This window comes from Cyprinodon tularosa, unplaced genomic scaffold (assembly GCF_016077235.1).
Source record: "Cyprinodon tularosa strain WSP-4 unplaced genomic scaffold, ASM1607723v1 ctg273, whole genome shotgun sequence".
Taxonomy (NCBI): domain Eukaryota; kingdom Metazoa; phylum Chordata; class Actinopteri; order Cyprinodontiformes; family Cyprinodontidae; genus Cyprinodon; species Cyprinodon tularosa.
Window position 1 is genome coordinate 30,297 of NW_024038978.1, and position 72,089 is coordinate 102,385.

Genomic DNA, 72,089 nt, shown 5'->3' on the forward strand with positions numbered 1-72,089 from the left:
GACCTTTGGGCAAATGTATCTATTTTAAAGACTAAAATCCATACCAAATACAAACAGGACTATCTCAAAAGGTCAATGCAGAAAAAAAAAAGCTTTTCTATATACATTTTTTGTCAAATAACTAAAGTATCAGAGGCACAGTATTTAGTATCTCGTATAATGAACTATTCTCTCTGTGTGTGCCGAGTTTTCGGGAGGTCCTATTATGTCATGCTTTGCTTTGTGTTTTGCCAGGTAGCTATAGTGTTTTGTATTATTTGCTAGTGTGTAACAAGCTTCAGAGGGCTGGGCACCAATCAAGGTGCTTGACACGTAAATAATCAACAAATCACAGCAGACATAAGCATGAAGAACGCTACAGTAAAACTTTGCCCCTGCAAAAATTTACACTTATGTAACTAGTTACAACCCACTTTTGCTCAAAACTGTTGAATCATCATGTGATACTGACATGTGTTTTTTTTTTTTTCATTTTTAAAAATAATTGTATTTATTTATGTAATTTTTTTTTTCGTATTATTACAAAACAATACGCAACAAAAAAAAGAGCCTCACGATCTTTAAAATAATGCATGTTCAATAAGGAATTAATATTATTCTGCTATTGTTTGTCCTGGCAGTCCTCATATGTTAACATGCTCACAGACTTGCTCTAATTCACACGGATGTCTTTGAGGCTATAGTGACCTGGGAAAGTTTTGGATAAGAATTAGATGTAAAAACTGCACCTTTCAGATTTGATAAAGTATTTTGGGAATGGTTTAGTCATTAGAATATGATCTACAGGCATGCAAACAAAATGTGTGCCTGCTCCCGCTGAAGTCTGGAAGATTAGGTCCTATTTGTATAATACTGACCTTGTGTTGATTGGACAGAGAAAGAAAAACAGACCATTCTCGGATTTGGCTGATTCTCCTTTTGTGTTGTTTTAAGAATCACAATTCCAACTTTTGAATGTAAGACTAGTTCAGGAAGCGGTCAGGACAATAAATCAAACCTCGGCCTAATTTATCTCCAATCCAAACTGCACATACATACATATAGAGAAATAATTGATGAGGAAACAGCTTGTAGGATTATCATGTCAGTCATCATGCGCCATGCTTCTAATCACTGGGTTTGGCCAGTTATTAAATTAAAATGCCTCTCTATGTTCTAATTAATGACTCGACCCAAAAGCACATGATCTTCATGGATCATAACTGAAACTGGCATTGGAGTCAAAATCTTTATCATGGTAAATTTAATAACATGACATTTTAGCTGTAATTAAACATGGTGACCCTGCATGGCATTCTGCACACCTTTCTTAGGGGAGCCAGAGCAAAAGACCTTTCATGCATCCCAACCTTTATATTTAATTCACCTCTTTACATATTCAATAGTGCAATCATGCATGTGATATCAGTGGTAAAAAGGCATCTGTTTTAATTCTATGGAAATGAGGTTATTACCCAAAGACCACATTCAATGGAAAAATGTCTGGATAGGGTCATACAGGGGCAAGCACAATTGAATATCGATTAATAGGTTAATTTAAAATGACTAAAGAGATGTACAGATTTGTTGTTACAGCAAAAGCTTTCTTCTGATTTATATTCCCAGTTGTTATCTAACATTTTCTCTTTAGACCACAAAGCTATGCAATTATTCCAAACTCCTGTGTTTTCATATTAAGCTGAATTGTCCTTGTGTTCCTTCTGTAAATATGCATAATGATCAATGGTGGCTCTGCTGAGCTTGTGGAAATACAATAGTTTGTTGGCTCAGGTCAGAACTGAGGTCGTAGCTTTTGGGTACTGAGGTGTAACATTACCAGCTTTTTAATCCAATCCAACCATTTTATCCAGACAGAACAGCAAGACACTGATGTATGGGAAGCACTTTAAAGGGAAGATGTGTTAATTAATGCCCACCGAGCTGCCTAAGAACAGACAGACTAAGTGAAAAGGTGTGTGTCATGTCTGAATCCAATTTTTCACTTTCAGGGAGAAAATCTGAGTTACTGCTAAATCAGTTTAATGTGACACATGATAATTAACCATTAAAGGGAATTTGTTAAAGATCTGAAAAAAGGGGTCAGAAAAATCCTTAAGGGTGTTTAAACTCTGAGTGAAACTTCTGCCCCATCCATCCATCCATCCATCCATCCATCCATCCATCCATCCATCCATATTGGACCTTTGTTTGGTCTTGGCTATCACACCTCTTGGTTTTCTTGGAAATAACTTGACCAAAGTCCACTTCAGTCTTGGCCCAGTTCTGTCGATTGCAGTTGTTAATCTACAAGCACCTCCCACCTGTCTGAAGTTTAGGTCTGTTTAAAAATGTTTAATTAAATGTGGTTAACCAAGTTATATGTAAATGGTAGCTTGAGGTAGAACTTTAATGATTTAACCCTATAATGCCAAATGTATCATATTTGATACATACGGTTTCTGAAATCTTTTGTGTCTGACACCTTTTGCATAATTTAATGGTAAAAACTTTGCTCAAAATCCTATTGTACACAATCAGATATACCTGATAAGAGAGGGCAGAAGACTACACAAAAAATAATCTTGACTTATCGCATAGTAATAAATTATTAATATCCAAAATGTATTTCTGTTTTTTCTTTTTACATATTTCGTTAAAAGGCCAAATAAGGACTTCAAACCAAAAAAAAAGTAATTCTTGTATCGGGCTTTAAAGGGTTAATGGATTTTACGGTTTAGAGGCTTATGCTATTTAGATAAAATCTCAATAAATATGGATGTGCAAGGAGGAACTGATATTATTCTGCTATACATATGGCGGTATACATATGTTAACATGCACACAGACTCTCTCTCCATCACATGGGAGTCTTTGGTGTACTTTTGATGTATGTCTCTATGCAAAAACTGCACCTTCTATCATTTGCCGATCTGATAAATCATTTTGGGGGCCTGGTAAATATAAAGACAACTTTTTCTCTGTTTAAAAAAATGTTTTTTTAAATGTTAATGTGTTTTTTTTTTATCGGTAAATGGTATCTTTCGCTAGAAATAATGCTAATGTTAATAATGCTTTTCTCTCACAAATTTGGAGCATAAGCTGTGACGACCTCAGAAACTTGGACCCAATATTTAGACAGACAGTTCAGGATGGTTTTCCACAAGCTTTATTTCGAACAAATTACTTGGCGAGTAGCTTATCGTCAGCAGGGGGATAACTGGATTCACTGCAGAGGTAGAAAACACAGGTCAGTGACTGGAATGTCGGGCTAATCATGACTAAGAGAAAAAAGTCGCTGACATGGTTCAAAGTCCAGTCCGATCCCAGACTAAAGAGAGATTGTCCACCGATTGCAGCCGTAGCCGCATCCAGCCCCCCCGAGTGAGGATGAGCTGATGTCAGCTTACGCCGAGGGAGCAACAGTGTCCTTAAGGACTATCCAAGCTGAGGTCAGAGAAGCAGTCCAGTATGGGTTACCAGCAGGATCCATGGGAAACAGTGTAAAAAATAGTGATGGTATGAGATGAGCCCAGGCTTCGAGGCGTGTGTGGATTACTGGAGGGGGCGTTTCCACAAAGCGCGTATCAAGGCTTGCTTTATTTGGGGGAGGAGCCAAAATAGATGATAGATGACGTCAGAAGCCTTGCTACCCGCCATTCCACGTGACTGCTTTGCGAAATGATTCAGCTTGCCCGGCACATCAGCAGGCATTTAAACAGCCTCTGTGTTCAGTCAAGATGTGTGAGTTTGTAGGTGAGTTGGACTTAGTTTGGATAGATTCTAAGAATAGATTGGTGTTTTTCCAACCAATCTTGTTGGTTAAAACTAGTTTGGTTAGATTAAACAATGTAATGATTAAAATCTGAACAAGTCACTGATCATAGATGTAATGAGTTTTAAGTAGTATTGCTTTATGTAGCTATGTCATGTACTCAGTGGTGTCAGCTGTAATCCGTCGGTTGTTGGTTCAAGACCCTCCTCAGACTTTTAATAGTTGCAATAAAACACAAGTATTTTAGCTAATGTGACTAATTTGTTTTCATAGCCCTAGTATATATATAGATGTTGGTAAAAGCACCAAAAATAAGATTTGTGGGTTTACACAAAAGATTGGTTGAACACATAACATCCAACCCGATTAAAACCAAAATCTGTGGAAAAACTATTATGTTTAAATAAAAAAGACTATCACCTTTCATTTTCTAATCATTGCCCAATTTGCACAAAGACTTTCACTGTCTGCCTGAGCTTATTTCACTAAAATGACAGAAAAACACTGTACCTTCAATCATTTTTCCCTTTGAAGATATTTACACACACAAAAAACGTAAAGATATTACCAGACAGACCAGACATTATCAATTTCAAATGAATTTATGTAGGGAAAAAAAAGAAAAGAAAAGAAAAACAATATTGCAAAAAAAACACAGATTATATTAGTAACTGTAGTTATGCACTCCACCAGTAGGTGGTGACATGTTCCCATGAGGCTTCATGAACTGTGGGGATCATTGAAGCAATTAGCCAAACAGTTCAAATGCCTCATGAGACTTCATCTCACCATCACTAGTAAAAAAACCCACAGCAGACAGAGCAGAGAGGGGCAAGGCAAAAAAAAAAAAAACTCCTATATCCAAAACAGAAAAAAGAGTCAGGATGACAGACAGACTTACTTAATGGCTAGAGTTACTCTCACAACAGCTCAACAATCTGGCAGTTGTGGCTGCAAACAAGCAGCATATATAGGAGCTGAAAACAGGTGGATAAGATAAGCAGTAATAAGAAACCAGGCAGAGTTAAATAGGTGAATGGAATGAGCAATCAAGCCAGCCACCAGTGCCAGGACCATGACAATAAGCTACCTTTGTAAGGTGGGCTATACCCTTTACAGTCACGTTTTAAAATGTCACCAAAAAATAATCATATAACTTTTGTATGAAATGTGTCTCCACACTTTTTAAGGGTAGCCTCATAGTTGGGCAGCTGCCTCTGCTCCTTTAAAACACCCACTGTCTCTGTCTTCCTGCAAAATCTCACCTCCCACATACTTCCGACTTTACCGCTTCAGCGAGTATTCAGAGAACTTTTCTTTTTTTCCAGATAAAGCTGTCAGAAACCTATAGGAACAATTTGAGACTGACTACTGCAAACTCAGCTACTTTATTCAATAAGTTCAGTCCTGGTTTGGTTGTAGGTCATCGTGTTCTTGGTCAGTATAGATTGAATGAGAAATGTGTTTACACCTTTAAATATTTCATAAGCAAAAGCAGGTTGAAATGAGGAGTATGTTAGACACTGTGTTAGTAATACAAAAACGGAGCTTTAGTTTCTTCCACACTTTCAAGTCTCTTTTTATCAGCCTTTTAAGCTTTTTATGCACAAATATCAATAATGAAAAAGTGTAGAGTTTACATCCACATCCTGGACTCAAACAATATAGCCTTTTAACTTCAACTAACTGCAAAAACCAGAAATCTTTGTGAGAGTTTTTATCTTGATGAGCAGATCGATAACATGCATATTTGTAGCATATTAGCATTGTCTTTGTAAAAACAAAGTATATTTAATTGGAAAAAGTATGTTTTTTTTTTTTTTTTAAATCCTTCTGCATATCAAAAATGTCTTCAATGAGGACAAAGTGGAAACAAATTGAGAGAAATCTTTTTCTTATTTAGCTTCATCCATCTTACATTAACGTGAATTATCCTGCCTGCTAAAAAAATCATCCTACAACATGATGCTTTCACAAAAAGCTCTCTAGAATGGGCTGCTCTTGCCAGGGGCGGTGTAAAGAGGTAGTTCTCTGCCATGCCATCATGCAGCCTTTTAAGGTTTAATACGTGTCCACTGACCAGAGCACCGATCGCATGATTTGCTGCTTCCCAGCCATGTTTCAAAATGCAAACAAGGGCTTCGATTGGCTTTCTTTCAATTGTGGCTTTCCTCGTATCATTCTCCCATAAAGGTTAGGTTTGTGGAATGCACAATTAAAGGGCTTGATATATCTTTCAGCAGCTGTGTTTCATTCTAGTTTCAGCCCGGCTGAACAACATTATTAAACCCAGAGATATTCGGCTTTCAAAATAGCCTCTTACAGGCTGAACAGCGTTTGTTTACAACCTATGTAGACCTGCTCAGAACAGGGAGAAGAACTGAAAACAAAGAACATCAATGCAATTTCCTTGTTGTCTCTGAATGCATGTTTCCACATGCATTTCTTTTTTTTTTTTTTTTTTTTTTACTTAAGATTGAACTTTTTTTTTCTTTTTATTAAAACTAGATTTCCTTAAATTCATAGGGAAGCGCTGTTCTAACCGTTGCATTTCTCCCAAGTGGTGGCCGACCTAACAAGAGTGAGATAACAAAAGATAACAAAAAAAAAAAAACCCATTAACATTAAGAGAGGATTTTTTTTAAGAAAAATAAATGTTCTAACTTTTGGGACATTATCATCTGATAAAGAGTACATTTATATAAAAGTTTAAGCCAGAATGATTTGACATATATATATGATTTCCCTACTTTAAGCTGTGAATTCCTGCAACTCATTCATAAAAAAACATTCATGGCTTCACCAGTCCTCTTCACAGCAGTGAGTTCAAAGCAGGTTTTTTTCTGATGTTGGTTTTTAGCAAAATAATTGATTAGAGGAGGTGGTAACCTGCACACCTGCGCTATGTCCCTGACTCTCAAAGTGTAAATGTCATTGTTGTGGGAAACCTGCTTTGTGAGTTGAGTGTGAGATGTGTTATTGACAGTAGGACATGATTACCTATAAGGCAACAAGTGAAGGCAATTGGTTGCATTAGATTTTTGTTGGTGTATCAGAGGCTGGATGAAAAAACACTGCAAAAAATGAAATATCAGTAAATTCATCTTGAAAGAAGTGTTTTTTCATTTGATTTAAGCAGGTAAGTTAGGCAATTTTCCAATGGAATAATAATATTCATTCACTATTTAACATGCATAACATCTAATGTTACAGTTCTGTACTGTGTACTGTGGGTGAAAGTGATACTATCATCTGTAACAGGGACTGAAGTATTCCACATAGACAGGTCAAGTGTAAATACCAGGGCACTATAGGCAGAGGTGATTCTAGAGTCTGTGGGGGCCCCAAGCAAAAAATCCTAGGGGGCCCTACTGACCAGTGTTCATCACCATTATGTTAGGCTATAAATAATCTGACACCAATGAAAAATGTATTAAATAAAACCTTTTTTTTCCCAAATGTTCTAAACATGAACAACCTTGTTATTTTGGAAAATATAAAAGAATAAAAGTAAAGAATAAACTAATAAATTAAAATAAATGTATAATAAAATAAAAAAAAAACAGTAAATTACTTTAAAAACCCAATATAAACTTTGTACAAAATATAAAGTAGCTATAGTGAGTGTAGTGAAATTATTAGGGTCCTATACTGCTTCCAGAATTGCTGCTTACGGGCCTTGGCTTGTGCAAATGCAGACATAAGTCCTCCAGATCCAAAGACCTTCACACACTATACTCTATGGAAATAAGCGCCAGTCCTGAAAGTCTCTCTTGAGACATGGAAAATGAATCATTTTCCTTCAGCTTAGTTACATACCGTAAATCCTCTAATATAGGCCTGGGCCTTTATTTCACTCAAGTGCATCGCGGTCCAGGCCTTTATTGGAAAGAGGCCAGAATTAGAGACAGGCCTCTATTGCTATTTGAGCAAAACAGACTACCAGTGGAATGAATAAAAATGAGATTTTGTGTCTATTTGAACCTATAAAACACTAGGTTCATTTATTGAAAGAGTACAGTTACCATGTTCGCTTGGTTTGAAGTAAAAAAGAAAAAAAAAAATCCTCCAATTCTGTTTAATCCTCCTCCTCAGTTTCCTCCTCCTCTTCATCTCTCCCTTTAATCTCCTCATCACTCGTGCTCCTCCTCATGTTCTGCTGCGTGTCTGTTCTCATCCTCGCGCAGACGGGCAGCAGTCAGGGCCTGTCGTCCAGCAGCGCAGGGCTGTGGTACTTGTATGTTACTACCACAAGTATAATGTTGAGGTATGCCCAGAAAAAACGTTTATAGCCCCGGCCTGTATAAGAGACCGGCCATTATTTACCTCCTCTGACAGCGAGACCGGCCAATGTTAGAGTCCCGGCCGCTAATGGAATACATGCCAATATTAGAGAATTTACGGTAATTGCTTTCCAATTTAATGAACGATAGGCCTACAACGTCACCCATTCGCTAGGCCACGTTCATTTTCATTAAGGGAAGTCATCCACCTGGGCTGGGCTGGATTTTGACTGGGCAAAGCCAATGTCAATCAACATTCCATCCAATCTGAATTTTTATATGCAGTTGTGCATCTCCTCAGTTACTATAGCGTTGCCACTTCATGCTCGCCTGTTGCTGTTTATCTACCGGGTGTACAGTAGCTGGCTCTCGGGGGCCCCCCAGCGGCTCGGGGCTCCAAGCAGTTGCTTGGTTTGCCTGTTGACAAGGTGCGCCTCTGACTATAGGTATTGTCAGAGAACAGTCCATGAATATCTCTATTCTTCCACTCTGCAGAATCTGTTAGTTCAATCTCTAACGTTCTGCTCTCTCTGCTTTTTGTCATAGTAGCTTCACCTTGTCTCTTCCTGTTTGGCTGTGACACCATCCTGGAGAGAAATATCAGCTGTGCAGCTGCCATCAACACCTTTGTTTATAGATGTTATAGATGCTGGAGCTCGGCCTGTTTTCCAGTGTAGTCCTGTTTCTCCGACTGTGACTGGCTGGATGTGCTCTCTTCATCCTCTGACATGGGAGCTGGCTCGGAGCTTGTCTGCCTGGCTGTGTGTTTCCTGGACGGGGCCGCCTTTTACAGCTGCTTTTTGTATCTCTGCTTCTTTCTCCCTGAACCCAAGTCGGCCTTAACAGATGGCCGCTCACTTTGAGCCTGGTTCTGATGGAGATTTTTTCCTGTTAAAAAGGTAGTTTTTCCTCTCCACTGTCACTACAAGCATGCTTAGTGTGAGGGATTGCATTTGAGTCAATGAGTCGATGCAATCAACTGGTTTTCCTTAGATAGAAAACTTTGACTCAATTTGACTGTACAGTATGATCTGGTGAACTGTAAAGTGCCTTGAGATGACGTGTTGTGAATTGCTATATAAATAAACTGATATAATCTGGGTTGTAAAATAAAGGTCTTTACAATAATAAACCAGACTCTCATATTTGTCTTCATTTACTCTATCATACAGTGTTGCCAAACAGCAACGCTAACAAAACATACCAAAGAATATATATACTTTAAAAAAATTACTCTTGATTAAGTTTACTGAACCAGAAGGACTTGCCTTTCTTTTTGTAATAAACAACTTGCAAAAAAAAAACTAAAGTAATCCCTCCCTTTATCAGAACATGTTCTCAAAAAATGAATTCTCTTGTTGCCTTCAGGACGCCACTTTTTGAGCCTCGCTGAAAAACAAACCACTATGCAGATTATTTTATACCAACAGCCATTAGACTTTTTTAATTCTGTGTTGGTTGGCTGTGTGTTTGTTTTTTTACTACCATTCTGTGTTTTTTTTATTTTTACTAATTGTCGGTCCTCATACTCCTTGTCACTTTTTCTCATTTTAATCATCTTATTTTATGGTATAACGTTTTTAAAATTTATTTATTGTTTGTTTTTTCTCCTGTACTGCTCAAATGAATTTCCCCATGTGGGATTTATAAAGTGGTCTTATGTCAAATGGCATCATTATACATATAGAGGGATATATATATATATATATATATATATATATATATATATATATATATATATATATATATATATATATATATATATATATATATATATATATATATATATATATATATATATATATATATATATACACCCTAAAAGATGGAGAAAACACTACATTTTACATTTGGTTAGCAGTCATGTTTACATAAAAGCCAGACACATAAATTATCCCCTCCCAAAAAAGAACTCAGACAAGTTTCACAAAAACATGACTTTATGGGAATCTCATGAATATTTCAAGACATCAGTTCATTGTTAGCTGTGACACTGCCCAGACACTGTAACACTGCCATTGTTAGACTGCTCAAACATGTATCCCACCTTATATGGTCCTTAAATAGCAATCAGGGGTTGTCAGGAATTCAAAATGGGTCAAGTCTATTTTTCACTTATTTCATCAGAAAGTGACAGTTTGAGCTGTCCAGATGAAGTGGCACTGAGGGGTATTTTCGTTGTTGGCCTTTTGCCCTCATAAAGAATTTATGTGCCCGCAGGGATCATTGATAGATATTTCATCTTGTTTCTCTGCTGGTAACCTTTTGATAACAAAGGATATGAGCAAAGACCGAGACATTGAGTTCCTTTAAACAGAAAGTAAAAACCTTAACGATAAACCATTTTTACAATATGTGACAGCCTGTCTTCCTGTCAGTTCTTATGTTCCTCCAAGCAGAGCTAGATCATCCCAGCCAGCCACGGAGGAAGAAAGAGTCCAACGGATCCCAGAATACAAACCAGTACAAACATCCAGAGGAATATCCTGTCAATGACCATCGCCACATACTTCCAGTCCTCCTTCACCTGGCAGAAAGGGCAAAAGGCACAGACAGACATTTCAAATTTCACACCACACCCCTCTTCTATTTAAGTGCTGGCAGTTTTCTCCCTCTGATTGATTTCTCTTCAACTGCTGATGCATTTTTCACCACAAGGCTGCTTCCTTCTAAATGTCACTCAATCTTTCCAATGAAATATTCGTGTTGAAATTATAGGTGCCCTGCTGATTTGATGAGTGGCCTCCTGTGACTCTAGATCACAAATGTAATGTAGTATTTCATTTTCGGATATATTTTCTTCCTTTATCTGATTTTCAGTGTTTTTGTAAAGGGAGCAAGAATTACCTTTATATTGGGGCTTTACACATAACTACTTTACGTGAGCACAAATTGCAAATATAGTGGGTTTTTTATAATAATAATAATGTCAGCAAATTATATTTTATGATTTTATGTTTTTCTGGACATTTTAATTCAGTTATACAGAGGGCTATATAAAGGCCACTGTCACAAATTAAACTTGACATTTGAGTCTCTATTTAAGACCCTTATTCTGAGCCACGAAATGGAAAAGTTCTTAAAGTGCTCTGTTGAGTTGACTGAAAAGGACTTGTTGTCAAACTAGATGACATAATTCAGTTACACTCGTTGAAGCTTCAGCTGGCTTAGCACCTAAATACATCACAGACTTGCTGTCAGTGTATCAACCCTCCAGACCACTCAGGTCTTCTGGCTCCAGCCTGCTCTGCATACCTAGAACCAGAACTAAACATGGAGAAGCAGCATTTAGTTCCTATGCTCCACTTATCTGGAACAAACTTCCAGAAAACTATAAAAGTGCGGAAAGCCTGAGTTCCTTTAAATCAAGACTAAAAACTCATTTGTTTAGGATTGCCTTCAACTGTTCTAGTTAAACAGTTCAACTGAAACATATTTTTTTTAGTCCAACTGTTTTTAATCTGCATTTTTTATTTTATTTTATTTATTTTTAATTTTTTCCTACTTGCTTTGATTCTGTTTTATCTTCCTGTATTTTAATCATGTAAAGCACTTTGCATTGTCTTTGTACTGAATTGTGCTATACAAATAAATTTGCCTTGCCTTGCCTATATTTTTTTAACTCTGTAGAAAAAAACCGACTGTGAGTGTCACGGTCTTAGTTCTGTTAAGTTTTCCTTTGAGTATTCAGTTTTACTTTGATCAATGTTTTCTAGTTTTATTGGTTTAATTCCTATTTTGTTGTGTTTACTGGCTATATTTGAGTTCTTAGGTTTTTCTTTGTTGCCCTCTTGTGTTGGTCTCCTTTTCCTTAGCTCCCTTCTAGAATCCTCTCTTTACATCTGTTCCTAATCAGCTCATTAGTTCTGTCTTTGTTCAGTCTCCCCTATAAACTCTCCCTGTGCAGTTCCTCGGTGCTGGTTCCTCATCTTTCCTTGGCTCCTCGTGCATGTTTTCCTCGATGACTCCATGGTTCTGGTTTGTTTGCATTTTTGTGTTGGGTTTTTGGATTCCTGCCTCTCTTACCAGTAGGGAACTCCATTCAAACTACAAGAACTCACCTCTACCTCATGGCCTTTCCTTTTCTAATTGGTCTTATGTAATGTTCTAATCATAAATATTGTGTTTTGATTAGCTGTAAGCTGAAAATCATAATAATAAACAAAAGCAAAGCCTTGAAATCATCTGTCTCAGTATAAGTCTGTATAAAATATATTATTTTGTCAGCTAAGTCACTGAAATACATTAACTTAGAGTTTTCAAGCATGTAATTGGCACCAATTATGTTAACATTAATATAATATCACCGGCTGACAAAACATAAATGAACTGATTGAACATGTTGAATCTTGAATAGCAGAGGGTACAGATTAGCAGAATAGGATCCGTTTCAAACCCACCTTCTGGCTAATCGGGACCCAAACTGATTGGACCCAACATTTATAAATTACAGCATGTTGTCTGACGATAGTGTCTAACTTCAGTTGTGCCGCTTTTCCTGTTAATATGTAAAGCCCTGCGGAGCATCCGGGACCAGGCTACATGTGATACAAATGATCCAATGAGCTGCTGTCAGTCTGGGTTGCTGCTGCTGCTACTTTTAGACACAGCAGGCAAACCTGTGGCAAGCCGGGCGATGGGAAAGAAGGAGAAGACGATGAGAAAAAGAGAGCAGAGAAAGTGTGGACTGCTGGAAGAACAATGGTGAACTGGTGAAAGAAAAGTGAAATGTTGTGCTCAAGGAAGACCCTGCACATTGTTAGTATGTTTGGCTGTACTACTGTTCTACTGCTGTGAAGCAGGATTCTCCATCATGAAAATAATCAAAAATAAATATCGATTAAGGCTCAAAATGAGCACCTTGATATGTGCTTTAGAATGGCTTTGTCTCTATTCAAACCCAGGTTTAAAGCCTTGCAGGGCAGAATAAAGCCCACTGCTCTCATTAAGAAAGAAAAAAAAGAGAGAAAAAAACCAAAACAAACTATCAGTTCAGCTGTTTTATAAATATTTAAATCGGGAAATTGTCTATACAAGAAACTGAGCGATTGTTGTTCTCTGCTTCAAAAAACACTTTAGATTTTAAAATGGAAACATTTTCTATATTTTTTAAATATCTTTTTTTATTTAAAAAGTCAATATATATAACATGGATGCATAAAAACCTAATTTTATTTCCATGTTACTGTAAATGCTGTTTAAAGTAATGGATTGTAAAAATGTCCGGTTGATGATTTTCTTTATTCAGACCCCACTACCCCTGCTGTATATCATAAGCTTGTGAAATTATTATGTTAATTTTTATTGTTTACAGTCAACAAACTTAGATAGGAAGGTGAAAAATATTAGTGTGGTATTTAATAACAAAACTATTATGGCCTTTTAGAGTGTCAACTAAATTAATTCAGCTTCAGTCAGTCTCCAAAGAATTTGAAGAAGCTTTCTGAGTCATCTGTATTCTCATAAGTGGATATGCTTCTAAGAAGTGCCTTGATAAAGCAAACAGGGCGGACATAATATAAAGTGGACTATAGAGACTGCAGTGATTCTTTTATAGACTGTTTGATCAGGAATGTTTTAAGGACTCCTGTTTATAGACAGTTTTGTAGCATTGGTCTGGCATGCAGAAAGGAGTTTTCAGCAGCAAACAGAACACTGGCCCATCATCAAGATGTAGAAAATGTTTAACTTTGCTGACAAAGAGGTTAAGCTTGGCATTTTTTAGTATTAGGAGACAGGATATTTTTCTTAGATCTCTACTCAGGCATATATCAGATCAGAAAATCAACACAGACTGCCTTTTGCTTTGACAACACATTAGTTTACAATCTTATAAAGAAAAACGGAAATTGAAAACGCTCCTATCAATTTGATAGTTTGATGTCCTCAGCCTGACTGAACTTTTGTACTTTCAAAAGATGTCTTTCAACATTTTAATGTATATTTTCTTCGAAAAACAATTTTTCGGTAATTTGTGAAGTGTGTTCTATTATGTATTCCTCAAGGTTTCTGGATGTATTTATTTTATCTCATTTTCAGTCCAATTACCATTTTCAAAGATGTGTCTAATTTGTTTGTTAGGCTGCAGTTCTTTGACCTTTTCAGTGTGTAACAAATATAAAAAAGCTTAAAACTTGGGAGGTTTGACAGAGAACAGAATTTTTAACAAAGAACCAATTTAAGAAAGAATCTATAAGCACTTTTTTCTAGCAGGTTGTCACAAGAACGTATTTTGTTACCATTTCTTAAGTTAAATCTTTAAAAACTACCAACAAGGTGACTCCTTAGGAGCAATTGGCAGAAAAAATGACATAGAGGTGACGATAAACTGAAGGATAATGACTCTCTAAGGTCGTAAGTAAAGGTCTACCTTGGTTTGTTTTTAGTGTGTTAAATAAAATACTTTGTTATGGACTTTTGTCTGGCCTCACTCGCCTGTGTTGGTCCTTTGCTCTTTTATATATATTTTAGCAAACACAACAAAATGTATTTTCCCTATCCACTGTGCAGAAACACTTTTAGGATTACAAACAAACCTGGAGCTTTGGAATAAAAGTGAGTATTTACTTGATGCATCTTAGGTCAAACACCTTAATATCGAAAGTTACAAACTCTCTGCAATGATGTCTTCCAGCTTTATCACTAACGCTTTAAGTTACAAGAGAAAAGTAAATTCTTATGACTTACTGAAAAGTCTGCATCCTCTGCCTTGAGATGATCTGCAATGTACTGAACTCCCTCTATGGCTTGTTGCACAGCGGGGGATATTGCTGGAATCTGAGTATCTTGTTGGGTGCTTGCTTCTTTGGTGGACACTGCTGTTGCCGTTTTGGTCAAGTGTTGTTCAGAAACCATTTCTTGTACCTGCCTGGGGCTCCCCAAAACACCATCATTGTGGAAACAGCGGTATTTGAAGCTCTGTGAGCGACAAATATGTTCAGATCTCGGTGAAACCTGCTCATGCTGGTTGCACATCTGCTCTGCACTTTGGGAACGGCCATTTAAAGCCAGAGTACTCGACTGTTCACTAGACAAGTTGTGAAGTGAGCCCAGGGGCAGAGTTGGAGGCAGTGATAACTGAGAGGCACACATGGTTGCAGAGTTGTATCCACGTAGGGAATGCTTTTCTGTGAGGACAGAGTATTTGGCAGAGGAGGATCTATGGAAAATGTTAGCACTCAATGGATGATCTTTACTGCGGTCAACTTGAGGGGAAGAAGGTGGAGACGGTGAGCACACAAGGATTCTAGGGCTGTCATGTGGAGTTTTTGGTAACATACTGTCCGCCTGTGTCATCTGTCTTAGCTCTGTGTCCAGTCCGACCCAAAAAGCCTGTGAGTTGTTTGTTGTGGAAATCACTGTTGGGCGATGCATCATTTCAATCAGCTTCTTGCAGTGTTGTTTCGCTGTGCCCGGTGGACGTTTCATGAAAAGAAAACGTGGCACCAAATCCAAGAAAACCCTACGCACCCACTGAGGCATGCCATGAGTCTTTGGTGACCTGTGATGCACATTTAACACAAAGACTGTGATTATGATGGAGAGTGTGACAAAAACCATGGTGAAGAGGAGGTATTCACCAATCAGGGGGATCACCAGGGATGTGGATGGTATAATCTCTGTAATTAGCAGGAGAAACACTGTTAGGGACAGTAGAACTGATATACATAAGGTGATCTTCTCTCCACACTGGGACGGTAAATAGAAGACAAGAACCGTCAAACAGGAGATAAGCAGACAGGGGATAATCAGGTTTATGGTGTAGAATAAAGGAAGCCTCCGAATGATGAAGTAGTAAGTGATGTCCGCATAGATTTCTGCACAACACTCGTATTTTTTTGTGTTGTACTTGCCCACTGCATTGACAATGACCCACTCGCCACTCTCCCAGTAGTCCATCTGGTCAACGTCACTTGCCATGCTGATCAGATCGATCTTGGCACGATCGTAGGTCCAGGAACCAAATTTCATCTTGCAGCTTTGTTGGTCGAAGGGAAAAAAAGTCACGTCTATGCTGCAAGATGACTTATAAATGGCAGGCGGCGTCCACTTGATGTGACCATCATAGAACAGGTGAGCTTTTGTAAGGTGAGTTACAGCAAAGTCGCCATCGGCACTAAAAAAGAGAGAGGCATAATAGAAGGAAACGTAGGGAGTTTAGTTTACATTTTTTCTATTGTTAACTTAATGCTTGTGAAATCAATGGAATTACATATTTTATGGTTGGGTAAGGTCTCATAAATATACTTGATTTCTTTATGATACACATATAACGAACGTGAATAGCTAAAGGTTTTATTTGTAAGAATATTCGAGTATATTCAACTAGTATGGATAAGTCATTACCAAATGATTGTAAAAGTTTATTTTTAGGCCAATTTTTATGATTTTCCCTTTGATCTTTCTGAGCAACAGCTGCTCAGAGCTCCTTTCTTTTAATCATCTCCCTCTAGTTAATTTGGCTAATCTCTTTGTGGACACTAAAGCTTTCATTTCATTTTAGATCTCCCCTCACACACCTGAGCACCACATCATTTGAGTACATACTGAATCTGAAATACAGTAGACTGAGATCAACAAGACATCCATAATCTTATTATGCTTTCCTTAATAGCTTTTGTAGCTTGAAGAAAAGATCCTGTTTGAAATGAAATCGGAATAAATCTTCCCTGCTTAGGTCATTAATGATTACTTATATCTTTTCACTGAGTGGCAAAATACTAACAGGGATCATTCCTCTAAACAGAACTTATCTAACTGCAAAGGTTTATAAGCAGTCTTGTTCAAACACATCTTTATAGCTCTAATTTAAAATTTACCAACGGCATTGTCCGCATGTCCTGTTTTTTATTGCCAAACTGTAATCTGTATTTTATTGTCTGTGGTGGTGATGGCTTTTCAATCTATGATTATCATTGCTGCCCATATTAGCGCTAGCCTGGCCAGCCAGACTGATTTAAGGTTTAGTTATACTCCAGCAGCAGTGTGTTGCAGTGAGCATTTCGCAGATATTTTTGATTTATGCCCAATATTGAAGCATGGTCTGTGCTAAGTTTATTCCATGCCACAACCCAAGAGGGACAATTGCGAACTAGCTGTGGGTCTAGATACGGCCGAGGCGGTGAGGAAGTGGGGGAAAGTTTGTGCTATAATGGAGGGACACGAAGGCGGAAAAGAGCGGGGACCCAGGTGGAAAAAGGGTCCCAGCATTCTCGCTCTCCTTGCTCTTCAAGTTGGTCTATCTTCACGAGTCGTTTTCAACAATGGCGGGCATACAAACAAATCTAGCCGGTAAGGTAACAAACAGGAAAAACGCTTAGTGTAGAGCAGATATAGATTTGACCAATCAGAGGCCTCCTGTGTGCGGCACTGTCGGCGGTCGCCGGTCACCTACATTTTGGGAGAGGTGCACCAGAGTGTCTGCAGAAGAAGGGGCCACATTTAAGTTCACTGCAACACTCGCAGACGACCTGGTTTCTGAGTATAAATCAGCCTTTACAAGGGTAGTTGTTCGTGTAAGACTCAATACTCTCCAGTTCAAAGCAGACTGGACCAATCTTGATGCAAGACGTGGGCCCATAATGTAACGCTTAAAGGTATAATGGAGGATTTTTGTTATTTTTTTAAAAGACAACCCCTTACCAACTCCCAAGAGGAAATGCTTATTAAACGCATGCGAGTCCATTTCTCCTCGTGCACGCTCTGTTTAAAAGTTGCTGTTTGAATCGCTCATACAAGCTTACTTTCCAAAAGAAGATTTGCAATTTTTCCACTATGTCAGACTCACCACCTGTAAGTGAAAATGGGGACGAGCACATAGGACGGCCTTGCATAGACACATCACCAGAATGATTGACAATTAGGAAGACCACTTATTTTGATGATCTACCCTGAAAAGAGCATCCATTATACCTTTAAGACTGCAGCTGCAACCAATGTTTTAAAAATGCCCATTCTTATGTCATAAAAGAAAATTATAAATTCACATCAGTCATTCAAATAACACAAAACTGAAAAAGTTTATAATAAATAAAAATGTACTGAATGATAATTTAGAATATTTAAAATATAAATTTTAAACTTTCGTAAAAAAAAATATTCTAAATACCTTGCTCATAGACAGTGCACCAATATACCTGTGAACAGGTTCAGAAGTCTAACTGAACATTTCTTACTGAACTTCTAACATGATATCATCATTGACGCTATTTAGAAACTATCTACAAATAGTGATATTGATGTACACTATGTTCTGATTTACAGAAGAAGACAAATTCTTTGATTTTGGTAATTCTACCTGATCTCAAAACAGAAGGCATTTTGGAAGGCTTAATCCCAGATAGAGAGGACAAAATGTCAATTTCAACTGCAGATTCTGATTTCAACAAAGCATTTGCACTGAAGTTTGTATCAGATAATCCTGTTCTTTAAAGAGTCTATATAAGGGCTCAGCGAGCTTTAAAAGGCTTATAGGTCCTTCATGGGTTCTGAACCTTAAGGAGAGCTGCCAGTACTGACCTATGAACTCGAGGAGTTTGTATTCCACCTAAACTTCATGCATAAACAACATATTTTTTAATATTTCTTTTACTTTCTAAATGTCTTTGGGTTATTGTCATTTTGAGGCCTCTATAAATGCACGTGTGATTAAAACTGAAGTGCAAAAGAATAAAATCAAAGTTGAAACTTTGCCCAATAGTGAGTTGTGCTGTGCAGAGGTCACCTCACAAGGTCCTTGAGGGCCCCTTGGTGTCCTCAGGCCCCACGGTGGTGACCACTGGTCTATATCATGTAAAATCCACTTATTTGAGCTTTTAAATTATAATACTATTCTACTATCTTATAATTCTATCCCTTTATCAGAATCATGCACAAAGTGGTATTTAGTTTCATTAATGCATCTTTGAGTAAAAGGTTTTGCTGTCTGAGCAGCAGCCCCTCCCTCACCTGTGGAAAGTGAGCAGTTTGAAGGTGTCTACATAGAATGAGGCTCCCTTCAGTAAACATTTGCCTTAACTGCCCTGTGCCCACAATGTTAACACACTCCTGAAAATCTGTTTTCTGGCCTCGTTCTTAGATTTTGTTCAGCCTTTCGTAGAAGTATGATATGGTGACGACATGAAATACGAAATACACAGAGAGGTGACGTTGCTTAAAAGGCAATTGTTTTTCTTTGGGGTCAGAAGAAAATTATGTTTTTATAACAAATTAATAACCTAATGTAGTTTTTTGTGGTTTTTTAAATGCTTAAAAATCAAGATATGGAACCTTTAATGTGTAGATCTGTGCAGAGACGGTTAAAGTAACAAAAAAAGATTATTCTCAAGTAAAAGTAGCACTATGGCAACATATTTCTCCTTGAAGAGAAGAGAAATTCCTCAAGTCGGAGAAAAAAATAGGATTTAGTGAAAAGCTACTTAAGTATTGAGAAACTATTCACTCTTTTAACTGATGCAAATCAGAGATACCATAATTCAAAGTTATCCGTATATTCCTTTGGTTTTAAAAGACCAGAAGTAGAGTTAAATAAATACATAAAAACGAAAAAAACTATTAGAAGAAAACTTAAAATCACTTTTTTAAATATAAAGCATATGAAACCATGTATTATTGCATATATGGTATGTATGAAGGAAAATTATGCCCAGTGACAAAAAAAAGTACCATTAAAACAACAAAGATTGTGCTTTGCTGCATTTTAGGTTAAAATGTGCTTGTTCTTTATTAAGTGAAACAAAGTTATAGCTTTATATTCCTACTAAAATAGAGTCAGCATGTTATAAAATGAATCTGTTTAAAAATAATCTGGTCATCATGCCTTATGCCAACTCCAACTTTTGTTTCTAATGCAGCTTTTCAAATGTTTTTAACCTCTCTGATTTTGGGCCAAAACACGTTTTACAGCAATCTCACTGCAAAATAATATCCACTGCCCCTTCAGACTGAGCCAGTTACATTTTATCATTACTCCTAACTGCATGTATTACTTTCTGTGATTTGGAAATTTCTTCATTAGCTTTTCCATTAAGGCTGACCCAGTTAACGTTTTCATCCAGATTATTACTTTATGAAATGAGCACAAGACAAAGAAACAGGTTCATCATCTTTTCCCTTCACCTACGCCATCTGTTGGAGTGCTTTAAGAGAAGAAATGTAACCTAACTTATTAAAACAGATTCTTACTTGTTATAAAGGACAATATCAGGTCTCCAGATGATCTCAGAGGGAATACGTATAGAGGTGACATTTTCATATTCCTCTGGGTTCCAGCGGAGTTTGTAATCATTCCATTCCTGCAGTAAAATATAAGTTATCATCATGTACTGTAGCTCTTTATCAGAATACCTGATAGAATACGCATACCTGCTTAACCCAGACGTTTGTTGTCATCATCTGATTCTTCTCATCCTAACAGATGGAAAAGCAAATGTTAAAACTTCCTCCCAAATAAACACATCAACCTGCAGATGTAGAAGTCTACTATATAACACACCAACAATAAAAAAAATATCAGCTTCCTGTAAAAAACACCCCGTTAGTTTTCTGCAAGCTGCTCCCTCTAGGCTTTCCTTAACAGCATCTAAGACAAGGCAGTCGGCAGATAGAGTCCACAGGAAAAGACAACTTCAGCTGGAGTTGACACTCATAACCAAGCATTTGGAGGAAACACTGTCACCTAACTGAATGTCAAAACAAATTGTAATCTTTTTTCCAAAAGTGAGGCTAGCTGCATAATCTATAAGCTTCTTCAGCTAAGTTTGAGAGGATGCTTCATTCCTATTGAAAACAAACCTGCATCTGTTGGAAACCATGAGGAAAAGCATGAATAAAGATGTTCTGGTAAGATTTTATATTTCTGGATATCTGTTTGGATGACAGCTCTGAATGTGTTCTGCATGTGTTTGCATATCTGATGATTGAATTTAATTTGAGGGAAAATAATAGAATCTCTTTTGTTGGGGTTTCATTTCCTCTGATAAGCAATCTTTTTCAAAATGTGTTTACATGCTTGATGAAGGTTTGAGCCAGCCATAATGAATCTAGATAAACCGAGGGAGCAGGATGGAAAACACACATTAATGCTGCACAAGAACATAATGACAAACCATAAACCCCCCATTTACAGACAACGCCGATCTGTTGAGTAGTGATGGAGTTCTGAAATGTGTTAACAGTACAGCTGAATAGTACAATTGAGCCAATGTGACAATTCATGAATTTATTTAAAGTTTCTAGACAGTTAAGTTACAGCCCAAGACCTCTATGTTTCCTAAGGTTTCCTTTATTTATTATGATAGACCAAGGCAGAGTACTAATAGGTAGTGTTGCACCAATGCCATGTTTTGGCCCCGATACTTATACTCGATACCTGGCTGTGCAGGATTGGCTGATAGTGATACCATTAAGATACCATCTGTACATCTGAAATTGATGTGTGCGTGTACATATGAAGAACTGCATACTACTTGGATGTAAAATAATTACCATCATGGCTTTGTCAAGCTGCTGCCTACCTTTGTGAAGCAGGAAAAAGACTAATACAAAGTGAATCCAGAATAACTTTTTATTGCCTACCTGGAATGGGTGACAATAGTTGAATAAATTGTTGGCTCTCAAAATGGTATCAGTGCCCTATTTGTTGGTACTTGGCGATATCAATACCACCATTTCAGTGTTGGATCGGGACCCCCAATACTGGTATTGGTGCAACATTACTAATGGGGTGGAAGGATGTAAAGTATTTTTTACACCCCCAAATAAAAACCAGTGCAACAAGTTACTTTCAGAGTTCATCTGCTGGTAACTTGATCTCAGTATAAATTCAGCTGTTTTGTGAAGACCTCTATGGAAAACATCAGTGAACAGGTAGATTCATGGAAAGCAAGAAACAGGAAGTGTTGGAAAGCTTTTAACATCTTGAAAGAAATGTTTAAACATGGGGCACATTTCGGTTCATTGTTATCTTTGAATAAAGACTATAGCATACTGTTACCCACGGGGACAGCTATTGAAGTTGACAGGCTCTTTTTTTTTATTAGAGATGCAGCGAAGAGGCCTATGGTGACTTTGGAGGAGCTGAAGAGCTCCACAGCTGCAGTGAAACAATTTGTCTATACTGTAGGACAGTTATTAGCTCCACAAAAAAATCTTTCTCATATTGTAAAGTAGGGGACCTAACAAGTTCAATACGTTCATTTTAAAGTTGTAGGGAAGCTAATCTGAGAAATTACTCTGAAGACACAGCTATCGCTTCAAGGGAACGGTTTAGATTAAAGCATATTTATGTTAGCGCAAAAAATTCAAAGTCTAGATTGTGAAAGAGTGGCAAGACTAAAATACCCAAGAGGCAAATGTAATTGAAGCAAAATGTGGCTGTACAAAGAACTAAATTGGGGGAGGGGAATAAAAATCCATGCATTTATGCATGCATTCATAAATCTTGCATTCATTTAGGTTTAATATAAAAAAAATCCTGGTGTTCTTTTTTTTCTCCACTTCCCAATTCAGCACTGGTATTAGCCTATCACATAAAACACAGTGAAGATAGTTGAATAAAGTCAGAATGAAAATTTAAATCATAATGCAAAGAATGTCTAGTTAGAATGTAAAAAATAAAGATTTAAAGGAACTTTAATTATAACCTTTCTGACTGTTTGCTAATGAACCCTAAGTAGGATGTGAGGTTTTACTCACCACATCAATTAGCTGGGCAATAGAAAGCCCAAAGTGGACCAGCACTGTGTCTGAAGTGTTTTGCACAGGCCGGGAGAGCTTATTGTAATGCGCAAACAAATTCTGAAGTAGCCTCTCTTCAGCATGGGCCCGAGGTCCAACTTGAGAACACACTAAGAGAAGAGAAAAACACATTAGACATTAATAAGGAGATATTCAGTTTCATTACCATACATGTATAGGTTTTTGGAAAATGTTGCTTTGTCTTGCTGTTTTATGTCTGTGCTTGAAATAGACTTATCTCACATTGACTCAAATACATATTGCTTCCATTTATAGTACATCCATCCTTTAAATTCAGCTGATGCGGCTCTATCAAAGAATACAGAGTGTAATGTGAATGTGGGGTGACCTCTATTATACAGGTGGCATATGGTTACACAAGACAGTAACTGAGAGATGAGACAAAGGGAGGCGGGCAGCAGAGCGGCTGGAAAAGGAAAAGCAGGAGGATAAATCTGAACTGAAGTCGAGACATCTCATGATGCCCCCTTCTTCCACCCCCATTTCATTTCATTGGAAGTTATTTGATTTTTGTGGCGGCCATCACTGATATTTCATTATGTCTCCACAAAGTAAATTTTTCAATGTCTTGTCTTTTTTTATTTGAACTGATACAATATAACTTGAGTTGAAACTCAGAGAGATGATAAAGGAAGGAAAGCCTACTTTGCTAAAAATGTATTTACATTCCTTTACTTTACTCACTTTTGGTGACTTTAAAGATATAACTTAAAAACTATCTGACTATATGGTTTTCTAAAAGATCTAGATCAAACAACCTATTAGAAAAACATGCGTCATAGATGTCAAAAACTTGTCAATTAAATTTTCAATAATTCCTAACTGTGGCTTATTTTTTGAAGAACTCTGGCAAGGGCCTTGGATATGTCTCTATAAACATGCTAAGCTTGTTCTTGAGTATATTTCTCCAATTTTTCTTTGAATGGCCAGTATCAAAAGACCATTTTAACAATATACAGTGAGTTAAATACAATTTAATTCTTGATTCAGATTAGGGAAAGAAAGGCATTAACTGCCAGCTCCTTCGCTGTGTGCTTTCTGATCATTTTTGTGTTGGAACAAGAATAATTTTGAGGTCCACAGTATCTGGAGCCAGTTTACTTGAAAAATCTCGTTTATTTTTTTTTTGCGTCATCTCAAATTAAAATTGCAAGTTACCCAGAATTAGTTGGGTAACTTTCCACATTTATGCATGAACACATTAATTTATTTATTTTTTAACCTTTTTGGCTAAAAATACATTATTTCGTTCAATCACACTCTTGATACACCGCAGGAAATGATGTTTTTTTTAAATGCAATTCAAGCAAATCATTTAATAATGAAGTTACCAGTTGTTAACTGATAATATTAAACTGTCAATTATAATCATTAAAAGCTGATAGCTGTTAATCAAATTATTTAAAAACATATATTGTAGGGGATGATTTTTTTATTAGAATGATAAATTACATTATTGAATATATGTAAACATTTCAATCAGTATTAATATCCATGATCACGTAAGAACAACTGCACAACTGTATTAAATTAAAGAAGTTATAATGGTTACATCTACTGGCTGTTCAATCCAATCCAATAGTTTAATGTTTGAAATGAATTTCAATTAACAATTATTTAAGTTTTAATTTCTTAAATCTTAATTTATTTAAATAATCACAATTCTAATTTCTTTTTTCTTTTTGAAAAAGTCAGCAATTTTTGTACTGCATCTACCACCACTGTTATGATTCAGACCAGTTGTGCAGATCTATAGCGTAAGAACTTTTAATAACTGTTGAAGATTCAAGAAAATACATGTATGGTGGCACCGTTTGTAACAATAAAGGAACTAACAATTAGCAACTAACAATTATTGTGCTAGTTGATTATCTGATTATCTTTTTTTTTTTTTTTATGAATCAATTATCAATCAGAGAGCAAAAGGTTTCTTAAAAAAGATTTTGTACAGACTTAAACCAGGTGAAGTTAAACTATGCCAAGAGAAATTCATAGAGAATGTTGATGGGAAAATGGGTTTTTCATCTTACAAGCAAACTGTTAATATTTTTTTTAGTGCTTATGGTATATACTATATTATACTATATTATACTGGTATTATACTATATGTTACGCTGATGATACCCAGCTATATCTGTCTATAAATCCAGATGAAGCTAACCCATTACATAGATTACAGGCATGTCTTGAAGACATAAAAACCTGGATGACTCTTAACTTTCTGCTCCTGAATGCAGACAAAACAGAAGTTATAGTCTTTGGACCAGAGTCTCTGAAAAAGAAACTGATTAGCCAGTCACTTCATTTGGATGGGATTAAACTGATTTCAGATAATAAAGTAAAAAATCTTGGTGTTATTTTTGATCAGGACCTGTCATTTAAATTCCACATCAAAGAAGTTTCTAGAATTTCCTTCTTTCATCTGAGGAACATTGCAAAAATTAGAAATATCCTGTCCAGGGGTGATGCTGAGAAACTAGTCCATGCATTTGTTACTTCAAGGCTGGACTATTGTAATTCTTTACTATCAGGAAGTCCACAAACTGTAGTTAAAAGCCTTCAGCTGATCCAAAATGCTGCAGCCAGAGTTCTAATGAAAATTAAAAAGAGAGATCATATCTCGCCTATCCTGGCTTCTCTTCATTGGCTTCCTGTTAAATCAAGAATAGAATTTAAAATCCTCCTTCTCACATATAAAGCCTTAAATGGCCAAGCTCCATCTTATATCAGAGATCTGATTGTTCCTTATGTTCCTAACAGAGCACTTCGCTCTCAATCTGCAGGTTTACTAATGGTTCCTAGAATTTCTAAAAGTAGAATGGGAGGCAGATCTTTTAGTTATCAGGCTCCTCTCCTGTGGAACCAACTACCAGTTTTAGTCCGTGAGGCAGACACCCTGTCTACTTTTAAGGCTAGGCTTAAAACTTTCCTTTTTGATAAAGCTTATAGTTAGGGTGGCTCAGGTTATCCTGAGCTATCTCTATAGTTATGCTGCTATAGGCTTAGACTTTTGGAGGACATAGGGACCCCCATTTCATCATTCTGCTTCATTCTCTCTCTGTTCTCCTATTCTGCAGAATCTGTTAGTTCAATCTCTAACCTTCTGCTCTCTCTGCTTTTCCTCAGAGTAGCTTTGCCTCGTCTGTTCCTGTTTGGCTGTGACTTCATCCTGGAAAGAAACATCAGCTGCGCTGCTTCTATCAACACCCTTGTTTATAGATGTTGGAGATCGGCCTGTTTTCCAGTGTGGTCCTGTTTCTCTGACCGTGACTGAGTGGATGTGCTCTCTTCGTCCTCTGGCATGGGAGCTGCCTTGGAGCTCGTCTGCCTGGCTGCGTGTTTCCTGGACGGGGCCGCCTTTTGCAGCTGCTTTTTGTATCTCTGCTTCTGTCTCCTTGAACCCCAGTCGGCCTCGGCAGATGGCCGCTCACACTGAGCCTGGTTCTGCTGGAGGTTTCTTCCTGTTAAAAGGGAGTTTTTCCTCTCCACTGTCGCTACAAGCATGCTTAGTGTGGGGGATTGTATTTGAGTCAATGAGTCAATGCAATCAACTGGTTTTCCTTAGATAGAAAACTTTGTATCAATTTGACTGTATGATCTGGTTGAACTGTAAAGTGCCTTGAGATGACATGTGTTGTGAATTTGGCGCTATATAAATAAACTGAATTGAATTGAATTGAACTATATACTATGGTAAATACTATATACTATACTATCGAAATACAGAATATTAAGTAAACTAACAAATTTTTGATAGTTATAAAAATTAGATACAGTTTGTTAGTAAAATTGTCACCTTCACTTTTTTGTGGCTAAATGCTATGGGTTGTTTTTTTTTCAGGGTTAATCTCTTAGGGGCTTTTTGGCCAAGTTTAAAAAGGCTGCTATATGCCCATTAGAGGAGTGAGCTTCCATCTTGTCACCATAAAGATAGTCTAGCATAGGTAAGCAATGGTTGACCTTCTGGATGTTTACCTCTCCAGAGAAAATCAGTGAAGGAAATTGATTTTTGCCTTCAGTGGTTTGTTGGTTGTGATTACATATTTCATGCTAGGGAGGGTTATAGTAGATCAAAGTTCCTTTATTCCTAAATAGAGAGCAACATAGAGCTTTCCAGATTTTCTCCCCCTAGATATATCCCTCTACACAAGGACAACATGTTAAAGTGGTCTGCAAGCAATTCATTGAGTTTATTGCTTAGTGCCCACTCTGAAATGTGCTGTCAACAGGGACCCCCTCATTCCCACTCACTGCATCATCCGTGCTTTTTTACCCTTTGCTGCAAACTGAAACCATTTTAGTCTCTCCAGTAATTCCTACAGGATTTGTGGTGCTGTGGCATGATGGACAGCTGTTCCAGAACTACAGATCAAGTCTTTGTTTGACAGTGTAAATAGTGGACATGGAACAAAGTCATCATGAAGCTCACCTGAGACATTGTACTATAGAAAAATGCATATATAAATGTTTTTAGTTTCTTTCTACCAGTAGGCTCAGTAGGTTATCACAGAGTGAATCCTAATCCTAACCCTAAATTAATTCCTTTCCCCCTGCGGATTTAATCAATTTATGTGCAATCTGAAAATATATTAGAATATAATATAATATTGAAAAACTAAAAACAAATGAATCTCATATCAACTGGGTTTTAGAATCCTCTCCCTATAAATATTTAACTCTGTGTGAAAAAATGACGATCATTCTTTAATAGGATACTCATCTAACAGACATGCAATCTTTGTTTTTAAACCTAACGAACCTAGAGAACGATTTTATTGTTGCTGTTATTTTATGCACAAACTATGACAAAAACCTTACTAAATCACAAAATAAAACAGCGTGATTGGATGTAAGGAGAGTGGAGACAGAGGAAACTCTATGTAATACATATTACTAAGTATGCTGAGTTGACAGAACACTGGACCGGAGCAAATAGTTATCCCATGTGGATAACTTTCTTGTGATTGGCTTATGCAAGGGAACTCTGTGATTGGTTGCAAACCATCCCCTGTATAAAAAAAAAATGGATTTGTGTATTGGGGTACGTTAGGAGAGTCTCAAAAAACCACACACAAATTCAGTAGGTTTAAAAACCACTGGTACTTTGTCATTTAAATTATAAATGTTTATTGATTAGAAATACTTTGGCGAATCATGTGCTGTGCATGTATGAATCTTGTATGCTTGCATGAATCATGTGTGTGTGTGTGTGGAGCTTGTCCTGTGTGCGTGAAATTTTTTGTGCTTGCGTGAATAGAGCTGTGTGTGTGTGTGCTTGTAGCTTTTCCTGTCATGTATGAATCACGCTTTTGAGATTTAGCTCCAAAATTTTGAGATGTTGACTTTTTGGAGGAGACAGCTTTGCAAAATATTTGAAAACGTCAGCATTAGATGTTATTTGGACAGATCGTTTTGAATAAATACAATGCCATGTCAGTTTTAATTTAAAGAGAAAAAAATAAAAAAACACACACACAAATGTGAGAAAGTGAACAGATAAACAGTTCCTGGTATATATTTCAGATACTTTTTGCTTTGGCCTTCCTTTAAAGAACACTCCTGTTTGAACATTTTCTAAAAACATGTCTTGCTGTTTTAACTTGGCTCCTCAAAATTGTGATACAGGTGTTGCCATCATAGTTCCTCACTCACGTCTGCTGCCCACTCAATCAAAACTGATGGACTGTCTTTTGGCTGACTGAACACCGGCTTCCACCATTTTGAAAGGATTTGGATCAATATCTTATTAAATTGATATGCCTTTACCACAGCCCTCCATCCCAGCCCCATCTCTTCTGTTGCTGTTTGAACCTGAGTCTATTTGGTGCGTCTAGACACCTGATAACCTTGAAATGTTTGTGCATGTTTTGATTAAACGCTGATGCTTTTGTTTTGTTTTTCTTTATTCATGCGGAGTCAGAGAAATGTGGGCTGACATGTTTTTATTACAGAAGTGACATCCCAGATGACTCTAAAGCTGTTTTGCAGCTAATAGGACTGGATAGGAGAGCATCTCGTGTGCCCTTACTATGTGTGACTCTGATCAAGGTTTGTTTGCTGTGACATTCTGTACAGTAAATCTGGGTTCATTCACATCATTATGGCACCAACATCAAAACACAAAAAGCTTCTGTTAGGCAAGAAAAAAGCTTCAGTGACAATATATGAACTTATTTAAAAAATAAAAAAAAAAGCTGTAAAAAAATGTGTTCCCAAGGTTGTGTTTTTGTCAGAGCTTATGAATAATATTGTGAATTTAGCCTTCGGCAATAAAATCCTTACCCTCTCAGTGGATAATTGGACAGGGTCTGGAATGTACAAAGATGACTAAGAATAGAAGAGGAGTTTAAGTTTATTTTAGTTTTAAGTCCTGCTGCCTTCTCGGGTACTTATCTGTTGTTTTTCCACATTAAACTAGGGGCAAAAATAAATATATTAACTTAAAAAATCAAATACAAAAAGCATTGTTATGCTCATTAGAAATCAACCTTAAAGAAATCAGTGATTAGAGTTCCATTTCTGTTTTTACAGGAATCCAATGAAAATGGGTGTTTTTAGAGAATTAATATGTACTGTTCATCTATTAGTAAGGCCAGTGTGATCCCAGTAGGATAATAAAGGACAATTTATGATCAAATATGATAAGTAACTTTAGGCAAAAGTGTTTTTGTCACTTCTGAGTTCTGTATCATTTGTTTTTTAGGTGTTACCAGGTTATTTCGTAGTGTTCAGTGTTAGGAATACAGTATGTGACCCGATTGTCTTTATCCCTCCTGGGGTGGTGATTTTTTTTTAGCCCCCCTTTGTGTGTGAAATATTTTTTTTAACTATTTGACATAAATCGGCATTGAATTAGATGCATATTTGTGAGTGAAATGAACACATGGGAAAAAAAAACTATTATCTAGCAATTCACTTTAGAATAGAATTAATCTTTATTGTCATTCCACTGTCACAAGTACAGAGCACCGAAACTAATTCTCTGCATTTAACCCATCCCCTTGGGGAGCAGTGGGCTGCCATTGTGCAGCACCCAGTTAGCAGTGAGGGGTTAAAGGTCTTGCTCAGGGAGCCAGAGTGGCAGTCTGTGGGAGAGGGGGATTGAACTCACAGCCTCAGGATTCAAAGCCCTATGCCCTTACCACTAGGCCGCCACTCATAAAGAGTGTCATAGAACATAACAAACTTTGCTGAATAAAATTAGTATCTTAAACATAAGCCTGTCCTGCTTGACTTCAAACTCTAAAAATGAATATAAAATAATAAATAAATAGTGCACATTTTTGGTGCAACAGCAAACATATTTGTGCCTTAAATGCAATGACTGTAGGCTACAATTGTAAAACTGAAAAAAAAAAAAATCATTAGCTAAATGCCTCATTATGTGGTGATAGCCTACTTTTTCCACTAGTATTTCCTCTGAGCTCTTGCAGCGTTGAAGAGTTGTTTGTCTTTGAGTGATGCAGAGTAAAGCTGAGTAAAGCAGTTCTGTTTTCTCCTGCTATCTTCTCTGTGAGCAACACTTGGCTCGACCAATGGGGTGAGAGTATTCTGGATCGTTACCCTGTAATATATGTTGTCAGCTCATTGGTCACAACGAAGGACAGGGCCCGAGAACAAGTTTACCATAAGTTTTGTATCTAACGTGCCCTTGTTCTTCATTTTCCATTGGCTTTTTACTGACTATTTTTTTACTCTCACAGTAACATGGGACAAAGTGCATTTCTTTTCCACTAAATTTGGGAAAGGTCCTTCTATTTCTAAATACGGAACAATTCAATTTCTCAAGGGGCATTTGGCAACCCTAAGTCAAATATATACTTATTGTTCTGTGTATTTTAGGTTATTCCTTAGGTCAGTCCTTTAACCCCTAGTTTGTAGTTTCCCTTGTGTCTAGTTTAGTTCACTCTGGGCTAATTAGTCCTCCTCCCTTAGTTCCCCAACACGTTCCTTTTCCAGCTGTTCCTCATCCCCTTTATTAGCTCATCTGATCCAATGTCATCCTCCACTCCTACAATTTATAAGCTCCCTGACTGGTTCATCCCTTTACTCTGCCTGTATAACATGACATGTTCTCCTTGTGTAAGCTCTGTAGGTTTTCTCTTTCTATTATTAAAGCTCCACCATACTCATGCCAAGTTTATATCTGCATTCTGGTCCTGTTCTGTACATACAAAACATGACAAAAGAACAACAATCCAGTATAATATAAAGCTGTGTGATATAATACTATTTGATTTTTTTTTTTTTACAATTTCATACAATGGTTTTAAATTCTGATATAATATTTGGATACAATACAATTTATTGTACCAAAAAGTGTTAAGGTGTTGTATTATGTGTTGCGATAGAATGTTTCGTGTCAAACCAAAATGGGATATGAAAGCATACAGACTGATGCAATGCAATACAATCTGGCATTATGCAGTACAATGTAATACAAAGAACTACATTATGATACTTTTCATTTCATTTTTGTAATATATATGGTACAATGTAACTGTGGCATGATATGAATACAGTGTGTTAGGATATTATATAAAACATTTTAGTGTTATACGACACAACTGATATAATGCTCATCCGATATGATATAAAGAAAAATTTTATAATATTACATGCTTTGATACAATGTAATGCTTTTCTATTATACAAACAATATGATATGAGGTGATGTAATACACTAAAATTAAAAGTGGTATAATAGAATGCTGTATGTTGTGAAAATTGTTTAAAATTGTTAAACATGTCTATTATTGATACAGTGTACTTGAGATATGCTGGTCAGGATTCTCAGTCATCCGGGTCATAGTCATTCCATAAAAGTAAAAAAAAAAACAATCCACTGGACTTGGTTTCCAAGTCCTACCTCCTCTGGGCAGGACTCTGCTGTCCTATTCCACCTTAAGGTCAAGTAACACTCATTTGAGGACCAGAATGTTCACATTTTGGACAAAGAAGACAGGTGGTTTGAAAGGGGTGTGAAGGTAGCCATTTATGTTAAGAAAGAAAAAACAAACAGAGGGTTTTGGACTCAAGTTTTAGCTCTCCAAAACCTGCAATTCAGCGATAGATTTGATTCATTCACACTATCATTTAAACCCCCCACCCCCATGCAGGGGACAAAACCTCTCACCTTGGCAGCAAAAGCAATAATTAATAGTTAATATTAATTATAATAGTTAATATTAATAGTAAACAATAGTTTTTTTTTTTTTTTATTTACTTGTGATATTAAGTACTACATTATGATGCAATGTTATACAACCTAATAAATGTATGTGATATATATTGGGATACATTGTGAATTTTTTTATATATTGTTATACAGAACATTTAGTATGACATGGCAATACAATGTGATACAATGAGATAAGAGGCAACACAATAAAATATGACATGATATGTTTCATGATGTAAAGTGATTCTTATATGATAAAAGGCAACAGAAAGAGTTTTAATGCAATATAATAGAAGAAAATATGACGTGATTCAATAAACTTATATATAATAAAATATGATACACTGACATGCTGCACTATAAATATTATTATGTGATGCTATGCAAAAAATTCTTGTTAAGCCCATTCAGACAGTTATTTATATTGTCAAAGGAAATCAGATATGATGCAATGGAGGGAATTAATTAAACTTACCTCTTGAAGTTATAGCAATTAAAACCAAACAGAGGGATGTATGAATTTCCATTTTGGCTTCAGCAGTTTCCGACCCTATGGATGAACTTCCCTCAACTCCTTCTGGATTTTAGTCCTGCAGTTCAGTCATCGTAGAAGTGACCAACATTACTAACTCCCTCATGTAGCAGCAGCTCTTTTTAGAGCAGCTTAAACAGCCAGATAGCTATGATTCTCATGTCAGTGAGCTGACTGTCCAGTTATCCTGCAGGTTCAACATGCTCATCTTTACAGTTGATTTTAAATTTTGCAGCAGGTTAAAGGAGCTAAATCATAAAAAGTAGCCCCTCTAATCCAACTCTTAATAGTCCCTCCTCATTCGCTCAGTTCCTTAACCAAGTGTAGCTGATCCTTCTCTTCCCCACCCTCTATCTCTCCCTCACTTCCCATCTCCCGCCTCCTCAACTCGTCTCTCTCTCTTTCTCTCATCTCGCTCTCTCTCGCTCTCTGTCTCTCTCTTTTTACCAATAGAACAGCACATCCATGCTTCGCATTCTCTCTCCCTTCCACTTATTCTCTTTTCTTTGAATTCTTTGCTTTTTCAATTCAAAATAGCAAACTTTTTTAGACAGTCACTGCATTCATGTGAGGGAAAAACAAACCAAACTGAAAACCTCTAATGAGTATCTGCAGAATACACAGGCATGGATTTTTTCTGTATGTAAGGAGCCTTACGGTGTGTGCTGTTCGCTCCCTGTCAATGTCCAGTGTAGCAAAAAAGTGCAAGTGAGTCATAGTACTTGTACTCTTCAGAGTTTTTTCTTTAATTCCCAGCGGGAAATCATCTCTACTCCCTACCCCTCCTCTACCTTAACCCTGCCCTGACCCTCACCTGCTGTCATTTTTTCCACCATGCTATCTTTAAAGCTCACACACATACACACACACGCATACATACTTGTTCCGCCATCGTAGGGAGGACCATGCGTTGACTCCCATTGACTTCCATTGATTTCATTTTCAACCCTTTCTATGCCTTAACCTGAACTAACCCTAAATCTAACCATTACCAATGCACACCTCACCCTAACCCTAACCCTAACCCAATTGACACCTTAGCCCTAAACCTAACCTGTAGCAAAATAGCATGTGAGGACCGACAAAATTTCGCTTTGCAACAACTGGTCCTCAATTTGATGGTGAAATTGGAAAAATGGCCCTCATTCTGAGGGCTAGACAGGTACACACACACACACACACACACACACACACGCACACACACAAACCCATGTGCATAACATTTCTCTTTTTTTGCAGCCTCCCCGTTCCCCTCAGACCTTTTGCACGTCAGCAGAGTTCAGCACCAAGGCTGGCCATCTCTATCCTCTAGTATATGTTTACTTTCATTGCACTATCTCTTTTAACATTTCCCCAGCTACAGAAACAAGCCGTGTTTTGATGATGTGAAGGAAGTCACCAACATAAAAGGAAACCTTGACTCCTCTATCACGGAGACTGCTTTTAAGTGACTGTGTTTTTCTAACTACATGATTGAGAGAAAGAAAGGAGTTCCGGACAAGTTTTTTCCTGCTGTTATAGGTATTTCTGTCAGATCTGCTCCCTTTTACAGTAATGCACTGTGTGCTTGCAGAAATAATTTTGTTTCAGAGCGCAAAGGACACATTTAACAGTATTTTTTTTGCATTGTTTTTATCAATGACTTAATTTGACCAACAAATTGGAACAGAATGTTTAGGGGTCAGATGTAGAGATATGTTTCCTCCATCCGAGATGATTGCTGCGTATTCAGTTTAGTCTTGTGGGAAATTGTAAGAGGGACAGAATAGCTGCAGAAGGGGGCAGGAGAAGGAAATCTCCCTCTCTGCAAAAGGGCAGGGAGCACAAATAGGCCAATATAGCCTGTTGGTTGACACATTAGCTTATCTTCCACCCTAATATAAACATTCCTCAGAGGAGACAAAGCATCTGTTCTTTGCTTTTGGAATAGAGAAGGATAATCCCATCAGCAGGGGTCACTCTCCTTATCAGCCACCTTAATAATTCAACTTGTCATGATATTGGAAAACCTTTACGGATCCCAAACATATATGTTTGACCTCTTCCTAAGAGAAAAACAACTGTAACACACTGGATGACTTCAAGTGAGAACATAGTAAGCTAAGATGCTACAGGTGCACCGATAAATGCGACAAAACCACATATTCAAATTGGTAAATGTGTTAGCATGTGTCAAAATATTTCTTAACAGAAATATGTTAGACATTTTAAAAGATGGCATACGCTGCCATCAGAGGGTAATTATACCAATTCAGTTTTAAATTTTAAATTTTTTTTACTTTCAGACTTATTCAAAATGTTATAGTACTTACTGTTTTACTGTTTTTTTTGATGAAAAGTATTGAAATGCTAAGATTGGGGAAAAAATAACAATTCTGATATTTTTGTAAAGGAATAAAACAAATAAACATTTACACACGGAACACTGATAGATATTAACAACTGAATTCAACTGATTCTGATTTTCATGGACAACCCTTCAGAGTCCACCTGTTGTAAATAGTGCTGACTGAACATGTACGTTTGGCTGAATAATGGATGAATAATAGCTGGATGAATTCCTGACTTCTTTAGGCCTCTGAAGGCTCTCATTTCTAGAGTGTTAGACTCCACCAAGGTCAGTGGTGTCAAAAGTACACACATTTGTTACTTAATGTCATGATTTTATCTGCATGGGCCCACATGCAGAGAAACCAATTCAGAGAGACCAGGGGAAAAGGTTTAACAGGTTTTATTGAAGAGATAATGCAGAGAGAAGTGTTGCTCTGAACACTGCTCAACCGGAACTGAAAAGTGAGGGGAAGACACAGCGATTATTTCGGGCTCAGTGGGAAATTTGATTTGTGAACTTGGAGAAGAGGATTTGGTTGCTGACTTACGTTTCCAGAGAAGTTTGACTCCAGTCTGTATGCTGTTCTTCCAGTGTTTGTCTGATACGGTGGAGGGCGGAACAGGGTTTACCCAGAATGCTGTTGTTTGTAGGTGAAAGGAGAAAGCTGACCGCCACTTAGATTTCCTGCAGTACTTGAACGGGTTGTAGAGGAGATTAATCCCTTGCTCAGTGTGAAACTCAAACGACCTCTTGGGGAAAAGTGGATCCAAACCTGTTTGTATCCCCAGCTCAGTTTGAGGCTCAGTTGATCCTTCCAAGGAGAGAAGGTCCAAAAAATGCAGTTTGCAGGAAGACTTCCAGGTTAACAAGAACTCAGTTTGAATTAGCAAAACTCAGCTTGGCTAGAGTACCCAAAACTGGCAAACACCATGGCGTCGAGGTAGTGGCAGTCAGCAGCTTAAGAACACTCCGTTAACGAGGAAACCATCAGCAAGTGTGTGAGGAGGCGGACCAGAACCAGGTGCCTCCTGGTGGAGGAAGGGAGACAAACACAGAAACACAAACACACAGACAGGAGTCCTGACACTTAAGTAGAAGTATAGATACTGTAGTTTAAAAACACTCTGGTAAAAGTTGAAGTATCAACCTGACCTCTTTACTCAAGTAAAAGTGAAAAATTATGTGCTCAAAAAACTACTTAAAGAGGAACGCCATTTATTTTTTTTTACATTGGGTCCTTAATTTTACGTTATTACATCATGTTCTACTCACCCATATGAGTTTTACGTCATTTGAAGCTGTTCTGAAGACATTTCGTTAGATTACAATGTATCCAAGTAATGTCTTCCTATGGGCAAGTGACTTGAAGGCACAAACTAAACTGTTCATAATTTATCATTTATGGTACGCCAGCATTCATAACATGCAGGCGAATTACTGTCCCCCAGACATCCGCGGTTATACTTCCTCAGAGAGTCAAAATCTACTGCATGTACCACTTTCAGCTAATGAGAGCTAACCAAAACTGACAGCTGAGAAGAGCCATTTTCAATGCCTGATCAATTAAGAAAACATTTTTTGTTTTAAATTAATTATCAGAAAATACACTTTTGATTTTACGTTCCCTTCAAAGACATGGAAGCAAACTGAGGCTTTCCATGGACTTCCTAATAAGGTGGGGTGGGCTGAGGTCGTGAACTGGTCCTGTGTTCAAAGGCAGTTATTCTTTCAGACATGTGAACTTGGAATCTAATTCTTTATTTAGGCCTCAAATGATAAAAGTGAGGCCTTTAGAAAACCTTTCGTTGCATTTTAATATACCTTCCTCCTGGTCTAGCCAGTGTCTTTATCTCGATTTAATGACTTTTTCTCCTTTATCATTAAATTGGAAAATAGCATAATACTTGGAGATTTTGATCTTCATAGTGATATTTCATCTAACACCTTAGCTGCTGCCCTTATTTCTATTGTGGATGATTTAATTTTATGTATGGGTCCTATGACAAAGGTCTCACACAGGATCTTATTTTTTCTTTCCCAAAATATGTCCCAAATATATCTGATCTATAAGTGGAAGATATGTGTTAAAGTGACAATAGTTGTTTTTATATTAAGGCATATATATATATATATATATATATATATATATTTGATTTTGATATACTCTAATAATCCCAGAGGGAAATTACTTCTCTGCATTTAACCCATCCCCTTGGGGAGCAGTGAGCTGCCATTGTGAGGTGCCCGGGGAGCAGTGTGAGGTTAAGGGTCTTGCTCAGGGACCCAGAGTGGCAGTCTGTGGGAGTGGGGGATCGAACTCACAATCTCAGGATTGAAAGCCCTATGCCCTAACCACTATATATATATATATATATATATATATGTATATATATATATACACATATATTTATATATATATACATATATATATATGTATATATATATATATACATATATATGTATATATACATATATATGTGTGTATATATATATATATATATATATATATATATATATATATATATATATATATATATATATATATATATATATATATATATATATATATATATATATATATATATATATATATATATATATATATATATATATATATATATATATATATGTGTATATGTATATAAGGTTCAGAAATAGATTATATGATCATACTGCCTGGTTTTTCTCCTCATATTCTAACCCTGGTTTGTATCAGATTGAGTGACCTGGATTACAATGTTTCATGTTTTCCTGTGTAATATAGGAAACTGAACAGGTCTTAACAATTAAATCGCCGACCCTGAATAGATTACGAGATTGTAACTTGAGGAGAACTTTCCGTACGTCCAAACTGAAGTTTACAGACTTACACTACAAAAACGATAAAAGAATTAGTACAACTATCTTAAATTAAGTGTATTTTCCCTTAATGTGAGTAAATAAGATAATTTCCCAATGGAATTAGTATTTCTACTCTTAAAATAAAATAATTAGATAATATGCACTTGAAATAAGAAAAATGCACTTATTTTATGAAAAAAAAGACTTATTTAGATGCAGTGTAAACTTAAGGATCCTTTTTAATCTTCACATGTTGTTGATCATTCTCCAGTCCTCATCGATACATAGTCCCCCTTAATCCAGCATCACTTCAGCATATTAAAACCATTTAGGGTGACATTAAGCTGACCTCTAACCCTCTTGTAATCCTCCCTTCCTCAGTGTTTAATCTCAATATTACAACTCTTATCAAAGTTTCTGAAAAAGATTAGCTATTTTAGTAAATTTCTGTGTGGAGAAAAATTAAAAACCATTGACATTTACCAATCATGTTTCTGTAAATTGCACTCCACAGAAACACCTTTTTAAACAATCTCAAAGAAATGTGGATGGCTCCTGATTCCAGACACAGTAGTGATAAAAACCTGTGATTGTTTTTTCTGGCTTTTTTTTTTTAATCGTTTCGGCAATACCTCCCTTAATTAGGGTGACCATTTTTTCATTTGGGAAAACCAGGACACCTTGGAGCGGGGGGGGGGGGGTCCCGATGATGAGAAATGTTACTTGGCGCAGATCAGTTGTGAAAATTTGAAGTTCAGTTTAATATAATAATACAACTCTGTGAATAGTTCCGTCTGAAATGAATGAAAATAGTTGTTTTAATGGTTATTGAGTCAGATATGTGGCGGTAATGTTTGGTTTATCTAAAGGTTTTAATCTGTTACTGTGTAAATGAGTTTGGCTGTAATTTAAGGACAGATTCTAATAGATCTGCAGAGTGGGAACTATAAATCTGATAGGATTTTAATTTTTTAATTGTTGTTTTGCACAATATGCTTAACTAAGTATTTTTTGTTGTTGAATATTAGAGATTTTGCAGATATATTTTGTAGATACATTGTTTAGATTTACTTATATATTTCTAGCCCTTTTATAGAATAGAATAGAAAATCCCTTTATTGTCCCACAATGGGCAAATTTACAGCAGCAAAAAGATTATTGAAAATGGTCACACAAATGAGGACCTTAGAGAAATGTATAAGAATAACATAATAGGGAAGAGTTAAAATATAAAAAATAAAATTCTGTAAAGTGTTTTAACAATATAAAACTGGAGAATAAATAACCAATATGCAGCTATGGACATTTCTACAGTAATGTATATTTGAAAATAGCAGCAACATCAGAGATGTGCAGAATGACAGCAGCATGTTATTTAACTGACTAAGGTTTCTATCATTACATTTGATTTTATTTGTTCCTGCTCCCGGTGGTTGGAACCTTTACTCCACTCTGGATTCTTGTGAGTGTAGTCTTTGTTCACTTTAACTTTTTAAAAAATAAATAAATAAACAAACAGTTTTGAAAACCTCGGTATTTATTCTTTTCCTGCTTTGTGTGTCAACTTTCACGGTTGCTAAGCAACAGAGCATAAGGCGGTAAAACCCGCCGAAGGGAGGACCTGTTCGAATTTACAGACAGAACTCTTCCGGCCTCCTTATTTTCAAGGACTTCGAAGGATCCAGTCTAGGTAGACCGCGTCCTTGTAGGATGCAGCCCAGGTTTTCGAACAGAGCCTCTGATTAAGAACAGGGCTGCCCGCACTGACGCGGCTCAGGGATTACGTCACACGGAGCGTCGTGCGCAGTGAAATCAGGACATTTCCTCACTTTCTAAAAAAAACCCGGGACGCCCGGGACAGGACGTGAAATACGGATATGTCCCGGGAAATACGGACGTTTGGTCACCCTACCTTAAGGATATTTTAATTTTTGTATTAACAGGGTCATTTTGTCTTGCGAGGTACCTGAAGGATATGTGTCAGGGCATATTCTCTTTTCTTTTTACATTTTTCTATTGTGTCAGATCCCAAAGCCCTGCAAGAATTTATCTTAATACCTGTATGCTGATGATATTCAGCGTTATTGTTCTTTTAGACTAAAACATAACTCCAACGATGGCATAAATACAACTACTGGGAGCCTGATTATTGCAGCTGAAGACAAAATTTCTAACCCGGCACAGGCCAGATTGATATATGTACATCTATGTATCAATTAGAAAAAGCTAATGTGGAAAGAGTTTGCAATGTGGAGGAATATTACGTACAGTTCTCTGAGCTGTTGGATAAAATCACCAAGTGGCACCTGCCTATCATCCCGTGTTATCAGCCAAACACAGCAATTGATGAGATTAATTGATAAACTTGTTCGGGAGAAACGCGCAAACATCTTTCCCATCCACAAAGTCGGCGCAGGTATGTTTGTTTTGCTTCAGGCTCCCACCTCTTGTTGAGATCATGCACATTATTGCATTTCATTGGTAAGAAGGATTTCTGTACCGAGGCTAATGCATTTATTGGCTGCTTGCAAAAAGTATTCTGAGAAATTCGTGAGTTTACAATTCTTGTGACAGTTCATCAGGCTTGCAAGGTAGCAACATTTCTGTCATCAGGAAACATCCTACTCTTCTAGCACCCACTTTGCAAACCTCAGTACGAACTTGGTTCAAAATCCTTTAAAGGCACACTATGCAACATTTTTCAGTTAATTAATGTGTTCCATAACGTTTTGGATGATTAAATGAGTCATTTCAGGTTGAACAAAGGTATTCTCGGCCACCCTGGTGGTCTGTGGGGGAAATACTGCACTTGCAATTGCAGGAGCACCGACCCGCACCCACAGGCTCAGAAGTCTCGTGAGAGTCAGTCTTGCTTTACGGCGAGAACTGCTACACCCCCCAGTTAAAAGCATTCTCGTTGCTAGCACAGTGGCGATCTTTGTGCGGTTATGCTACGTTCACGCAGCAAAAGCAGCAAAATCGCGTCTGCTGCTTCATTTTTGCTGCTTGTACCAGTTAGTTCTGACGCGCGGCTGAAGCAACTTTGCTGCTCTGGCTGTGCGGTGCAAAAGTGTGTCTGACGCGCGTTGGGCGGAGCTTCACTATTTTTTCTCTGCCTTGCAGCTATATTTGCTGTGATCATTTGGAATAAAGTAGTTTTAATATGTGTTTAAATGAGAAAATACACCTGAAAACGTAATCAGTTCCGTCAGTTCATTCAGATTATAATCCTGCCTTCAATATTTTTTTCTGTCGGAGCCGCTCAGACCCCCACATACCAGCGGTGCGCCGACAGAAGGAATCCCTTCATCAGCAGCCTCTGGCCGGGTCACCTCCTCGCGGTTCACCACGGCAGCTGGTAGGTGTTTTTCATCTAAATAATCCAAACTGCATATTCTGCCGGCAGATTTCTGCATTTTAAGTTAATTTAGGCGTCAATAAACTGTTTAAGAGGAGAGATCATAGCCTCTGATCATCAGCGCTGTGTCTCTCTCCCTGCGTCAGATGATTAAATGCGCCTTTCAGCTGCTCAGACGCGCTGGGCCTGCTGCTCAAAACGCGCCGCGGGACCTTTTGCTGCGCCTTGACCAGTGATGGGCAGTAGCGCCGCTACATGTAGCGAAGCTATTAGTTTAACTACATCTTCCAGTAGCTTGACCGTAGCGTTGCTGCTTTATTTATCAAGTAACTTTCCTGTAGCGACGTTATTGTTTTGATCAAGTAGCGACGTAGCGTCCACAAACGCTACAAAATCCAGGGCAAAACTAAGAAATGAAACCAGGTTTTCTATTTTGAAACAACAATCAGCCACAAGCTACTGTAAATAGCAGTTTCAGCTGACGCTCTTGTAAGTGGCGTAGTAGCACAGGCACACTCAGTAGGGTTAAACAAGCGCACCCTTTCCGAGGCTGTCGTTCTATTGGCTGGAAAGGTTGCTAGGCAACGATCCAACTGCAGTCTGAGAGAGCAAAACAAATCCGCAAGCAGAGCCTACGGGTTTGAAGAGAAGGAGGCAAGCGAGAGGAGAAAATATCTGTGCAAGAAGGATTAAATCTGAGAGAAGAAACAAAGAGAGAAGAGAAAATATTTGAGAGAGAGCGCATGTTTTGAGTGTGAGCATTATAAGTTTTGAGAGCAAGAAGATGAAATTCTTTTCTCAAATTGAAATGATGTGCTCTTGCATTATGGCAGGATAATTCTCCCATATCTATGTGCCACTAAGATACTCTAATTAGAGAGCAGTAGTGAAACTTCCATATTGTGTTTTCATGGCCTAGTTTACCTGACAGGATGTTTACATAAATCTGTTTTTAGGCTGTGCACAGATAAGATTTTTTATGGAGGAACAGCTCTACCATATATAAAATAAATACATAAATAAATAAATGCTCAATAAATAAATAAATAAGCCTTCAATTAATTGCCTCCAAAAATACAATGAATAAATATGTAGGTAGAAATTAAATTAAATGGTGAGACATATATATATATGTATCTCTTAAATAGCTTCTTTATTTTTTCACCTTCTTTTGTAAACAGTTTTGTTTGTTACTTGAATCAACTGTTTAATTGAGGTCTTTTGTAGGGTTTTGTTTTCCCTAGAGATGTCCATTGATTGCAAACTCATAGCCATGTCTCGATGCGTAGAACACTACACAGTACCTTTAATTTGGTTCTAATAACAGCAGATTGTTTACTAGTTTGTCTACTAGTAATTACTTTAGTTTTTATTTTAATATGCTGATCATAAAGCAATGTTTACACTGTGATATGTCATTGGCTGATCTATAATAAATATTTTAACTAGTGTGTCAGACTCATTTTGAATTGACATTAGGTTGGTACAACGTTAAGTAGCTTCTGATGTAGTTAAGCTACTTTTAACATATTAGTGTAACTTAGCTTGCTATAATTCTTTAGGTGGTAGCTTTTGTGTAGTGAAGCTTAATTTATTGTTGAGTAGCTGATAGCTTAGCTCACTACACTGGACAAGTAGCTTGCCCAACACTGGCCTTGACGCGCGTCAACCATTGACTTTGCATGTAAACTCGCTGCTTCTGTCGCGCCAGCTGTGGTGTGAACGCAGCATTAGTCATTCGTTGCGTTCGCCTGTCTGCTAAGCTCAAAACAACCGCGCCTGGCTTGACGGAGAAACCAGGAGAACAGCTGTGCATATTTACGACAGTGCACTTTTACTTTCGCCCTCTGGGGGGAGCCTCGCTGGAAAATCAACACCGGTTGCATAGTGTACCTTTAAGCATCCTTTAACAAAACTGGTGTGAAATTGTATTTATTATTAAATGTTTCAATTTTGAGATCAAACGTCAAAAGAGGAATTAGAAATGGTAGTTTATGCTTTTTTTCTCATTTGTAGTAAGTAGCTTTTAAGCTGCCTTTAAATCTACTTCAGTCAGTTCAGAATGCAGCAGCAAGACCCTTAACCCCTAGAACCCTACGGACCCACCGGTGGGTCCAGCTGCTACGTGACCTCGTAATTTTAACAAACCCCCAGTATTGATGTAAAAAACACATTTGGCACAGTTTGGTGACATTTTTGGATAAATGTGCCAAAATGGCCTCTCCGCCTAATAAATTTCTCACTAATACCATTCTAAAATAAATATGATTCATCTGATTGAGTCCAAATTTGGTATATTTTTACACAACATTTAGATTTAAAAGTCTGTGACATCTTACCTTTACAGACGTACCAAAAGTTTCTTCTTAAATCTAATACCTGTGAGGCTATAAGTGATTTACTTTTGTATGTTTTTGTCAGGCAGAAATTTATTTATACGCCCTTAGGGTGTAAGAGGTTAATAAGGACTAAAAGAGATCACATCAGGTAGTGCAGTGATTTCCAACCGGGGGTGCGCATACCCCTAGTGGTCAACGAGTGCATCGCAAGAGGTACATGAAAATATTTTATTTCTTAAATAGTAAAATAAAACAGGGCTTTTACTTTGTGAGGACCCAATTGAAAAGTTAAACAAGCTTTTATCAACCAAAAAGTAAATTTTTATTATGTTTGAGTTCACCAAAACGAGGCAGAGGAACATCCTGGAAGTAAAGAACAACCTGGGTATCAGCTGTTTTACACACTGAGCTCATCAAACAGAGCTTAGGCGTCTTGATGAAAACAAAGTAAAACTTATTACATCAGTCTGACTATAATTTCTGTTTTGTATTTTGTTCCCAATTCAGCAAATTTAAAGCTACAGTGTGTAATAATTACAGGGATATACAGTCAGAAATGTAATATATTATACATAACTATGTTATTTATCATCATCTACGAGCTCAGCCTCTTAACCTTAATATTTGCGTTGCCTTAAAATTTGTTATTTATAATTACATAGGAGCAGGTCTCGCAGCCATGGAGGCAGACATCTTTGCACTACGGCAGCGCAGAGCCAACAAACTAGCGATTGCGAGATCGCCCATTACAATAACATGCTGCGTGATGATGCTGTTACTCTCCAGTATACTTATTCAGCAACGTCCCTGACGTTTCACAGGTAATGATTCAGTAATTTTCTGTAAAATAATTTTCTGGATATATACCTCGGTTACTTCTCTCTGGCTCCTTTGGAGATCTTCAAGCCTTTCCTCCTCTGATCTAGTCACCCCACTGGCACCTCTCCCTCGCCTGGCCCTGGCTGCACGCCCACCCCGGCCTCTCTGCCCTCTTCCTCGCCCTCTTCCTCGCCTTGTAACCCCCGTACCACAAACAAGACTTGGACTCTGTAAACGGGGAATATATATTCTTCCAGCGAACACAATCTCGCTGTTAAACTAATGACTACAATTACCTCGTCTGTTTATATCACCATGCAAAGCAGCTCACCAAAACGTCACAACGATGTAGAAAAAATAACGGGTATATTTATTATCTTAAGTCTACATGAAATCTATACCCTACACAGACTAATGAAATACTATCTGTAAAATTATCTATGTAAACAAACCTCATCCATTGAGAAGGTAGGTGATGCGGACGTCGTGGAAGACATTTTGTCCCGTAACGCTCGCTATACTGTTCGGGGGGAGAAGCGGTGGGGGGGAGATGTTCATGTTGCTGCGGTCTGCAGTCTGGACGTTAGATGTCGCTGAAAATTACACACTGTAGCTTTAAATGTGATTATAAAGGAGTTACTCAGGGGATCTCCAGTTTTATAAATACAGGTTTATAATAGGATTTTATTTAGTATTTGTTTCGATTCCTTACTAACTACCAGGCAACATACTTATGTTGTTTTTATTTGAGATGGAAAGAATAAAATGCCTAAGAATTAAATGCTCAGATTAAAAGATTTATTAAAATAGTTTTTGTTTTGTAATCTGTTATTGTACGTTCCCATTTTGGACAATCATCAATACTGAGAGGGTACTCATGGTAAGATAAAATGCTCAAAGGGGTACACAGGTCAAAAAAAGGTTGGGAAACACTGATGCAAAGCGTAGTACGTCTTCCTTTTTTGAACTCCACTGACTACTTTATTAAAAAAAGGTAAATACATTTCTATATAACCAGGCTTTTAACTACTGTAGAATGCACATGCATTTGTAGAGTGCTTTTTTATTATTGTGAAGTACTTTGATTTCTGTGAAAGGAGCTACACATATAAATCCTACTTACTTACTCACAGTGTGTAAGAGCAGGTGGAGGAAGGCGTCTTGGGATCGGAGGGAAGGACCGCAGTACAAGATGCCCCCCCAGGGAGCCAGTTTGTTGACTGTTAGATGTAAAAATGTGAGAATAATCCAAGGAATGTGAATATTTGTGCAATTCTTTGTAGCTACTGTATGTACATTCCAGTTCACTTTACAGTTTTTAGGCGTATGTGGAAAAATAACTTTTCTAAACAAGTATTGAAATCTTAAAAGTAGCACTGAGTTTAATACTATGCATTGCAAAAATCCCAGTAGGAGGTGAGATGAAGATATAATCATACAGTCAGTAGTCACTGAGGGGTTGAATCATATGTGAGAAAAGCAGTGTTTCTGATGAGCTACCAGAAGTGTGTGAAGTATTTTGTGCATTGATCTGTTCATAGCGTGATCCAGTTGAAACCCGCTATGAAGGGAAGAACTCCCTAAAACAGCCCCAGCTTCTGGGTTCAGCTGGTCAGCTTTCACTCAGAACCGCGTGTTTTAGCACAGCACAGTGATTCACACAGCTTTCTTTGGTGCTCTCATGCTGACATATACCCACACCAACACCTGGATTCATCTCATGCATACGAAAACACGTTGCCCACCACGGTTGCCAAGATCAGCTGTCAGTCACAGCAATGGAAAACATAAGTCTCACTACACTTTTCCTGTGCTGTTTGCAGGGAATGGGATAGGTTTACACTTTCCTTAAAGGGATATGAACAACAGCTTTAAATATTAATGAAACCGTTGCTACAGTTTTTTCCTGCCATGTTTACTATAAGACCACAGCTGGTTTGGATAAGACAAGAATCCCCCAAGCAGCAGATGGATGCTGGAGCCACCCGAATTGCTGTCAGGACCAGCAGATATTGACGTTGTTGGAAGTCGACCATGAATTCACCAGTGGCTGTCCAGGGCTGAGTTGGCCTATGAACAGGTACTTTATCAACAGCATGGCACATGCAGCATCTGAGGGGTGAACGACATCAGTTTACAGGCTAAACGTTACAAAATGTACGCAACATTTGGAGATATTTTTGAGAGATGGAGCAGTTTTAAAAAGTGCTTAAAGTTCAAGAGACACACATTCTTTAATTAAATGTTTGATAAAGGGTTTTTGAATCAGTTTAATTTAGCTTATTTGGAGGGATTATATAATCATGCAACACTTTTACTGGACGATATTTGCAAGTGTATTTTTTTTCAAAGATCTTTAAATGTACACAGATTTACGGAAGAGGATTAGGGCCACTGAAAAAAAAAAAAAAAAGTAAACTGATTTCTAAATTTTATTTCAGTTTAAAATGGGAAAAAAGTCAGAATTCTGACTTTTTTCTCAGAATTCTGAGATTAAAGTCAGAATTCTGACTTTTTTCTCAGAATTCTGAGATTAAAGTCAGAATTCTGACTTTTTTCTCAGAATTCTGACTTTTTTTATCGTCAGAATTCAGTCAGAATTCTGAGAAAAAAGTCAGAATTCTGAGAAAAAAGTCAGAATTCTGAGAAAAAAGTCAGAATTCTGAGATTAAAGTCAGAATTCTGAGAAAAAAGTCAGAATTCTGACTTTAATCTCAGAATTCTGAGAAAAAAGTCAGAATTCTGAGATTAAAGTCAGAATTCTGAGAAAAAAAGTCAGAATTCTGAGAAAAAAGTCAGAATTCTGACATTAAAGTCAGAATTCTGACTTTTTTCCCATACTATACTGAAATAAAATAAAAAAAATCTGTTAACTTTTTTTTTTTTTCCAGTGGCCCTAATCCTCTTCCGTACAGATTAGCTGGTTGATTACCTGGACATATATTTTGAGGCTGAAATATACAATCAGTGCCTATTCTTTTCCTTTTATCAGAGATCTGATGAGTTACAACTTTTGGAACCACTCACCATTACTGGGCCATTTACCTGAACGAAAACTCAACTTGCATCTGAAAAGAGAAACACCAGAGCATGATGAGGCCACCAAAATTTCTCACTTTAGGTAGGATGTTTCTTTGATGAGGCAAAGTGCGTCTGCTCTGGAAAAGTTACTTTTTGGTACTGTGGGGCTCAGGTTTCAATTTTCTTAAAATTTTATTTTTTTCTTAAAAACCATAAAAAGAGTCCTTTTCAAGGTTTTAAGAGTTTTATAGCTGGTCCAGAGTTTCTTATTTAGTGGGAAATGATTCTGTCTTCCAGCCTACATCTTAATCCAGGCATGTAGGGTATATATGTTGATGTTTAAAGCTGATCTGTTGGAAGTTTCTGCAGCTCCCTATGTGTTGTTCTCAGCTTTCAGGACGCCTTCCACACCAGTTTAGTTTAATTGTTTTATCTGTTTTGGAGACAATGTCAGTTTTTAACATGTCATTGTTTTATTATGTTTAATGCATAGTGACTGGCTACATTCTGCTATGTTGTCTATGTAATGCATTTTTTTTCATCCTTCTCCTGACTAACTGATTATTTGTACATTTTTGTAAACGTTTATCTTAATTTAAGAATAAAATGAGAATAAAATCTTAACACGAAACTTTACCTTTTTTTCTGGTTGATCAGATTTTTAACATTGATGGGAAATTTACAGAGGTGAGAACGTTACTTATAAAAAGTAACTAGTTCAAGTTATTAGTTACTTCCCCTATAAAGTTACTGACTCAGTAACTCAGTAAAGGTTCAATCTAAGCAACAAATTGCTAATTAAAGTAACTAAGTTACTATTTATGATATAAAATATCAAATAATTATGAAATATAAGATGTTTTCATATTAACTGATATTAATATATTTATAAGCAGCTTTGATATTAAATAGTTAAAAGGACGACACAACTAAAAAATCAACAGCACTTTGGTTTATAAGATGGGTGAAGTGAGTTGCAGTTGCAGATTACGTTTTCTTTATTAGCTAAAACAAAAAATAAAGCAAATTAGATTTTTTTTAAATTTTGGATGAAGCTGAAAATTTATACTTTCCAAGCTATTCAATATAATATATATATTTAACTATAGAATTAAACAGCAGGCCTGTATGATCCCAGTATATCTTTGTGAAAAAAACCCATAAATCATGTTGACAGTCAACTATCAGTCAGTGCTGTTATGATGTGAGTTACTTTTATGGATAAACAATTCTTCTAACCAATGTATATTAAGTAATGGTTCCTGCATAAAAGTAGCAAATTACAAAAACATTTAGCCTTTGACTTGAGAGAGTGTTTTTCTAGGGGAAAAGCTGTCAGTGAATCAGTAGCATTCTGCCGTGATCTATCCTCTAAATCTGTGTTCAAGGCATGCAGAACATCCATCCATGTTGTAGCTTCTCATCCAATCGCTGTCAGGTTTGTCTGTATCAGCTACCTGCTCATCCCTGCAGTAAAAATCCCCCAGCAGCTCAGTTCCCTTATGAAAAGTCACTTTCATTAAACGAGTCAAGGTAACACATTTAAAAAGATCCCAGGCAAAATAGTGGCATTACGAATATGCAAAAAGTAATTAGTTAGATTACCTTTTCAATGAAAAACTAACCATTTACAAACAATGTTTTTACCTTATACTGGAGGTGCGAAACATGAAGACTAAAGCAGCATCAAAATATTCCAAAGAAACTACAAGTTTAATAAATTTGCTTGCATTCCACTTTATTTGTCTAGGTTATATCCTTCAGTATATCTGATTATCGAAATGAAAGGAACCAACGTTGTGCCAAGAGGTAAATTCTTTAGAATCTATTAGCTGAATAATAGGTATAAACTAGATGATTAACCGAAGCAGTGTGAATCTTTCCACTTAAAATATTTTTTTTCTTATATCTCAAGGACATAATATTAAGATTCATCAGTTGCAGAGAATACTGATTTTTATAACTTCAAATTCAGGGATTTAAAAGATGTGCTCCAGCAATGAGACTCATTTGTGAGCTCTAAATTACCTTTTGAAAAATAACCTTATTAAATACCAATTTTATTAAGCCCACATCCCTGCAACAGAAATGCTTCTCAGAAGTTTCAGACATGAATGGCCCATTTGAGGTTATCCTAAAGCCTTTCAATTGAATCTGAGGCCAGACTTTGATTAGGCCACTTTTTAACCTTTAGAATTCTTTTCTACCTTAACTAACTGTCTAATGGGCGCTCATTTTAGACACCAAAACAAAAAAGTTTGGACAGCAACAACGAGCTCACTATAAAGTTCTATGTCAAGAAAGTCAAAGTCCAATAAAAATGGCAGCTATGTGAAGGTTTATAACATGACAGTTGTAAATTAAGAAAAAAGAAAAAAATTCAATTCAGTTTATTTCTATAGCGCCAATTCACAACACAAGTCATCTCAAGGCACTTTACAGTTCAACCAGATCATGCAGTCAAATTGGTTCAAAATTTTCTATCTAAGGAAAACCAGTTGATTGCATCCACTCATTGCCTCACATGCAATCCCTCACACTAAGCATGCTTGTAGCGACTGTGGAGAGGAAAAGCTACCTTTTAACAGGATGAAACCTCCAGCACAGCCAGGCTTAGTGTGAGCTGCCATCTGCTGAAGCCGACTGGGGTTCAAGGAGACAGAAGCAGAGATACAAAAGGCAGCTGTAAAAGGTGGCCCCGTCCGGGAAATACACAACCAGGCAGATGAGCACCCAGCCAGCTCCCATGTCAGAGGATGAAGAGAGCACATCCAGCCAGTCACAGTCAGAGAAACAGGACCACACTGGAAAACAGGCTGATCTCCAGCATCTATAAACAAGGTTGTTGATGGAAGCAGCACAGCTGATATTTCTCTCCAGGATGGTGTCACAACCAAACAGGAACAGACGAGGCAAAGCTACTCTGAGGAAAAAGCAGAGAGAGCAGAAGGTTAGAGATTGAACTAACAGATTCTGCAGAGCGGGAGAATAGAGACAGAATGAAGCAGAATGATGAAATAGGAGTCCCTATGTCCTCCAAAAGTCTAAGCCTATAGTAGCATAACTATAGAGATTGCTCAGGACAACCTTAGCCACTCTATCTATAAGCTTTATCAAAAAGGAAAGTTTTAATCCTACCCTTAAAGGTAGACAGGGTGTCTGCCTCACGGACTAAAACTGGTAGTTAGTTCCACAGGAGAGGAGCCTGATAACTAAAAGATCTGCCTCCCAGTCTACTTTTAGAAATTCTAGGAACCACTAGTAAACCTGCAGATTGAGAGCATAGTGCTCTGTTAGAAACATGAGGAACAATCAGATCTCTGATATAAGATGGAGCTTGGCCATTTAAGGCTTTATATGTGAGAAGGAGGATTTTAAATTCTATTCTGGGTTTAACAGGAAGCCAATGAAGAGAAGCCAGGATAGGAGAGATATGATCTCTCTTTTTAAGTTTCATCAGAACTCTGGCTGCAGCATTTTGGATCAGCTGAAGGCTTTTAACTACAGTTTGTGGGCTTCCAGATAGTAAAGTAGTGTTTTTACATAATAAATCCCTACTGCTCTATAAAAGTCCACATAAAAAAATAAAATAAACATACAGGCTTTCCCCATAATATAAATCATAACATAATTAACATAAAAGGATATGCATTTACAAGATTAAATTGTAATGGTAATACAATGTAAGCTTAAGGTAAGCTAGTGATAAAAGAAGTTAAACCGCTGTAAAAACAGCTGTCTAAAAACATTGTGCAGGCCTTTAATTGGTTTTGCTGTGATTAAGCCTTAACCATATAAGGTTGAGTAAACTCCTCAGTTGCTCAAGGTTTAAGCTAATACAGCTGCCCATATTGGAAACTGTGGTGCTTAATTAGCTTTTAATTAATCTACATGAAAAAATTCTCTATGGCTTATTCTGAGTTAGTGTTAGTATTGCAACATTATGTAGTAAAACACAAAGAGACATGTTATAAGTGGGAACAAAGCAGTCATTTATATGTGAAGAATGACAACAACAATCTTTACATGTTTATGTTTTATTTTGGCCCTGAGGGAGGAATACATCCGTCAGAAATGCAATATTGTTTTTTCAGACTTACATCTGCATCACAGTGAGTATGGAAACACCTGGGACACAACATAATTACAGGAGGGAAATAAGAAGCAGCAGTATGTGTGTTACTATTGTTTTGTTATTGTTTTTTTCAAGAGGAAACTTATTTTACCCTGTTAGAAGAACCACAGAGCTGAGAAGAGTTTAACCTTTTAGAGTATCTCAGTCAAAGTAACAGCTCCATCTATATAAACTGCAACAACTGTGTGTAAAATACCATGATTAGGGATATGATTATTGCCTAAATATCTGCTTATTCTGGATTGTTAATGATTTTCAAATTTAAAATAACAAGGGAACTTTCCTCTATACATCCTTTCCACAAAATTACACATAACAATAAGGTGTTTATGATTCATAGGGTGAGGTATCATTTTTTATAGCAATAAATGACGCAAATAATGTTTTTATTTCAGGATTTTATGTGTAAAACAAGTTTCATAGAGGTGGAGTCTGTATTTTCCAATTCCCATAATGGCTCCATAAAGATCAAAAGTTCATCAAATGTGAGAGCCATTCATTGAGGGAGAAGTCCATTACAAACCCGAACAAAAGAGATTCTAATGCACTGTCCAAAACCCTTTCACCTCTATTTTGATTCAAAGCGCAAATTCTACCCATGTTCCTCTTTTCTAATGCTCTTTTTTTTTTTTCTATCATGTTATTTATATGAGGGACATGCTTTTACATTTGTTTTCCTTGTTTCTTATTCATGTCTTTTATATTGTTATAGAAAACTATCTTACAGTTCCGTTCACATAAGTAATCATAAATATTTGCATCATATCGCACCTCAGCAGTGTAACTGAAAAATGTAAAGTGTCTGGGGGGATGTGTTTGGAGAATATTTCTGTATGAGGGGGAGTATGGTGTGAAGTCTCAGAGGTGGTTTCATGGATGTTTGAAATACATCTAAGGAGGCTCCTCAGGGAAACAATTCACAAAACCAATGTTACTTTTGCAAAATAAATTAATTTAAGCTTATTCTTCATGCTATAGCTGTATGATATACTCTATGTGTAATATAACACAAACAGAAAAAATAAATTCACAAATTAACAATGGGCCAGTGTCCTCTTATTATCTTTATTTTATTTCTGCACCAGATTAACAAAACAGATGGCATCTAATGCTTTCAGACACAAACACTCGAATCATGTAAATGGTAGCTAAACTGACCTGGTTTAATGCAGCGATTACTGTGGTCCTTTGGGTTTATTTCACAGAAAAATAGCTTATAACACATTTCCATTAACACTTTGTAGTTTATGTCCCTTAAAGCAACAACACTGCACTGTTTCTATATCAAACTGTCTTTAGGAGTCTGAGAGGAGATCATTTTGGACCATCAGATGAATAAGTTTTAAAGTTGTCTTTTAAGAAAGATTCACCCCTCTAGATTAATTAACTTTAACTAAATAACTTTTAGTTTAGTTAGGTCTAGGGTTGAAAAATGTTTCATGATCAATTGTTGCGTTTTAATATTGGGAATATGGAACACATTTCTTATACTTCAGTATACGTATATTGTAGCGTATGATTACAGCCTATGTCACTGATGTTTATGTAGTTTCATGAGTTTTTGATTTTACGCAAATATTTCTCAAACATTATGTTGGAGGAGTTTTCTAAACATGGCAAAATAATAGATGTTTGTACAGGCATTCGTTGTAGGCATTCTTGAAAGTCTTTCTGAGACTTTTTTTTATTATATATTTCAATTTATTCTATTTCTATATATAATATATATTTTATATGTATATTTTATATATATATATAAATGTTTTATTATATAATATCTAAATTGCATCAATAAAATGTTTGGTCAAGTAAGTTTTGGCTATATCATACAGCTCTAGTTAACTCTAGTGTTTAATGAGACCTTAAACTGCCAGTAATTGGTGTTCTAGATCACATGACTCCTTCAGCGATGGATCTGACTCTCTTAAAGTTACAGCGTGTCATAAAAACAGGGATTTACTGACATGAAGGTCATTTATTATCTATATGTTTGTTATTTATTACCACCTATTAATTAACTGCTGTGTATAATACATAGTAGTGGGTTTGCACTTGTGGAGGCATGCAGCTTTTGCGCTACGACTGTTAGGTTATTATGAAGACGATTTTAATTTTCGGTTGTGTGTCTTGTCTGTTTTTTGAGCAGACACGCCAAACAGAGGGATGAATCATCTGGAGAACAGACCTGGGATGAGCCAGCTATGTAGCCCTCTGTGGTTAAGGAACCACAGCTGCAGAGGCGGCAGCTTGATGCTGATTGCTCAGGAAGAGAGCTGAGGAGCACAGGGGTAGAACAGAGGCCTGCCAGGAAACAGCGTTGATGATCGCCTGAAGGAGGCTACAGGAGCCACTAGAGGGACAAAGTTGGATGAGATGACTTCAGGCCAAAGCTAGTATATAGAGGCTAACGGCTAGAGATGAACAGAGGACAGCTGAGGATCAGAGGAGCCTTTGGCCAGAGCAAGCGGTGAAGTAGAACAAGAGAAGACATTAGCTATGTCTGTGTTGGAGTTAAAATATAAACCGTCTTTATAGGGCTAAATTAAAAGGACTTTCTTAAAAGCCTGTCGCAGTGAGTTTTTTGCAGGTATGACGCCGATATTTTTGATTTTGCCCAATACTGAAGCGTGGTCTGTGCTATGGCCACGCCACAACCCAAGAGAGACAATCACAAACTATCTGTAGGTCAAGATACGGCTGAGGTGGTGAGGAAGTGGGGGCAAGTTTGTGCGACAATGGAGGGACATGAGAGTGAAAAAGCAGTGATCCAGGTGGAAAAAAGGTCCCAGTGTTCTCGTGCACTTCGCTCCTCTAGCTGTTCCAACTTCAGGAGTCATTTTCCACAATGGCGGTCATACAAATAAAACAAGCCGGTAAGGTAGCAAACAGGAAATATGCATAGTGTAGAGAGGATGTAGATTTGAACAATCACATGCCTCCTGTCTGCTGTGAACTACAATTTTGGAGAGGTGCACCAGAGTGTCTGCAGAAGGGGCGAGGGCGTATCTGCATTAACTGTGACACACACGCAGACAACCTGGTTTCTGAGTATAAATCAGCCTTAGATGTTGCCAAAAATGACACATTCTAGCTTTAAGCTATATAGTTTTTGAGAAGAGCAGAATGTATGGACCATTGATATGTGTCAAGTGCAGTATATTTAGTTGGAAAAAAAATAATTAAAGGATTTCAAATTAAGCTGATGCTCAGGTCAAAGTTACGCAGTGTTGCTTTAAGGCAATTCACTTAAAGCTGTAGTTGAAAATTGTAACTGAAGAAACCAAGCAATGATGACATTTCAGTCGCTCTTCTGTGGGAATATCTTTCACCAGTGTGTGCAGAACTGTCCATTGAAGGGGTCACAGGAGTCTGCCAGCACGCCTACATAGGGTCACTGGGAGGAAGATGCTATTAATCAGACCTACAATATAAGAAACAGCAGTTTGCATGCAGAGGGGCTAAAGCTGCTACATTACCAGTTTTATTTAAAAACAATTGTTGTTAAAATGTTTACACAACACTTCATGATATTTACTGTATGTCCTTCTTAACCTGTTTTTTTTCCTCATACCTCATTCCTCTACAGGAAAAAAATGGCACTGATTTATGAGAATACATTAGATTTAGCAGTTTCCATAAATATGGGCACATTTTTCTCTAAATGCATTTACAACACATCATAAAGATACAAAGCAGAGAGCTGATACTTGCTTCTCTTTTAAGAGCATATCTTTCTTGACATGTAGCTTATAATCAGAATGACCTTCAAACATTTTTACTGATTTAAACATGAAAATATTTGCTAACCCTCTGACCATTGTGACTTCATGTATCATCATTTTCCAAATGCTTATTTAAAAAAAGATGTACTGCAAAAGTCTTGAAAAACATCTTTTATTAGTTAATGTAACTTCATGTTGACTATTCCCTTTTAAAGATTTAAACAAGAATAGTGCAATTAGGAAGGAATCATCCTACCCAAGCTGTTGCGACATCTAAATCAATTTAAATGCATCAGTGTTGAAATGGAATTTGTAATTTATTGCTTCTTTTCTTAAGAAAAATGTAAGTTTTCATGCTTTGTATGGTTACAAAATGACTGAAGACAACATAATCAAAGTTCAAGGTTTACTTTACATTTTATAAGTTTAAGCTATTATAATGTAAGTAAATGGCAACTTCATCCGCACATATGTCTCTTTGCTTAACTATTTTAATCCTTTCAGGGCTCAGTAGGGTAACAGTGTCCCTCAAACATTTAATTAAGTTACCAAATACATCCTGTTTAATTGACAGATTGGACAGTTTGAGCCACAAAGAGGTTTACAAGACTAATCAACCAAGGACAAATAATTGATATAAGTAGACAAGTAAGTATATATTTTTCCATTTTTTGTTAAATCTTAGAATTTGGATAATTTAGTTTTATTTGTTATTTAGCATAGGTTTTTGGTTAGTGTCACTTAATCACTTAATTAGTTAATTAATTTTAGCTTGGGATGTGGCTGTCTCACAGTATAAATAGGTAGGTTTTAGGTAGTTCACTATGCACATGGGTGGTCATATGTTTTTTTTTTTTTTTACCATTCCCAGCCTCAGTCTCAGTTTCTGACACAGTCAGTCAGTCTAAGAACATGTGCAGGGAACAGAGTAAGACCAGTGGCAGAATCCTGTGAAACTTGTAAGCTGTTTTGTCCAAACTGAGAATAAAGCAAGCAGAGAACTGGATTATGACCCTCTTTTGATCTTTTTGGACTGCGTAAGCCAGAATCCACAGTGCATCAGGTGACTTTTTAGGTTAAATTCACCTATTGCTTTGGTCACCTTTAAGTCTTAAGTTTTTTTTATTTTTGAATTTGAGTTTTATAGAAATAGTCACTAGAATAAGGTTGGCCGCTGATTGGCCAGCTTTCAATTTCCAGTCAACGACTGGATGACATCCTGAAAACATTGCTTCCTTCAACAGGGACACTGAATCAACCTTGCTTTTCTGTTGAGCATGAATTATTAGTTCAGGAGGAAGATTGCTGCAATCTCCATCTCCCCCCGTTGTTCCTGGGGGAGATGGAGTTCAATTAAGGAGAAGTCGTTGAAATATCAAGAGAGTTAGAGGAAATTTCTAGTGCTTATTGGGGATATTCCTCTTGGGGTCGTTCTACATGGTGACACCAGGAACTTTAGCATCCTAACAAGTGTGAATCTTGTAGCGCAAGTCTTACTCATTCATCACCAGCCAACATGACAGCTTGACCCCATGTGTCTCTGTGATTTTCATGACTGTTAGCCCCTGACCCCTATTTTATGTCCAGCTGAGTTTTCCAGAGGACATGCATGTTTCTTTGCTTTTCATTTTTTCAAGGTGCAATCTATCAGTGCCATTTCTCAGTCAGGCAATATTTCATGTTGATATCATTCCAGCTTTGCCTTTGTTATTAGTAAAGCTGCTTAAAAAGCCTGAACTGTGACCAAGTTTTTATTAAAACTCCTTGTCAGATGCAACAGTTGAAATATTATTTATATCATCAAAAACTTTCCCTTGACAGCTGTAACATCTTTATTCATCTCTTCTTAGGCTGTCTTGTTGTAAAAAAAAATGTTTTGATCATTATGGCTGGGTTATGCTCCTGAAATAACACACACTGAAAACAGCATTTCTGATCATAACACAAATAACAAGTAAAAAACAAACAAAACACAGTTGTTATAAACATTTTAAATCCTCTGTGTCATCCAAAAGTGACAGTAATGTCTTTGTTGTTTTCAGTCTGTTTAGCTTTGTGATATTTATGGACCAAATCTTAAGATGTCTGTAGCTGTTGATGTTTGCAAACCTTTGCCAGGAGAGCTGTCGCTACTGCCCCATGATGTTCTGTGCAGGATACCTATTTGTACAGTGTGGAATATCAGGCCACGCAGATACCACCTGGTGGGGGTTGGGTGGGTTAGTGATTGGGCTTTATGTACAGTACCCTCGTATGTGTCAAACCTAAATTAGGCTTTATGCTGTTGATGACGTAAAAGTTGTGTCTACGCTTTTTGTTTCGTAGGCGAAAGGTCCTTAATAAAAGCATTAATATCATAATGATTTTTTATGATGTTTATGTATTCCATAAGTTACATTAATATCTAATGAAAAAAATAGAAGTAGTCTAATTTTTGTGGAAACTAAGTCATTATAGATATGAAATCCGGTCTCCGACAGTTGCATCAATAAGTTAAAGTTGTAGGGAAGTCATATTTAAATGTCAAATCATTCTGGCTTAAACATGTATATAAATGTACTGTTTATCAAATTATATTGTCCCAAAAGTTAGAACATCTCTATTTTAAAAAAATCCTGTCTTAAAATCTGTGGGGGTTCTTTCCGTTATCTTATGCAGGCCAGTTAGTTATACGTCAGCTTGTACACCTAAATTCGGCCAATCATATATCAACGGTCATCTGTCAATCAAATTTTTTCGGTCATAGCATCTTGATTGATATGTTGCAGCTAATATACACAACAGTTTAACTAAGAAATAAGAATAATTTCCTTTGCCATTGAGTTCCGTCCCAGTGCTCACAGGGATGGATGTCTGTGTCTTCAGCAGGCGTAGAGCTAACATTACTGGCAGCGTAGTGAGGCAAGGGCTCAAACATGTACGGCTGTAACCCTTCTACAACAAACCAAGCTTCTGTCGCCCTGGCGTCCTCTTCCACAACATCTTCGTCATAAAGAATGTATGACGGAGGAGAATCATCCACGACCTCTGATACAAAACTCTCCTCCTCTTGCATGTTTCCGCTGTCCATAGCGTTCCTTATTTAGTGCTACTTGGTACCAATGTTATTTCCTATTGGGAACCTACTAGCACTAAGTTGCTAACTGGTTAGCAAGAATCGTCCGACAAACCGGCCACAACCAAACTTGCTTGCGAGCCTTCCGCCACAACAATCCTGCCCCCTTGATAAACGACATGCTGGTGAAGATTCTCAGTCATCCAGGTCATAGTCATTCTGAAAAAGTTAAAAAAAAAATCCACTGGACTTTGTTTCCAAAGTTTGAAGACGTTTCGCTTCCCCTCCAGGAAGCTTTCTCAATTCAAAATCTCTGGATTTGCATTGAGTTTGAGGCTTAATGTTGTGGACCAAAAACAAGGCCATGTATTCCTTGGAAACATGCAAACTGATCCTGACGAGCGGGTCGTTTGGTTCCAATGTTAGCCTGTAATATCTGAAACCTGTATGATTTTGAAAGGTTGGTCGTTAAAGAGGAGATTGTTTTTTAAACTTTTTCTTGATAAACGACCAATCACATTCACTATATTCACTCATGTAAAGTCAGGCACCACTCGGGAGAATTCGGAAATGCAACGGTTGGTACAGAGCTTTCCTAGGACTTTAAAGTTTTCCAACAGAAAATATTTTTCTTTCTTGGTTTAGAAATGTTTTTTTTTTTTCTGCTGAAAGAAACACACTGATGGTTTTCTCTGAAAGCATTTGCTGTATTTTGCCTAGTTTCATGTTTGGGGAGCCCAAGCCTGTCTCTAAATAAAAAGCAGCTGGTTGTGTTTGGCACAATGTTTCTCTATCAAATTAAAATAACAGCAAAATAAAAGCTTTTCATCCTTACTGTAGTAACTTAAATTTTCAATTAAAAAGAATTAGATAAAGTGGTTTGTGAAAATCTTATTCCAAAATGTGTAAAAAAGTGTCAGTCTGCATCAGCTCTATTTGCTGTAGGCTGTAATGGCATGTTATGGCCACTTGGTGGCACTCTGGGTTTGAATGGAAAAATGTAGAAGAACAAGAAAAAGTTAATAAAGTTATCTAGTTACATCCTGATCGTTGTGTCCTTGAATATAGAGAATAGAGGAACAATACATGGTGTCAGAAGATCATAACTCACGACAGAAGGAGTCTAGTGACACAGATAACGTGTCGGAGGAGTTATACGGTGGGAAGAAAGAAACGGATCACCTGCGGTGCAAGGAAAGCAGTGAGTCGGCGAAAGCTAAAAACAAGCTAGCGACTAGCTAAAAGCACGAAGCATGGACAACGTATTTACCATTACCCCACCGGGACCGTTCGATTTCGAGCCAAGCTCGTGGCCAGCATGGATAAAAAGATTCGAACGCTTCAGAATGGCGTCTGGATTGATGGAAAAAGACGGCGCATATCAGGTGAATACTCTCATTTACACAATGGGGGACAAGGCTGATGACATCCTAAGTTCATTGCAACTAACAGAAGAAAAACAAAAGGACTATAAGGAGGTAAAAGAGGCTTTTGATGGACATTTTATCGGAGTGCATAATGTTATTTATGAACGAGCCAAGTTTAATAAGAGATGTCAGGAAGTTGGCGAATCTGCAGAGAATTTTATCACCGCTGTGCACAAGCTGGCTGAACACTGCAACTACGGCCTCTTACGCGAGGAGATGATCCGAGATAGGATTGTTGTCGGCATACGTGACGCCAAATTGTCTGAAAGATTGCAACTTAACCCAGCGTTGGATTTACATACGGCCATTGTTCAAGTGAGGCAGCACGAGGTGGTGAAAAAGCAACAAGCTGTCCTGCGGTCAGCTGAGTCACCAGGGCAAATGGATGCAGTTTTTCATAACTATAAGAGACAGGCTCATAAAAATAAATCTTGGCTACGTGCCAACCCTTCTCAGCCTCATGCTACCACGACAACGTCCAAACAATGTGGAAAGTGTGGCAAAACCCCAAAACATTCATGGACTGAGTGCCCAGCTAAAGATGTTGAGTGCAGAAAATGCCATAAAAGGGGACACTTTGCGAAAGTGTGCAGATCGGCTCCAAAGCTGGAATCCATTGAGGAGGACGCAGCTAGGGCTTATCTAGGAACTATTGACCACCCACATTTGTCGACATGGACAGAAATACTTACCATAAACGGCAGCCCGTTGCGTTTTAAGGTGGATACTGGCGCGTCTGTGACTGCTATCCCAGAGACGGAATATGTACGGGATCGATATGGCAAATACACAGCGCCACAAAGACCACTGCTGGGGCCCGCCAATCAACCTCTGGATGTTAAAGGGCAAGTGAAGGCTGTCATTCAGAGAGGCAACAGAAGGATTGAGGAGGAGGTGTTCATTGTGAAGGACCTGAGCACACCCTTACTGGGCCTCCCTGCAATTCGCAGACTGCAGATGATTCCACAGCTTCATAGCATAGACGATGCAGAGGCATACTTCCGCTCAACCTACCCAGATGTCTTCACAGGGCTAGGTAAACTTAAAGGAGAGTACAAAATTAAGCTGAAAGATGATGCAACACCCTATGTTCTCTCTGCTCCGCGTCGTGTAGCCATTCCCCTCCGCAGCAAAGTGAAAGAGGAATTGGACCGGATGGAGAAGATGGGGGTCATAGGCCGCGTGGAAGAACCAACTGAATGGTGCGCAGGCATGGTCCCTATTGTGAAAACATCAGGGAAAATACGCATTTGTGTAGATTTAACACATCTGAATGAGAATGTCATCTTACCGGCAGTGGATGAGACGCTGGCCAAGCTAGAAGGAGCCAGGATCTTCACAAAGCTCGACGCGACATCAGGCTTCTGGCAGGTACCGCTACATAAAGACTCAATGCTGTTGACCACGTTCATCACACCAGAGGGACGCTATTACTTCAAGAGGCTCCCTTTTGGAATATCTTCGGCTCCAGAACATTTTCAGAAGAGGATTTCTCAGCTGATTGATGGTATTGACGGAGCCCTGTGCCATGCTGATGATGTCCTTGTCACGGGAAAGGATCGAGCAGAGCATGACGAACGGCTGCACAAAGTGCTACAGAAATTCAGAGAAGCTGGACTTACTCTAAATGAGAAATGCCAGTTTGCTAAGGGTGAAATTCGATTCCTGGGCCATGTCATAAACTCAACAGGCATCAGAGCAGACCCAGATAAAATAAAAGCGATCCTGGATATGCCTGAGCCGAAGGATGTGGGGGACGTTCGCCGTTTCATGGGCATGGTGAATTATGTGGGCAAATTCTCACCACGTCTGCCTGACCTGACAAAGCCCATCCGTGACCTGTTAAAGTCAGAGAACAGCTGGATATGGCAGGCACCCCAACAGAGAGCGTTCCAGGAGACGAAAAAGGAACTAGGGTCAGAGACTGTGTTAGCCCAATACAGCCCGAGTCACGAAACCATGGTATCAGCTGATGCTTCTTCCTATGGACTGGGAGGGGTGTTGACACAAAAACAGCCTGACGGTGAATGGAGACCTGTAGTTTTCATTTCTAGAAGTCTGACCAAGGCCGAATCGCGGTACGCCCAAATAGAAAAAGAGGCTCTAGCTGTGACCTGGGCGTGTGAGCGCCTGCGAGGATACCTGAGTGGGCAGGATTTTACTATAAGGACTGATCACAAGCCACTTATAACCCTCCTGAAGTCCAGAGCACTGGACGACCTCCCTCCAAGGATTATCAGATTCAGGCTTAGATTGCTAAGATTTAATTTCAACATAATCCATGTCCCAGGCAAAAACTTGATAACCGCTGATGCCCTGTCGAGAGCGCCTCTTCCAACCACGGCTACGGAGGCAGAGCAAGACCTGGAAAAAGAATGTAAAGCGTACCTGGACAGTGTAGTAGAAAACCTCCCAGCCACACCGACAAAGCTGGAACAGATTAAGAGGGCGCAAACCTCAGACAACACATGCAAACGTCTCAGTCACTACATTGCAAATGGCTGGCCCGAACACAGACGAGATGTACACGAGCTGCTGCTGCCCTACTGGCAGGACAGGTCAGTTCTGCACGATGGAGGATTACTCATGAAAGGTGAGAGACTCATAATACCTGAAAGCATGAGACCTGATATCCTGCAGAGACTTCACCAGGGACACCAAGGCATCAACAAATGCCTAGCTAGAGCTAGAGAATCAGTCTGGTGGCCAGGCATCACGTCTGCTGTGAAACAGATGGTGGAGAGATGTGAGATTTGCGCACGGGAAGCTCACACAGCAGTCGAGCACAAGAGTATGACTTCAGGCACGTGACAAGCAGCCCCCGTTATCCGCAGAGCAATGGGGAGGCTGAACGGGCCGTCAGAACAGTGAAGTCCCTTTTGGAGAAAGAGGGAGATTTCCATAAGGCTCTGTTGGCCTACAGGGCCACCCCATTGGCACATGGGAGCTCCCCAGCACAACTACTGATGGGGAGGAGAATCAGAACACCAGTCCCTGTGTCACCGGAGCAGTTACAACCAAAGTGGCCGGATCTCAAGACATTCAGAGAAAAGGACACTGCCTTGAAACTGAAACAACAACAAACGTTTAACCGGAGACACCGTACTCAAACTCTGCCACCTCTTCAGCCCGGACAGCAGGTGTGGATCAGACCCACACGCACCAGAGGGACAGTTGTGGGACCTGCACCTACACCGCGCTCATATGAGGTGGAAACCCCGGAAGGAGGACGGATGCGGCGCAACCGTTCACAACTCAGAGAGGTACCAGTACCTCCAACATCAGGTGAGGTGACGACGACTAGGTCAGGGAGACTGTCCAGGGCTCCTGAAAGACTGGACCTTTGAACAGTATACACACATGCACATCACGGTGGACAAGGAAGAAAATAAGACATGTTAAAAAGAAAAAAAATAGTCACAATTTTCCTGTTTGAAAGTTGAAATGTTATTAGGAAAGGCAGGTTCTGGTTGTTGAAAACTAAAGGTTTAAGTAATAGCCACAGTGAAATGGAATGTCTTCGGTTAGCCGCTCAGGTTACGTCCATTGATGAATATATTACAATGATTTGAAGTTCTGCCAAATCAGTTAAACGTTTATCTAAAAGGGGAAGATGTAATGGCATGTTATGGCCACTTGGTGGCACTCTGGGTTTGAATGGAAAAATGTAGAAGAACAAGAAAAAGTTAATAAAGTTATCTAGTTACATCCTGATCGTTGTGTCCTTGAATATAGAGAATAGAGGAACAATACATAGGCCTATACTGGAACTATTCTTGAACTGTAGTTGGAGGCCACACAAAACTATTGCGAGGGTTGTAAACAGCCCTCAGGCCACACTTTGGATACCCCTGCTTTAGTAGGACCTGGTCTTCAAGGATCCCAAATAGGAGTCGTAAACTGAGCTGTACCTGCTACTAGTTTTGCACCGATACCGATACCAGTATCGGACAGGGCCCCAATACTGCCCTAAAATGGTGGTATCGTATCGGCGAATACCAACAAATAGGGCACCGATACCATTTTGAGAGCCCTAAGTTTATTCAACTATTGTCACCCACTCCTGGTAGGCAATAAAAAGTTCTACTGGATTCACTTTGTATTAGTCTTTTTCCTGCTTCACAAAGGTAGGCAGCAGCTTGACAAAGCCATGATGGCAATTATTTTACATTATTATGGTATCGGTATCGGCCGATACTGCACAGCCAGGTATCGGGTATCGGGACCAAAAAATTGCATCGGCACAACACTACCTGCTACAAGGGGCGTGTTGCAAATTATTTACAAATTGTTGCGGCGCAAATTTTTAAAACGAGACACAGATTTGGTTCTGCCCCTTTAAATTAGCAGACATTCTACCATCTTCATTATTGGTAGTGCTAAACAATATCTATAATGTACCTCATTGCCTAATTCAGTTTGCTTTGAAAAAATTCAAACAATATGAAACAAAATTTTATCAAATAAAGGGAGAAAAAAAATCCCTGTTTTTAAGACATGCACACTGCCTGCCCCCCACCCTCATGTCTCTTTGCAGGTTGTATTGATATTCTATTTTTTATAGACAGGCCACAATATTTTACTTCAGTCATGTTTTTAGACTTGATTTAATTGTAGAAAGATTTTCTGCTGTCCTGCTGCATTTGAAGAAGGACAGTGTAGAGTTTTCTTTTTCTATATTGATACTATTCCACTATTGATATATTTAACGGCCATGTTTACATGAACACAGAAACTCTGCATCCTGCAGCATTGCACCAATGCTTCGTTTTATGATAACAATACATGCAGAAATCTGCACCTAATTTTTAGAAGTGCTAACAAAGATGCAAACAGTTGAGTTCTGATTTGAAAAATTCTTTGGACATTGTAGTCATGAGAATATGATCTGCATATTGGCAGATATACATGTAGATAAAAAACCAAAATATGGTTTTTCCACACTGTTTGCTGAATTGTAAATGCAAAGCAATCGGTACCGTCTTTAAAGATCTGCTCTGTGCTTTTAAACATTTTTGCTCCTGTTCTAAGATGCGCAAACCCTCTGAAGATGGCGCTTGCCACATTTGGTTTACTTGATAAAACCTGAAACAGACCAGAGTTTGTTTCCCACCTAGATGAGGACGTGCAGGAGTGAATAGACTGAAGGGAACCCTTTTCTGGACCAAACAACTAGACCCAGACTCAAATTCTAAGCATACTCTGGAGCTTTTCACTTTGTGTCTGCATAGAAACCAACCTCAATCCAACGAAAAATACAATATACATATTTTTCTTTGGACCAAGCAAGCCACCGTAAAAGTAGTATAATAATCATACCTGATCCCTGTCAGTTGCTTAGCAACACTGCTGTCACCATGCTCTGAAACTCCTTAGACTTGCATTATGCACATTCCTAAGGTGTTTCAAGATTCAAAATAAAATTTATCAAAATCTGCATTGAATTAACTAATTTTGACCCTCACACTGATTTTGCAGCTATAAAAAAAAAAACATTGTTGCAAACAGAGGTGGTGCATGAAGGACTATCATAAATATTATCCTCAGTTTTCAGGTCTATAGCCTCTCTTTGGTCACTCCTTCCTAACGGGAGCAATAATCATCACATATGTGGCTTTTTTGTAAGTAATATTCTACTGCCAAAAATCACAATTTGAATGCCAACCAACCCTCAAATAAAAATGTCCCTCACATAAAAGTCCATGTTAAGTCTTGCCCAAACAAGCAGATCAAAGGTCTTTTTTTTTGGTGTGAACACACCGTTAGATATAACAGGAGTTCATGTCAGATTCAAGAGCTGCATTTTGTAAAGCTCTGGTCGCAAAACCAAGGCATTACCATTTACTACTGTGTTTAAGAGCTAAATTGTGTTTAATTATCTTCTACCTTCAGTAGCTTCACTACTGAAGCTGCTGCCCCCGTGACCAGACCCCGAATAAGCGGAAGAAGATGGATGGATGGATGGATGGATGGATGGATGGATGGATGGATGGATGGATGGATGGATGGATGGATGGGTGGATGGATGGATGGATGGATGGATGGATATCTTCTACCTTGCACCTCATCATAAAACTAAAGGTGGATAAAGTGTTTTATGTTCAGGGACACTACTCTGCTTTTTTGTGTGCTTTTGTGAACCTGCAAAACATTTATAGATAAACACAATATTAGACCATAACAAGAAAGAGTCTCAACAGGAATGTTGTCTCGTTGGAAAAGGTAAAGAAATCTTTTCTGGTTCCGTTGGGTTGTGTGACTGGAAAGTTACCCAAAAAAATTTCCCCGCCTGAAGATCCAAATTCATTTAGTTTGACCGGCATGGTTTGAGAAAGAGCCATCAGAATAACCAGGCTTTTGTGTCTTCCTCTCCATTTTACATTTTATTCTTAGCTCCCAGTAGCCTGCTGTGAAGAGACAGTGTGCCTTTATAATGCTGAATATATTCCATATAACAAGAACATTGCTATGCATGTATCCTTCCTTGTTTTTTCCTTCTAGGTTTCATGTTTTCTGAATGTAACCCTTATTTTTATTTTGTGTAAAGGTAATTATATCTAAGATTTTGATTTGTCAACCTGGCCAAAGTCAGATGGAATTAACATAAGCTCCAAATTATAGCAACCATTATTTAAGAAATATTTGTAGATCAATTTTCAGTTTTACTTTGCTTTTTGGTCTTGTATTTATGCTTTCCTTTGCTTCTCAATATTTAATTGTTTTTTTCTATTGTATGATGACTACTTTTAATGGTTGTCAGATCCAGTCTCCAGCCTGGTTTGTTTTCATCTTGGTTCCCAACTACATGTTTTGTTTTTCTTAATTTGATATCCTGTCATAATATTTTACCTTGTTTATTTTTTTTATTCTTAGACCGTCAATTGATTAGTGTTTTGCATCATATTTCTTGTGTCAAGCCTGAACTTTAATTAAAGAAAACGTGGCTTTAATGAAATGCTATGATAAGATTTAAAACAACATTACTTGATTTGATGATGCTTGGAGACCTTTACCCGTAGAATTAGTTTGGTTATACAGTATAGAGAACAAAAATGTGGCATAAACAGAAAATGTAGAGTTGTTTATCACTTTCAAAACTAGTTTTACTACAATTTTTTATCATAATATTCCAGTGGATCCAGGTCTGTTTAATGAGAACCCAGATAAACGTCCTGAATGAGAGCTAGAGTAAGGAAATTCTCTGGTTTCATGTTTTATAATGTACAACAGTCCTTTTGGTTTTTCTTTGGTTTTGTGTCTTATACATCTTTCACTATGTGAAAGGTGTGCATTACAGCAAGCTAATAAGCCTCTGCGAACAGTTTGAAAAACAGTGGAGCACAGTGCATTGTTGTGAGTAGCTTTAGCTGACTTTATAGCTCATTTCTGCTCTTGAGAATATTAATTGCTTTTAAGATAAATACAAAAAAGTTTAACAGTTGGTAAACAATGCTTTCAAGGGAGATCTTTGTTGAACCTTCTATGTTAATTTGTGTATGGAAAGAATGAAGACAATGTATAGAATATGTTCAAATAAATGTGTCGTGCTCTGCTCGTATGAAGTTTTTATTTCATCTGCTCAAAAGGATGACCAGAATTGGATGAATTTATGTTTTATTAAAAACTGCCTCCACCCTCTTCTCTGAAGGGGCATCAATTCTAACACTGACAACAACAAACTCATAATGAAACATGTAATAAGAGTGGCTGTGTGTTTACTAGTTGGAGCACCAATAAACATAATCAAGCCTAGATAATATTCTCCCTCATGCCATTAAAGGGAAGAGGGCTCCTGACTCTAGGCAGCAGCAGCTCCTTACAGACTCAAACAAAGTCATTTTCATTGCCCAGCTCAGTGTCAACAGCCTGGGGGCTTGTTTTCTGCACTTCCTATATCCACTTCATTTATCGGTTGATTGAAGTGATACAAGTACAGTACACAAAGCAGGCACTCTAATCATTGCCGATATTATTCTAACTTGTGTTTTGGCCACAACACACATTAACTCATAATATTAATTTACAAAAAGCTGTAAGAACCCCATGAAAGTAAGAAGTTTGTCTAAAAATACTCTAAACAGAGGAGCCTTGGACATAGATGGCAGACTGTGCTGGTGAGTCATTCAGGACCGATGTCTGTTGGATCTTTGCCTTTCTGACAAATAACTTTCACAGATATAACTGAGGTGACACTTGGGTACATAGAGTGTGTACTTATCTTAGCCAGTCTGTGTACTCATTATGTTTCCTTCCTTCCTCCTGCTACCCACTTTCATCATCATGTTTTCTTTTCTTTTCCATGTTTATCTGCGTTTGGGGTGCAGACAGTCTCGCTATGATGCCCAAAATAGTCCTAATTGTATTTCTAAAGATGACTGAGGGGAAAAAGACGGTGTGTGTGAGTGTATGTGTCCTTTTTGACCCGTTTTTCAACAGTGTATACATTCTACTACAGCAGGCAGCAAAACTAACTAATGACATCTTGTAATTCATTGCAGAGTTAAGGCAACCAGTGTGCTGTCTTAAAAGCTACACTCTAAACCAAAATCTTCAAGGTCGATTCAGGTAAAGCAATGCAGAAGATTACAAAACTATCCACTCTTTTATATGTTTCCTATTTTATCAAGTTACAAACAATACTTCATTATGTTTTAGGGAATTTAAAATGATAAATGACCCAAATGTACAGCACAACTACTGACAATTTGAATAAAAATGAAAATACATTTTTAGAACCATGCTTCTCTGCACTCTCTACCTCTTAATCCTTCCTTTTAGCACAACAGCCAAATCTCAATCTGAATGAGTAGTAAGATTTTTTTGTTGTTGTTGTTACTTTGCCACAGGTCATGTAGGGGACAAACAAGTGATAAAGGGGCTCTATTCTTCTGACCAAAATCTAACTTGATTCTAACTTACATACATGCAAAAAAAACATTTTGGTAATGCTTCTTGTCAACAGGAATACGGATGCTGTTCGGAGTTGATAGAAGTCAAAGGCAGGAAGGTTCCTTGGGTTCCGGGGCCCATGGCCGGTTCCACTTCGGGTTGACTGGCTGCCAGTGGAGCCCCTCAGGCTCGTCCCAGCGGCTCCTTGGGGCTTCGGCTTTGGGGTTGATCCCTCCTGGGCGCCTTTGCTTTGGAGATCGCTTTGGGCATCTGGGGTTTTGGGTCCCCTGGCGCTTGCCTCTGTGCTCTCGGGGGGCGGGTCTTTGGCTATTCACAACCACTACTGAGCTTCTTTCCTTTGGATAAACTTCACATGCACAAATGCACTCTCACAAGCAACTGCAGGTGCTTGGTTCCAGGTACTTGGAGATTCACTTCCATACAGAAAGCCCATATTCTTATCTTCAGCTACAACAGTATACATGTCAGATTAAATAATAATACTTATACTTTAACGATAGTATCAAGGTGCCACTTTATTGTATCTCTTATACTGTATCCGTTGGTTGTGTTGTTCTTTTTACATCTCTTAGCAGGTGATGAAGCAGACAGAAGACGTTTTATCATTGTCTCCCTTTTACAGTATCTCCTCTTTCTTTCATCGTTTCTCCTTTTTCCTATTTTTCCTTTCCTGTTCTACTTACATTGCAGTGTGCATATAATCTGTAATACTCCCTGCATGAATTATAATGAAGCAATTTATATGTATAAACTGAGCGGAATACTATGGTGATAGCCGTACTGCTCCACCTGTGAAAGTAAAATCTGTTGGGCTCTTTTTGGCATCAATACAATTATTCTTATTGCCAGAAAAGATGCTGCAAGAAAAAAAAGAAAGGAAAATTATTGAAGGGACCTGGTAAACTTTTAATGGCCCGTGCTTGTATAATAGCTTATCAAATCCGACTACAGCAGGGGAATTTTTTGTTCTAAGGAGATCCAGACCTCCAACCTCTTGCATCTGATAATCCTTAAACTCAGACAGAAGGTGTTTAACTGTCCACATTATTTTTCCCTCCAAGATGGCCTTACGGCCAAACCGTTCCAGACACAGATTAAACTACTATAATGAGAAGAAGCAGAGAGAACATACATATAGGGTTTGAACTAACAAATACTGCAAATTTGATAGAGACAGAATGAAGCACAATGATGAAAAGTGACCCCCATGTCCTCCAGCAGCTTAATCCCACAGCAGCATACAGTGAATATATTGAGCCACCCTAAGTTTTAACAATAGACATTTTACTTTTTAATCCTGCAACTCCAAAGCTGACTTAAGCCTGTTAATTTGAATATATAAACATTTATAGCCGTGCTTCCACTGATTGATCCCGTTCAAAATTAATATAAATTACAAAAACACACATTTATTTGAAACATTAAAAAAAGAGGTGACTGGGAAAGCTTGGCAGTAAGAGCTTCTGTAGGCAAGAATCTGATGTGCAATACTCAGAAAATGTTTTTCTTTTTTGCTTGCGATTGCTTTTTCCATCCAAGCATGACAGCAGCACACTGAGTTACACCCAGAGGTTTGACAGGAGGATTTGGAGAAAAGAGCTTTATGTGATGAAGAGGTTTCTGAACAAGAGGTAGAATAATGGAAAGTAAAGATTATCTCAGGAAGACTTCTCTGAACAATAGAACAAATGGAGCCAAACGGATAAAATGGTGCTTAACCCCTTGAACCCTACGGACCCACCGGCGGGTCCAGCTGCTGCATGACCTCGTAGTTTTACCAAACCCCCAGTATTGATGTAAAAAACATATTTGGCATAGTTTGGTGACATTTATGGATAAATGTGCCAAAATGGCCTCTCCGCCTAAGAAATTTCTCACTAATACCATTCTAAAATAAATATGATTCATCTGATTGAGTCCAAATTTGGTATATTTTTACACAACATTTAGATTTGAAAGTCTGTACTACTTTTTTGTGCTATAAATAATATTTTGGTAGTGTTTTGCAATGTTTATTTCAAAGAAAATTTTGGCGAGGTTCAAAAAATGCAAAATATTTTGTATTTTGTCCCTAATATTTCAGGCAGGGTCAAAGCTACAATGGTGCTGACACCAGAAAACCATTCTATGACATCTTACCTTTACAGACGTACCAAAAGTTTCTTCTTAAATCTAATAGCTTTGAGGCTATAAGTGATTTACTTTTGTGTGTTTTTGTCAGGCAGAAATTTATTTATACCCCCTTAGGGTGTAAGAGGTTAAATTCACAAATAAGTTTGGATGTGCTTACAAAGGCAAGAATTTGCATTGATATTTTTTGCTGAATTTAATAAGACTTTTTATCTATTATTCTCTTGTATTAGGTTTTTTTAAAGTGAAAGAGCACACTCATGCATGAGCATGTCTAAAGCATCTTTCTCTATGACTGGATGGACAGAAATGGAAATACATTTTTCTTACAGAGTTTCATAGGTAAGTATCTTGTCTTTTTTTCAAGGATGAAATGACTAAAACGTGTTCCATTCAGAATGCAAAAAAAAACCAAGAGTGCTTTTCTGAGCCTCCTGGAATGAAGGGACGCCAAAACATATATAAATCATAATTTTCTTAGCATTTTTTATTTTATTCTAAACTTGATATTTGAGTCTAAAAATGAAAAGCTTAATTAATTTGGTTCATTTTACTGAACATCATTAAGAGACAAAGTATCCATTGAAATTCCAATTATTGAATTAATTTAATAAAAGTCCATTTACATTTCCAAAGACATTTTTTTCATTTTGGCTTAGCTTCTGTGCTGTGAGTATTTAGAGATGTGTGTTTAAACTTAATTCTTGATCAGTAGAGCTCACATTTTTATTAATCTGGGAATAAAGAGATTTGTAATTAAGAAGGGTTATATTTTGGATGGAGAGAAAGTGTTGTGTGCCAAAAACAATAACTCAACTGAGACTTCAAACAAAGAAATATACTAACATAGGTCCACATTAATTAGGAATGTCTCAGTTTGAATAAGCATAGGGATGGGAGTAATGACCAAGCAGTAAACAGGGTGATTTTATTTGATAAACACAACAACATTTTGGGAAACAATTGAAAAGTAAAACAGGTAGAACTATTGGAGACAAGTTTGGGCCCTCAGGTTGAATGGTGCCAGCGCCTCAGCCCATCCCCTCCTCCCCATTCAACACCACACATCAGCAGGGTGTTGGGAGCTGGAGAAATACATCTTTTCTCCAGCAGAGTCCGCCCTGGATCCTCCCTGCTGAGCTGCTCTGCACACCTGCAGCTGATGATATCATCTGGAGGACCTGGACTACTTAAGCTGCCTTCAGACCTTGCCTCGACGCCGCAGTGTCTTAATCAGTTGGTTAGCACTTAAGCCGTAGATCCCTAGTGAACCAAGTTACCTTTGAGTCCAACCTGGATTCTAACCTTTTTGTCTCTGCTTCCAGGTTTCCTGTTTTTTCCTCCTGTGAAGCTCTGGAAGAGCTTAACCTGCCGAGCCTGCCCTCCGAGCCAAACCTGAAGACTCACTCTCTGGATTTCCTAGCAGCTCAGGTTTCCGAGCTGGAAACACAAGCCAAGGTCAAACCAGCCTTTAGAAGTAAGACGCTGAAACAGCT

The 72,089-nt window shown here is 37.8% G+C and overlaps 1 protein-coding gene across 1 annotated transcript; it reads right to left on the reverse strand.

Moving 5' to 3' along the window:
* Window positions 1–9,956: 9,956 nt before the first annotated feature.
* On the reverse strand, window positions 9,957–32,841 carry chrna4b (cholinergic receptor, nicotinic, alpha 4b). The gene is made up of 6 exons (XM_038289864.1): window positions 32,448–32,841; window positions 22,729–22,880; window positions 20,398–20,442; window positions 20,218–20,327; window positions 14,722–16,150; window positions 9,957–10,561 (listed from the first exon to the last, which is right to left on the reverse strand). The coding sequence occupies exons 1-6, from the start codon at window positions 32,497–32,499 to the stop codon at window positions 10,436–10,438; spliced, it is 1,914 nt and encodes a 637-aa protein (XP_038145792.1). The 5' UTR covers window positions 32,500–32,841; the 3' UTR covers window positions 9,957–10,435.
* Between the last annotated feature and the right edge of the window lie 39,248 nt (window positions 32,842–72,089).

Excerpts from the sequence above, each read along its gene's own strand:
- chrna4b (XM_038289864.1), bottom strand. The coding sequence starts at position 32,499 with ATGGAAATTCATACATCCCTCTGTTTGGTTTTAATTGCTATAACTTCA. Across the intron at positions 22,881-32,447 it reads AATTGCTATAACTTCAAGAG|TGTGTTCTCAAGTTGGACCT; the intron begins GTAAGTTTAATT and ends CTCTTCTCTTAG. Across the intron at positions 20,328-20,397 it reads CAAACGTCTGGGTTAAGCAG|GAATGGAATGATTACAAACT; the intron begins GTATGCGTATTC and ends ATTTTACTGCAG.